Source organism: Panthera leo, chromosome D4 (genome assembly GCF_018350215.1).
Source record: "Panthera leo isolate Ple1 chromosome D4, P.leo_Ple1_pat1.1, whole genome shotgun sequence".
Lineage (NCBI taxonomy): Eukaryota > Metazoa > Chordata > Mammalia > Carnivora > Felidae > Panthera > Panthera leo.
Genome location: NC_056691.1, coordinates 74889442 through 74961530, shown reverse-complemented (window position 1 = coordinate 74961530; position 72089 = coordinate 74889442).

The following is a 72089-nucleotide window of genomic DNA, read 5'->3' as shown; positions in this document are numbered from 1 at the left end:
AGACTACATAAAGGATATTTTTCTTTCTTTTTTTTTTCCTGCTACCTCTTTACCTTTTTTTGTTTTTATGAGGACTTGGCTGAGCTGATAAATTAGGCAGATTTTTCCACATGGAACATAAGATTTCATTATAAACTATATGCAGGAGTTAACATGATTGTGGTGGATTAATTTAGAAAGATAATTTACTTATTTTTTTCTCTAAATTATTAGGTACTTAATGTCTGCAGGTGTGAAAAATTATCTGCAAAGGAGTAACAAAAGAATAAAACACTTTTATTGGTATTTTCTAAGAGATCAGTATTTTGTTGTAACCCTCACATGATCCTGTAATATTTCTTTGTTCAAGACAAATTGAAGCTCCTAGAAGTTAAGAAGTTTGCTCAAGGTCCTACAGGTAGAATGTGGCAAACCCATCAATCAATCAGATATTGACATATCAGTCTTTAAAGCCCATTCACGCCTGCAACTACAAATCTCCTTTCCTCACTATCTCCTTATTCAAAATGGCAGTATGAACTGCCTCTTGGAGTTGTTATAAGGACTAAATGAAATCTATTTGAAGGAATCTATCTGTACTTTTTATGTGGTTGTATATGAAATGCTACTAGCTTAGGGCCTGAAGCCTCAGTCATTTGGAGCAGTTCAAGACAATAGAGTGTTGGGGAGAAGAGTTCAAGGAGTCCTCCCAGACTTCCCCACACACCATTTTCACCCTCTGCTAGGCTGGAAACTTAACCCTGCCAATGAACTAACCATGTCACAGGACTAGTGATAGGACTTCATTCTTGGATTTCTCTCAATGGCTGTCACATAACATCTCAGTAAATATTAGTTGAAATATCAGCTGGGGTCTTCCTCACCTTTAAGACTCAGCAAAATTAGCTTCATGCTTTCCCCAACTCTGCAGCCTGTGGACGTCCAAAACCTTCTCCAGTACTCCAGCAAATTCCTTGGAACTCTGGAGCCTCCTGCCTCTGAGGGTATGTTTCTAGATGTGTCTCTCTGTCCTATTCCAAAAGACCCAGCTAGGGGTTGGGATGGGGCATGGAACAAAACTATTTCTTTGAGTCTCCAAATACCCACTCACGCATGTATGAGAAAGGTAGGCCATACTCAATACTAGGCAGAGGGGTCAGAGGAGAAATCTGTCACCACCATGAAAACAACTATCAGTAGAACAGAATATCGCATCAAGAGATGTCTTCCAGACACCTCCCTACCAAAGTTTTGACAAACTCTTCCTCACACCCAGTTCACTCTCCAGTTCACTGACTTCTCCATCCCCTTCCTCCTTTCTTTCATCTCATTACTCATCTCTCGTTCCATTTAAGGAGCAAAACCGATAACATGCTCATACCCATGGAAAGCTGACACTCTCATTCATGATAGTTTGGCATCTAGGAACACCCACAACTTGAAGACCCCATCTACCTCAAAAGGATTTATTAAGCTCCACCTGCCTCTTTTCCTAGCAGGCATTCCAATGCTGGTTGCTAAGCTAGATAATACAAAAAATGTCTGTAGTTCTTATGTTGCATGAGGCACTGTTTTAAGCACATTGTATTTTTTAAAAACATTTTTTTAGAATTTATTTATTTTTGAGAGACAGAGCATGAGCGGGGGAGGAGCAGAGAGAGAGAGAGGGAGACACAGAATCAGAAGTAGGCTCCAGGCTTCGAGATGTCAGCACAGAGCCCGACAGAGGGCTCAAACTCACAAACTGTGAGATCATGACCTGAGCCAAAGTCAGAGGCTCAACCGACTGAGCCACCCAGGGACTTAAGCACGTTGTATTTTTATACTAATTTAATCCTTCGAACAGCTCCATGAGATTGTTGTTTTTATATTGCCATTTCACAGATAGTAACTGAGATACAGAGAGATTAAGCAACTTGCTCAAGGTCACATAGGTAGTAGTGGACCTATGATTTAGTCTCTGACAGTCTGGTTCCATACTGTGCTATTAACTTCTATATACTGATAAGGTAGATAGAAAGATGGGGAGCCAGATATTTCCCCTTGCCCAACTCATTACAAAATAAAGGAATGTATTTATTTATAGAATTAATGAATAAGGAGAATTTGAAGCAAAACTTTGGGGTTTTGGAAAATGTATGAAATGTAAACAACAAAAAGTAGGCCAAAAGGAATCAGGGTTAAAAAAAAATAGTAAAATCTAAGAGGGTAGTTTCAGAAGGAACAGAGGAAGGCCCTGGGGCAAGTGATCATCAGGAGCATTGACCAGGCTCCAGGAAATTATGTGTGGGGATTAAGTTGGGTCAGGGAAGGGCTGTGTTTTAAGTCACATAATCTATCCTCCATACCTGCAAGAAAAGCATCCTGGACACTGAGTGAGCTGCTTCCTTTTGAAGGCCCTTGGGGGTGTTGAGATAGAGATTGTAAAGAGACAGGAGCAGAGAGTCCCTACCCCCTTGCATGGAGACACATTGCTTCAGAGGAAGGGCCCCTCATCAGAGGAATAAACTCAGGAAAGTTTCTACTTCCAAGTGAAGTGATCTTTGTTTCCTACTTGGAAACCACCGTAGTGTGTCTACATCTGGACAATGATGTCTGTTATAAGAATACAACTCTCTCATCAGAATTCACCAGACTGCATAAGCAAGGCTGGGGCGTCTAAATGAGGTGTGGAAGTTACAGCTCTCTCCCCACCAGCTCTCCTTTCTAAACACTTTGCTTCTGTCAACAAAGGAAAAGTTAATCATCCTGGATCTCCAGACCCACTATTATAGAAGAGTAGGAAAATCAACCTGATGATTAGATTCTTTGATTTTGCATATTGTTTAATTATCTATCTTGAGAAATAAAGGTCTCATTCACTGAAAATTTTCATCTTTTCCATTTGGCAAATTCTCATACCCTCCACTTTTCCTTCCATCCAGATTCACTGAAAGGTTATCTCATTAAGCACAGTACTTTCTTTTTGGACTCTGGCATCACATATACCCAGAATTATAATGAAAATAACAACAGACTTATATTAAGTACTTACTATTTGAATACACCATTCTGTTTGACAAACATCATCTTATTGAAGTTTTAAGACAACTCTGATGTAAATAGTATTATCCTTATTTTATGGTTGAAGAATCAGATACTCACAGAAACTCCCATGGTCAGTGAATGACAGAATTTGGACTCAACCCAGGTCTGGCTGGTTTGGGAGCTTTAATTAATTCACTGATGGCTCTAGTTGAGACACAGCCCCCACCATTGATGCAGAATGCAGCAGAGCTCACTGCTTCCACCAACAGGCTGTCTGCTCATTCATCCACCCTGAGAGGCTTCCCAGCACCAAGAAGCCTCTGATTATCCATGTCAGTTGCAGCGAGCCCAGAAACTTCATGGACCCTACCCATTCAAGCCAGAGATGACACCTCAAGTGGAGGCTGTTCTTCCTCCCATCTCTCATGTTGTTAAAGGTTGGAAATTGGTCCTCCTTAATTATAACAACTGTTTCTGGATTAGGTTTTCTCAGTCCTATATGGTTCTCTCTCATTTAAGGTGTTACCTTGTAGTTCTGCCTTGCTGTACTCCTTCTTAGCACTGTTGCCGTTCTATCCTGGACACTCCCCCTAATTCTTTGAAGACTCACCTCTGCCTTCCATTTTTCCCCCCACACCTGTATTGCTATCATCTTTGGTGACTTTAGCATTGGATAATCCTTTCAACATCCTGGCATTTAGGATTCCTTGCCCTCTTTATTTCCTATCACCTTCTCTGTCTCTCCATGTAGACCACATTATCTCAATTCACTTATCCCAAATATACCATTTTATACGCCTTCTAGAAACTTCCAGTTTACAGACCCACCTGTTTTTTCTTCATTTCCCAGGACTTCTTTGTTTTCATGTCCTTCATCATCTAGGTGCCATTGACCATCACAGCAACTATTTTTCTCAAAATCCTCAATTTCTTACTAATGATCTTATTGTGAGTCCTGTGTAGAACCCAAAACCTGAATGAACTCAACTCTATCTGCTTCACTCTTGCTCCTGGATTACTGGGTAATTGTGAAGAAAAAAAAAATCACTCTGAATTGGAAACAATATTAATTTGTGATCTCCGACCTTAACTTGGCCCTTAATGAAATGTGCAGGAGTCCCATGTGTCTATGGATAGTTTTCACCTTTTGTGAGGCAGCAATTTCAAACTGTCTCCTCTGCTGTAAAAGGCAGGACCCCCACTTCTCCCTTAGTCTCCATATGACCTTGACTCCCACAGAAAAATAGAAGACATCAGCAAAAAGTCCCTCAACATCCTGCCATAAGACTTACATATTAGCATCTTCACTTATCCCCTCCTCCTCCCATCTTGATGGGCCAGAACAGACATTCTTTATCATACTGAAAACTGGATCCCATTCTCTGGATCCCTTCTCTTCTTGCCTTTTCAGGAATGTTACTCCATTAATCTCTCCCTCTCTACTGACTGCACCTCTGTAGCATGTGGACACAGCACTGCCTCCAATCCCTAGGTCCTCCCCCAGATTCCAAACACATTCTATGTTCTTTCATGGGGAAGGTCTGTCTTAAATATCTCCATTTCATCACCTCCACTCACTCTTCAGACCTCTGTATCTGGCCTCCCCACCTTTACACCACTGAGACTACACTTGAAAAAGTGACTCCTTCTTGCAACATTGCATGTGTACTTTCCACCTTTTGTCTTACTTCTCTGTGATTTAATACAGTCAGTCACCTGGAGTATTCTCTATCCTTGACTTGTGGGACATGATATTCTAGTTATCCTCCAAGCTGTCTGGCTCTTCATTCATTTCCCTATCTTGGACCATCTTGTTTCATGTTTCCCTATCTACCTATTTGATCTTATCCTTTCTTGTGATAACTCCAGAATGTTCATGCCTTCTAGATCTGCGTGTCTGTTTCTGGTTAATTTTATGTGCCACAAACTTTTGTATTCAATGCTCTTCTACAGATTGCACTGGGATCTCTCACAGAACTTCACTCTCAGCATTCATTAAAAAACACCCTCAACCTGTCAGTATACCCATTCTTTTTCCTCCTACATTTTAGTTTCACTGAATAGTGCTAGTTTCTCAAGCTAGGAAAGTAAAAACACCCTTGTTCTCTTGCCTTGCCTCAAGTCCCATGTGTAACAGGTATTAAATTCTATGAATTCTGTTTCTCATCTATATCCTGAATATACCTCTTACATGTAGTTTCAGTTTCACTCACAGAAAACCACCTGTTCTCTTACTCCAGGTTCCAGCTGTGTGACCCCCTCCCCTACTCCTTCTGGACTATTGCCCACACATCCCATTTGCTTAACTTGCTCATATTCTTCCATCAGACTTGCCCTCTGATATTACCTTTAATAAAGAGCTTTTCATAACCCCAAGACTGGATTGGGTGTCTCTTCGCAGTGCATCTATAGCATCTTGTGATTATCTTCATCATATCAGTTATACTGTATTTTAATCAGCTGTTCACTCACCTGTTTTATTTATATGCAGTTTGTAACTTTGTCTTGAACACTTAGCCCAGACTCTGGCATGTAATAAGTGATCATTCAGTATTTATTCAATGAATGATCTATTTTTTTGTAAATTTTTTTTAACGGAAAGAGACAGAGCATGAACGGGGGAGGGGCAGAGAGAGAGGGAAACACAGAATCGGAAGCAGGCTCCAGGCTCTGAGCCATCGGCCCAGAGCCCGACGTGGGGCTCGAACTCACGGACCGTGAGATCGTGACCTGAGCTGAAGTCGGACGCCTAACCGACTGAGCCACCCAGGTGCCCCATGAATGATCTATTTTTAAACTATAACTTCGCTTTCTGTCAGTTGTGCAGTGACCTATGAGCATGTATTACTCAATAAGTGTATGACCATTCTTTTAAAAGTCAGCTTTATTGAGTTATAATTTACATACAATAAAACTAATATGAAGTGCAAATTTCAGTGAGTTGTGATAAAGGTATACAAGCGTATACCAAACACTACAATCATAATATAGAAAATTTATATTGCTGCTACCCTTCTGCAATAAATCCCTTCCTCTCCCCCAAAACTGCTGGTAATGATTTATGTTTTTATCACTATAGTTTTGCTTTTGCTAAAATACTGAAAAATTGGAATCATATAGTGTATAGTCTCCTGAGTCTAGTTTCTTTCACTTAGCATAATGTTTTTAAGATGCCTGTCATGATGCAGTGCCTATCAGTAGTTTATTCATTTTTATTGCAGAATAGTATTCTGTCATGTGCATACACCGTAATTTGCTTTCCATTCACTGAATAATGAATATTTAGATCATCCCCATTTGACGCTATTATGAAGAAACTGCTATGAACATTCAAGTGCAAATCTTTGTGTAAACATGTTTATATTTCTTTAGGGTAAATGTATACGAGTGGAAGTACTAGATCATATGGTAGGTATAGTTTTAACTTTATAAGAAATTACCAAACTATTTTCCAAAATGTTATGCATTCCCACTGGAAACATTAAAGCTTCCAACTGTTGCACTTCTCAATAATGCTCAGTGTCAGTCTTTTTAACTACAGCCACTATAATAGTGATTATCTCCTTGTGTTTTCAATTTGTCTGGTGACTAATAATGTTGAGCGTATTTCCATAAACTTATTGGTCATTTGTGTCTTCTTTTGGGAAATGTGTGTTAAATTTTTTTGCCTATTTTATTAAGCTATTTATTTTCTTTTATTTTTTTCAGTTGTAAGAGTTCTTTATATATTCCAGATAAAGTCCTTTGCTGGATATATATATATATATATATATACATATACATATATATATATATATATGTGTATATATATATATATGTACGTATGTGTGTATATATATGTGTGTATATATATATATGTGTGTGTATATATGTATATATATACACACACATACGTACATACATATATACACGCGCATACATATACACACATATATGTATATACATTGAAAATATTTTCTCTTAGTCTATAGCTTGCCTTTCCATTTTATTAGCCATACATGTATTTTGAAGAGCGGAAATGTTTAGACAAAGTATAATTTATCAATATTTTTGTATTTCATACTTTTTGTGTCCTTAGGTCTAAAAAATAATGTCTTACTTCATGTAGCAGAATTTTTACTTCCGTATTTTCTTCTAAAATATTTATGCTTTGAGCTACTACATTTAGGTCTATGATCCATTTCTAGTTAGTTTTTGTATAATTTGTGCGAAGAGGGTTAATTCATTGCTTCCCATATGAATATCCATTTGATCCAAATCCTTTGTTGAAAGTCTACTCCTTCCCTAAATAATTACCTTGGCACCTTTTCATAAAAAACAATTAATATGCATATTTATTCATTTGGGATTTTTGGGGGGCTCAATTCTGTTCCTCTATGTGTCTCTCTTTTCTTTTTAATTTTTTAATGTCTATTTATTTTTGAGAGAGACAGAGTATGAGTGGGGGAGGGGCAGAGAGAGAGAGGGAGACACAGAATCAGAAGCAGGCTCCAGGCTCCGAGCGAGCAGCAAAGAGCCCAATGCGGGGCTCGAACTCACAAACCAAACCGGTGAGATCATGACCTGAGCCGAAGTCGGCCACTTAACCAACTGAGCCACCCAGGCACTCCTCTATGCTTCTCTTTATGCCAAAAATAATGTATTGAATAATGTTTTTGATAATAAGTATTGAAATTTGGCAGGGTAGATCTATCACTATTATTCTTTCTCAGAATTATTTAGGCTATTCTAGGCTTTCCATTTCTTTATAAATTTTAGAATCTTCATATAAATTCTACCAAAAAGACCCCTAGGATGTTGATTGAGACTGTATTGAATCTATTGATCAGTTTAAGGAGAATTGATATCTTATTAAGATGCCTAATTATTATAATAATATTCCTCTCCATTTATTAGTTAGTGTCCTTTTACATAAAATGTTCTGTAATTTAGTATACAGACCTTGCATGTATTAGCTTACATTTAGCCTTAAGTATTTTGTGGTTTTGATCCTATCATAAATGCTAGTTTTTGAATTTCAAATTCTAACTATTCATTTTTTAAATTTTTACATTTTTTTGTGTTTTTTTGTGTTTATTTTTGAGAGAGAGATTGAGAGAGAGTGAGAAGGGGAGGGGCAGAGAGAGAGGGAGAGAGAGGACCCGAAGCAGGCTCTGTGCTCACAGCAGAGAGTTCAATGCAGGGCTTGAACTCACAAACGATAAGATCATGACCTGAGCCAAAGTTGGATGCTTAACTGACTGAGCCACCCAAGTACCCCAAATTCTAATTATTCATTGATGTTACAAAGAAATAAAATTTACTTGTTATTTTATAACATTACTAGATTTGCTTTTTAGTTTTAGTACCATTTGTTATAGATTGCTTAGAATAGTATATGAACTCAAGCATGTTGCCTAAAAATAAATATAATTTTTTTCTTCTTTTTTTTTGGTAAGTTTACCTTGTGTTGTAAAGAATAATTTTGTTACTTAAAATGGAGTTTTCTGACCCTCAGTCATGTGCAGACATGGAAGAACGCCACAATGAGAGATATGTGAAATTAAAGGATTCATTATATTCACAAATACCAGAAGAGGGAGGCATGGCTCATCACTCAGGGGGCCATATGGAAGGAGTTCGAAGGGAGAAGGCTTAACCAAGCAGGTGGAGACCAGAACCCATGAGCAAGTGCTTCTATTGGGGATCAGGTAGAGGACAAAAGCAAAAGGCACAAGGAGGTTTTATTGGTGCATTTGAATGTCACTAAATCACAGTCAGGGGAAAGCAAGAAGGGTACCTTGTGACAGAGACCAACCTTATCACACCAGTGTGCTAGTCACGTAAGTGGGGTGCTCATAGCCTGTTTGTGGGAATGTAGAAGTATCAGTAAAATATAAATTTTTAAAAATCTGCAATATAACATTTTATATATTTTTTGCCTTATTTAATTGCATGAGACTTCCAGTGCAATGTTAAAATCATGAAATAGAAGTCATCAAAGTAAACAATCTTGCCTTGTTCCTGATCTTATAAGAAAGACATTAAGTCTTTCATCATTAAATATGAGGTTAGCTGTAGGATTTTCTTCTAAATTGCCTTTATCAGATTGAGAAAGCTCTCTTCCATTTCTAGTGTTCTGAGGGTTTTTATAAAAATAATACATGTTGAGTTTGTTCAAATGCTTATTCTGCATCTGTTGAATTAATCTATTAAGTTTCTTTTTGTTTTCTCTGTACATATGGTAAGTTTTGTTGTATTATTTTGGTGAAAAAATTAACATTGCATTTCTGGGATAAAAATCACTTGGTCAGGCTACAATCCTTTTTATAGTTTTCTCTATTAAATTTGTTAATATTTGTCAAATATTTCTGCATATTTGTTCATAAGAAATATTGATCTTTTTTTTTTAAATCATGAAATGGTAGCCTATCAGAATTAGTTTGGAAGTGTATTAGTTATCTATTGCTGCTTAACAAATATCCCCAAAATGTAGCAACTTAAAGCAGCAAATACTTATTATCTCATAGTTCATGTCAGAAATCCAGGAGTAGGTTAGGTGGTTCTTCCAGGAACTCTCAAGAAGTTGTAGTCAAACTATCTTCCAAGGATGAAGTCATCTGGAGCTGGAGAATTCACATCCAAGCTCGTTCACATTCTGAGCTTATTCACAACTGAGACTGGCTGAAATGTCAGATACCCCTCCCCCACCTATGTGGGGCTTTTTGTAAGCCCCCTGAGTATTCTCAGAACATGGAATTTGGCTTCCCACAGAATGATTGATGAGAGAGAGAGAGAAAGGGTGGTGGGGGGGGAGAGAGGGAGGGAAATTTATCTTTTATAATCTAATCTCAGAAGGGACATTAAAAATACCATCACATCTACCATATTTTATTAGTTATGCAGACCAAACTTGATGCAGTGTGGGAGGAAATTATACTCCTCCCAAAGGGTGAATACTAAGAGGTGGGGCTCCTTTCCTTTTGCCTGAAGAACTTCCTGTAATATTTCTTACGAAGTAGGTTTGCCAATAACAAATACTTGTGACTTTTGTTTTCTCTACAGATGCCTTTATTTCACCTTCATTTTTGAAGGATAGTCTGTCTGGGTATAGAATAACACAGTTAGCCTTTTCTTTCAGCCTTTTAAAAATGTCACTCCACTGTTTGCACAGTTCCTTTTGCTCACCTACTTTCTCATTGGATGTCTGAAATTAGCCCTACCTTTGTTTTATGTGCACTGTACATTTTTTTTCTGCTTCAAACTTTTCCCCTTTAATATTTATTTTCAGAAATTTGATTATGATATTCCTTTTTGTGAGTTTTTTGTATTTATCTTATCTGAGGTTTGCTGAATTTCTTAGATAAATGGGTTAATAGTTTTTGTCAAACTTGGAAATTTTTCAGATCTTGCTTCCTCAGATCCCTTTCTTAGATTCCAGTCAAATATGTTTCAAATCACTTGATATTTTCCAACAGGTCACTAGAATTCTGCTCATTTTTTAAATTTATTTTTTCTTTCTGTACTTCATTTTCAGTAGTTTCTATTGTTATGTCTTCATGTTAACTAATTTTTTAGAAGTTTTTAATCTTCAGTTTCTACCCTTCTGTGAAACTTTAATTTTAGATATGTTTTTTACTACTAGAATTTCCATTTGGTTTTCTTTTATGCTTTATATTTCTCTCCTCATTATATTTATGCTTTTTTCCCATACTTGAGCATATGATGCATATTTATGAAAATGTGTTTAATGTCCTTATCTGCTAATTTCATCATCTTTGTCATCTCTGAATCTGTTTCTATAGATTGATTTTTCCCTGGATTATTGGTCCCAGTTAGCCTCTTCTCTGTAAGCGTAGCGTATTTGATAATCTTACATTTTTATGTTCCTTTCAAAAGTGCTAGATATCCTTTCTTTCTTTCTTTCTTTCTTTCTTTCTTTCTTTCTTTCCTTCTTTCTTTCTTTCTTTCTTTTCTTTGAGAGAGAGCATGAGTGAGAGAAGGGGCAGAGAGAGAGAGAGAATCCACCCTCAGGTGGGGAGGAGATTCCAACCCCAGCATGGAGCCCAATCTCACAACTGTGAGATCATGACCTGAACGAAATCAAGGTTTGGATGCTTAATCAACTGAGCCACCCAACCTCCCCGAGAGTGCTAGATATTCTTAAGACAGGTAGTTAAGCTACTTGCAGATTGGTTTGATTCCTTTGAGTTTTGTTTTATACTCTTTTGTGATGACTCTAGACTAGTTAGAGTTAATTTAACTTAACTTCTATGATGTGACAATTCTGGGATTTCTAATGAATGCTTCATGCATTCAACAATGTCCCTCTTCTGTGGCTTGTGGGAGCTTGAATGATGTATTCAGGAATCATTTGGATTGAAATTCCACAGTAGGTTTTTTGCCCAGAAATTGTTATTCATCTAAACTTGACGTTTTTACTCTAAGCCTAGATAGGTTGGTGTTCGGGCAAGGATTCCATGGGACCCCTTTGCAGCTGATACTTTTTTTTTTTTTTTTTTTAGCTAAGCTTCCTCCTCTCTGGAAACCTTACCTATAAATCTTAACCACTTTGACCTCCCCAAACTCCAATATCTGTCTTATCTACTCAGCAAGACCACTCATGCTTTCAAGGTTGCCCCTCCCTATGAGACATTCCGGAAATTGCCTCCAGGCAGAAAGCCTAGGTGATTGCAGGGCTTACCTCATCTGGTTCCTACAAGAAGAGAATAGTTCTACATTGTGTGTTGGCCAACGTCTGAAAATGTTTTTTCTATATTTGTTCAGTATTCTAGTTATTTATGATAGAAGAGTAATTCTGGATTCCACTACTCTCTCAGAAGTACTAATTTATTTTTTAAATTTAAGTAAATTCCCTGATAGACATTTTCTTCCAGATCAAGACAATGGGGATAGGAGGGGAATTGGGAAAGAAATGAGAATATAGCATTCTATTTAGATCAGAGTGGAAAGGGAAATCCTTATTTTGTACCAAAAGAGTGGGAGAAGAAGGGGCTGTGGTGGTGAGAAAGAAGAATGAACATATGGGTGTCCCAAAGTCCTTTCTTTGTAAGATGGAAGATTATCTAGAATACACTGTCAAATTCCTCTCTTTTCTATGTGATATGAATACTGAATTGAAAGTCAACAGACCTGTTATGCACATGGATTCAGAGTAAGATTTCCCCAAAGCTGAGACTGTAAATAGAATAAATCATGATCCAAATGGAAACCATGAGAGAGTCTCAGAGTGTTTGTACCAGAAGATCTAAGGAGAAACTGAGTCAGCAGGAGGTATCAATCTGAGTCAAGAACGAGATTGTTAGACTTAAGAATAAGCCAGGAATAAACTGAATACCCACTAGAAGGCCCCAAAAAGTAAGGGACCAATTCTACCTCAGTGAATACTGTTATGGAAACTGGTCTGGATCACCCAGCAGAAGAACCAAACAGCACTTGGAGATCTTGGAAGGCAGAAGGTTTATTTTATACCGGTGGACTCAGAGGAGATCGTTGTCCAGAGGTCTGAGCCCAGAGCATCAACAGAGGGGACAATTTATAGTCTGTTACTTCCGCATTCCTCATTAGTAGTAATTTAGCCCCTACGGCAAGCAGGGTGGGAAGAAGAACCTGGAAGGGGAGTCTTCAGACAGGGACTGGAATTCCCTTATCAGTCCTGTGGGCCATCTTATAACAGATTTTTTCCCTATCCATACTAGCCCAAACACTAATAAAAAGTACTATGAGGTCAGGTTCATTCCTCCAAAGCCATTAGTTTTTCCCTTTTGAAATCAAGTAAGAGAGGAGTGTGGGGGGAAGTGGAGGAATCTGAACGACAGTAAATATGTAGAGAGACTGAAAAAAAATGCTAAATGTTTAAATTATGTGATCAAACTAAGTTACAAATTAATGTGGGTCAGATTCAATTTACTTTCTTTGTTTGGAAAGCAACAGGAATGAGATCAGTCTGATGAAAATAGCTATATCTTCTTTCCATGTCTGAATTTCATTGTGAGTAACTGTGTGTATATAAGCATAATATATATTCCTTATAATTATATGACCATCCTAGAAGGCAGTATTATGATTCATACTTTACAGATGAGGAAATTAAGGCTCAAGGATGCAGTATTTTATAAACGGTTTCAATGTCCTTATGAAAAACCCTGTGGCTCCGTTCCTAAGATCATGAAATTTCTTATCTTCCTCTCCCATTCCTTTTTTTACATACTCTTGCTCCGGGACAGAGTTTCTGTCCCATTGACTCATAATTGAACTCAAATCTCTTCCAGTGCACTACAGACTGATGCTTTGGGTTGAATGTCTTTTTTGTCTTATAACTACCTCTGAAGGCTATATTTGGAATTATACTCAATACAATGACCTACATCCCACTGGTGAACATTGTACTTCTAACTGCAGTCTCCACAATACTCAGCCCCTCAGTCCTCAACTCTTAGCCCTGACCCCAGTCCACCTCCAGAACCCACTGCTCAGAGTGGATCCAGAACTCAAGCCAGGAGCCACCTTGAACTAAAGCCCATGATTCTCCCTCTCTTCACTTTATTTGGAAGAGCTCTTCTCTGTCCCTAGCATATTGTATTTATTTAAGCATGCTAAACTCACCTCCTACAACCTCATATGTTTTGATATACGTGTCATTTTAACCAGAAACACAAGGCAACAGGAATAAATGAAGTTCTTTGTCTTAAATCTCAGACTACAGTTTAGGAGATTTCTACATTCAGTTTGTAGTAGATAAAACCTCAGCGTATGCCAGTGCCAAGGGAAGAATGCCCCCTAGCCTGTGAGAAGGGTGCAATGAAGACAAAGGTCTCAGATTTTCTAAGCAGACCAGAGATCTGTCCCTTCCAAGGTTTTCCTATAGCTGCCTCAAACAACTCCTAGATCACAGACAACTGCTTAATGCAGTCATGTTTGGAATTATTCTCACCTATGTAGCACCCCTATGTGACATTGCGATTTGTAAGATTTATCTATTTGATCTGCTTCACAGCTCTGAAAACTCTTGGAATTTCCTGAGGCGTAAGAGCAATGGGAGCATCCTTTGTTCTATTTGGTCTCTCGTCCTCAGATCCTGCAATGCTTCTGGAGCCATAAAGGTGAAATGGGTACCTTGTTATTCATAACAAGCCTCATTCCACCACAACTGAGTTTACCTTAATAAGGGGACTTTTGAAAAGTACTTAAGGATGGGGGCTGGTTGCCAAGGGAACCAACCACAAATAGAAGGTTGGAACTTCCAGCTCCACCCCCTGATTTCCCAGAAGGGGAGAGGAGCTAGATGTTGAATCAGTCACCAATGGCCAATGTATTAATCAATCAAATCCACATCATGAAGCCTCCATAACAACTTAAAAGGAGGTTCAGAGAGCTTCCAAATTGGGGGAGTAGAACACTTTCACATGCCACCTACCAGGCCCTAAGCTCTACAAGGACAGGCTCCTTTGTATGGGACTTCACTCTATATATCTCTCTTCATCTGGTGGTGGATTTGTATGCTTTAATATTCCTTTGTAATAAATTAATAATCTGGTGAGTAAATGGATTTCCTGAGTTCTGTGAGCCATTGTATCAAATTAGTCAAACCCAAGGAAGGAGTCATGGGAATTTCTGTTTGATAGCTGGTTGGGCAGAAGTATAGTTACCAACCTGGACTTTTAATTAGCATCTTGAGTTGGAGAAGTTTGTTGGAACCTCCAATTTGTAGCGATAAGTCACAAGCACAACCTGGACTCGTGGTTGGCATCTGAAGTATAGGGCAGTCTTGTGGGACTGAGCCCTTACCTATGAAATCTGATGCTAATTGTGGATAGAGAATGTCAGAACAGAGCGGAATTGAGTTGAATTCTCTGACATTCTACTGATGTCCAAGAATTGCTTGTTGGCGTGGGTAAGCTTTTACACACACACACACACACACACACACACACACACACACACATTGGAATCAGATCCAGGAACCCAAAAAGACCCTACCAGTTAAGGATAAGACCAGAACCAATTAGAAACAGTGGAGGGGTTTTTTTGTTTGTTTGTTTGTTTGGTTGGTTGGTTGTTTTTGAGGCCAACAAACAGGTTTCTATATAGCCCAGTTAATTTCTTTTAAGGCTATTTCCTTCCACAAAGAAGTATGCTGAAGATTAAGTGAGACTGTATATGTGAACCCAGAGCACAGTTTTGTCACAAGTAAATGCTCTGAACACGGAAGTTCCTTTTACTCTGAGTGTGTGTCTGTTGAAGTTGTGTCTGCCTTTCATTCTATACGAGGCTGGAGCCGACAGCCAACACTAGATCAACCTGTCACAGCAGCCACTGACAGGAAGTCAGCTGAGCACCTAGCGCAACAAGCCACAGGCATCTGCAGCTTGGAGGCGCATGGGTGACTTGCTTTGAAAACGCTGACATGACATGTACTCTTAAGAGGAAACTTTGAAAAGACTCACTTCACAGGAAACAAGCATCTGCTCTGCTCTGCTCCACAAGTACCCTTAGTTCCTGCCACTCTAAAGCTTCAGCAGACCCCCAATATATCCTACTGTTTCAGCCTTTCACATCTTTGCAGTATGGATTCTCTGAGTAGAAGTATTATCTTAAAACTCTTGTCTAGTCACCACTTTCAGGGAGACTTCACTGACTCTGAACCTGAACCACATGCCCTACCTTTGTAATCCCATAGTGCATGTCTTTCTTCCTCACAACACCTACCACGTTCTACTATAGTTACATAGTTCCTTATTTCTTTTTCCACTGGATCACGAACACCAGGAAGGCAGGGAGTGTATTTTGCTCATTTCTGGATTCCCAGTTCCTAGTAGAGTGGTACAGCTTCGTGATCAAAATGTGAATTAGGGAAACCAAGATGATAAATTAGAATAATACGGCAGATAGGAAAAGAAATGAAGATGAAAGTAGGTCAGGAGAAGGAGAGAAAAGATAAAGGGAGGAAGGAAGCAAGGGAGAAAGGAAAGAGAGAGGAAAAGGGAAAAAAAGTAAGGAAGAGAGAGTAAGGAAGGAAGAAAGGAAGGTTGCTCCTCATCTTTCTATTCAGGAGAAGCCAACCTTTAGGAGTCTACAGTTCTGGAAATTTAGTCCTTCTTTACAAGTTGGGAATGACATTAGATGAATTTTTGGCACCAGATAACTGTTTTTGAAAGCTGGAAATGCAGAGTTGGAATAAAAAATAATAAGGGTGGGTATAGAGGAATGAAATAATAAATTTAGAATGTTCCAGAAGCACCATTCCAGAGAGAGAAATTTCATGCTATTTCACTAATCTCATCTATGGAAGTGGGGCATAGGAAGGTGGATTTACCTGGGGTTCAGAGGCTAGATTTTCTATTCAGACATTTGTCAAAGACTGATTTCCTCCACTAGTTTTCATCAATTTCATGTCAACACCACTCTGTAGAGTATGTTTTTGGCCTCTGGATACTATCTGTCAATACTAACCAATATGGGAAGTAATCCAAACCATAGAGATACAGAATCCCAGAAAATGTGTGATAGAAGCTATTTGCCTGTACTTATAAACCATGTGAGTTTTGACAGATAAAGGACAATTCTTTTAAAATCAAAATTTCAAAAACTGAACAATGCCAACAGAGTTTGAGTTTCCCACTCCTACCAAGTGATTTTATTTATATTTTATTGCCCCTGCTGTTTTCTTTAAAAACACAGATTTGAATCTTTTTCCCCCCTTGCTTATAAACCTATTCTTGGATCCCTAGCCTAGATAAAATGTAAGTTTTATAGTTTGACACTAATCTATATTTTGGACTTTATCTCCTATTGTTTTCTTTCTTGGATAGTACATTTTCACAAAGTGGCCTGTCTAGTATATTATTTAAAATATCTGTATGCTTTTTCTTCATACGGCTTCCTCTTCTTGAATTACTCTCCTTTTGTCTATCTACCTAGTTCTCTGCAATGTTTACTCTTCTCAGAAGATCCTCTGGCTTAGTGTATTTGGAAATATGAACTTTAGAGTCAGTTAGCCTAGTTTTCAAACCTTCTATTTAATCGTTGTATGTTCTTGGGGAATTTTTGGAGACTGCTGTAGCATCAGATTGTTCCTTTCCAAGATGGTGATAAAATACTGATCCCAGAGTTGCAGGCATGATCCAATAAAATAATATCTTTAAAACCCCAACATAGTTTCCTGAAATTATTGTTTACTATTACATTGTTTATCATATTATTTTTCTTATCATCATCATCATCACTACCATTATCTCAAGGTTGTTGAGTTGAATAGAATAATTCAAGTACAGATGTTAGTACTGGGATTAGCACAAAGAGATAAATGAATCTTGATAGTTATAATTACTCATTATTATCATACTCATTATTATTACACTTAAACTCCGTTGTTATTAATCAACACTTGTCATAAACTCTAGGCCTGGAGTTCTCTCTTGTCCAGGAAGAGAGCAGATGCCAGATTGAAATGCGAGAGAGGCTAATGTCCTGGAGGAGACAAGAGCCCTGGGTAAGGGTCCTGGCTCCATTTTTATTAGGATCACAAGGCTTACAAGCATGATGGGCGTGCACAAAGAGACAATGAAACCATGAACATTAACTCATGGGCATGGGGGAAAGGGGGTTTTAAAGATGTGCAGTGTTAGGGGTTTGGGTCAATACAAAACGGAATTCTGGTGCTGGGTGGAATGCTGTTTATAGCAGACATGAGGCCCACCTCTGTTTACCTAAACTTGTCTAGGGGATAAGACAAATCATGCTACCTCAGGGTCAGCAAGGCACCTTTCTTTTGCTAATTAGCTCCTCTCTAGGCAACTTTGCCCTGCTGAGGTCTAAAGTCCCGTTTTCCTGTTTTTGTCCTTCCTTCCTGTGAAAGCAGCTTTCTGCTCTTGTACTAAGTTGGGGGGGGGGGTGGTTGTTTCTACCCTGAATACTTACTCATGTTTACCTCATTTTTGATGCTTTCATCCTGAGGCTTGTCTATTCCTATATCTTTGTCCTATACTGGGGGCCTTTGCCCTGTTTACCTAATCTTGTTTACCCAAACTTGGGTGTGTTCATCCTGTGGCTTTCTAATTGTTTATGCCTTGTTAACCTATCAGTGCAAGCTTGGGGAATTCCTAAGCTTATACCCCACAAACACTCTTCCTGTGTTAGTCTTACAGATGTGATTTAATTTTCTTAATGTTTATTTATTTGAGAGAGAGAGAGAGAGAGATAGAGGGAGGGAGAGAGCGCATGTGGGAGGGGCAGAGTGAGAGAGACACAGAGGATCCAAAGTGGGCTTCATGCTGACAGTAGAAAACCTGATGAAGGGCTTGACCCCATGAACTGTGAGATCATGACCTGAGCCAAAGTCGGACACTTAACTGACTGAGCCACCCAGGTGCCCCTTCACATGTGATTTATACATACCTTTACCAAGAGACTCATCATAACATTTCATAACTATTTATTTGTGTATCCTCTTTAGCCTATGATTTACTCAGTGGCAATCCATGTTCAAGTTGTAGCTATACAGCTTAGTACCAAATGAGCTCTTAGCAAATTCATGTTGAATGAGTACACAGAGTTAATGTTACACACTATGCCATCTCCATTGTTTTCTTTTGTTTTGCCTATTTACAACATACATCATTTATTTGCTAAATGGTTGTCTAGAGTAAGGAATATAGTCTATGAGCACTAAAATGGGACAGAGGGCTCAAACCATTGACTTTAATAGCACCCTGTTCTCAAACTGAATTAAATACGCCCCCTCAAAAGTCATCTAGAACTTCCAAACACCCTCAGAAAGTTCTTGACTGCAGCTAGCAGGATGATTTTGGAGAGACTTGGAGGCTACCCATGAGTCTTCTCCAAACACTCATTACCAATTCTGGGATGAGTTCATAGAAACTCACCACTGGTCATTAAATGATTCCTTCAGTATTTCAGGACTTGGAACCACCATCCTGCTCCATGGAAAGTTTTAGAGGAAATTAGATTATTGTTGGGAACATTGGCCAAATAGATGAAAGGGAAATAAGTGTATTTAATAAATACTCCGCTTTGTGGCTTCTAGCTTAAGTCCAGGTTTCATCTTCTATCAAAAAGGGGAAAGTATTAACTCCTTCAAGACCTTGTTGAACATTGTCTCAGAGCTGCAGTTTAGGCCCATGTTCCATAACAAAATACAAAATGAGGCCTCAAGATAATGCACGGTAAGATATTTTTTAAGTACCACCAGTATAAGGTAGATGCCACACAAATCTTAAATTTTACTTCCTGCCTCAACTCAGTGTATTGTTCTCAAGAAGGAATACATTACTGAAATTAGGAAGAGATTTGGCATTGGGAAGGCTTGATTTCAAATCTTGGCTTTAATACTTGCATAGATTATTTTGCCCATTAGAGCCTAATTTTTCTGACCAATGAAAATGAGAGCAATGCTTTTCATAGCATTGTGATGAATAATTGTGAAATGTTGGTAAAAAAATGCTTACCATAATGCATGCATACAAATGCTCAGTAAATATTGTTTTGTTTCTCATTTTCCCTTCCCTCTTCGGGTATTCCTAAAAGTAAAGTCTTAGGAGTTTGTGCTGTGGAGAATCTATATGTGTACTAACCCATTTCTACATTAATTCATAAAAATGTAGAAACAAATTCCACAAAATGGAAGAATGTCATCTATGTACACCCATCCCTGACTTTAGTGACAACTGTATTTGGTGGTTTTTTTTCTTTTTCTTTTTTTTGTTCTTTTGAAGAAGTATAATATTATACTGAATACGTGATACTCAAGGTATCTGAATATAAGCATGACAAATTACAAGGGATTATTCACTTTCCAAAAGCCTCCTTTACTTTATACAAAAGGATTAACCACATGATTCACTTTACTTTTTTAATTTAAATCCAAGGTAATTAGCATATAGTGTAATAATAATTTGAGGAATAGAATTTAGTGCACACGATTCACTTTAATAGTGAGTTCCCCCAGGTACCTAGAAAATAAAGTACTTTTTAAAAAAATTAATGCCATTAGGTAGCTTTCAAAAATGAAGTTCCTGTATAAAACAAAATACTTTATGAAATTAACTCAAATAAAGTCTAATAGGGTAGCTAAGTGCCCAAACAAGGCATGCTAGATAATGTGACAGATTACCCTGGTGAAAATCTCCTAGGTTGCATGTTTAGTGCCATCAAAAGGTAGGTATTTTCATCCTTTCCACAAGTGCTGTTCTTTACATGTACTAGTGATGGTAGAGATAAAGAATAGAGAAATCATAGTTATTATCTCTCCTGTGCACCAAGTCTAATATATGTGTGACATCATTGAATTTTCTCAACAGCTAGATAAGGCAGGTATTATTATAATCATGATTATTTTGAATATTATCATTTTGCAAAAAATGAAATACTGAGATCTCAAGATCACCCAGCTGATTAATACTTGCCCCAGGATTTAAACACATTCTTGTCCTGCTTCAGTATTTAAATCCTCTCATCTACTGCATTGGGTCTTATTGTGCAAGATCAAATGAAATGGCTCAAGTACAAGTTTTCTGGATGTGCAGATTAAAGACATTAGTGCAATTTGGAAATGAAGGAAAAATTCATAGGGACGTGGCATCTGAACTAGGTTAAAAGAAAGGGGAAGTGTAAAAGCACACTTTTTAAATTTCCAAGCATACTCCCAGTAGCTAATTCAGGTGAGGTCACAGATCCTGAACTTCAACCAACAAAAATCTAGATTCATTGGCTGGACTTGAGTCCCAGGGATATTCCAAGACTATCAAATAAAAATCATCATTGTTGAGGGAAACATCAGTTTAAGGGCAAATTAATCTGTTAAAACATAAGGGGGGAAATGTCCCATGTAAACAGTCCATTTCTATGGCCTCTAATAGCCCTTGAAGCTTTCCATTTCTCCAGAAATTTCTCTCTTCTTATTCAGATTGTTGGCATTAACGTCAAATCTTCAGCCAAAGGAAAGGGACTGACTAGACCTCATTAGGCTGTGATTTCAATTAAACATCATAAAGGAAAAGAGAGTTGACAGTGAGTAGGTTACAGAAACAGGAAAACATTTACCACTGGGCAAGCAGCTCAGCCTTCATGTTCTGTCTTATGCCTGGCTAGTCAAAGAAACCCTTACCCATTGACAAAATTGAGGCACATTGCCTGTTAGGGAGGCCCAGGGTATGGAAGCATCCAAGTTAGTTCATAAGAGTGCTGGACTTCTCTCAGCTTAAGCCACCAACCATACTCACAGGCATCAGAAAATCCAGTATCAGCTTCCTGCCTTGGAAGCATGGTAGTCTCATACAGGACAATTTCTTTTTTCTTTAAAAAAAAAAAAATTTAATGTTCATTTATTTTTGCAAGAGAGAGACAGAGACAGAGACAGAGTGCAAGTGGGGGAGGGCAGAGAGAGAGGGAGACAAAGAATCTGGAGCAGGATCCAGGCTCTGAGCTGTCAGGACAGAGCCCAATGCGGGACTCAAACCACGAACTGTGACATCATGACTTGAGCTGAAGTTGGACACTTAACAGACTGAGCTACCCAGGTGCCCCTCTTTTTTCTTCTTTTACAATTTTTTCCTGAATTTTATTTTTTCTAGTATAAAAGTATAGAAAAATCAATGTTCATTAAAAAGAATGACTAGACAATGAGAACACTGAAGGTGTGGAAGAAGATATAGAAGAAAGAAGATGCCAAAGCATGAGTAGATGTTTCTTTGATGTAATGTAAGAAGATGGGAAAATGAAACATAACTAAGATGAAACAAAACAAAACACCAAAAAGTGTATGTCTTGGAACTGAATTCCTTTCTGTTCATCAGAAAGCTAAAAGCTAAAAGATAGTTAACCAGGAGACTGTGTTGAGTTACTCTTGTTATGTGCTGGCATGGAGTTATCATGGATGGCATTAGAGACCTTGGTGTAGACACAGTGTAGCAAAATGGTTAACAGTATGTGATTCTGAGTCAGGACTGGATGAAAAGCACCATTTACCACTTTTGCACCCTTAAGTTATTTAAACCCCATCCTCAAGTTTTCTCACCCTTAAGTTATTTAAACCCCATACTCAAGTTTTCTTAATCTCTAAACTGAGAATAGCACTACCTATCCTATATGATTTCTGTAAATATTATATAATATCATGTACACAAAATGCTTAGACCAGTGTCCTGTAAACCATAAGCTGCCAATTTAATTAATTATCATTAATGAATTGTTACTGTGAAAGGAAATATTTCCTTGATTTATCTGGGAATGTCATGATTAGTCATTGCTAAGATTAGTAGGCTAAATGAATACCTTTATTTTTTTCTACATAAGAATTTCAGTTATTTTTCTTAGAGCACAATTGACATGGCAAGCAGGCATCAAAAAATAATAATTTGTTTTACATTGAGAAAAGTGCATATATAGGTACACAATCAGAGTGCAGTCCAGGATAGAATATGATTTTTTCAAGATCTAGTATGTGTGGGGAAAATAATAGGTAAAATAGTCTAGTAAAGAAGAACTATATAGATTGAAATAAGAATGTTGGAAAAGTCAGGGTGCCTGGGTGGCTCAGTCAGTTAAGTGTCTGACTTCAGCTCAGGTCATGATCTCCTGGTTCACGAGTTCAAGCCCCACATTGGGCTCTGTGCTGACAGCTCAGAGCCTGGAGCCTGCTTCAGATTCTGTGTCTCCTTCTCTCTCTGTCTCTCCCCAGCTCGTTCTCTCTCTCTCTCTCTTTCTCTCTCTCTCTCTCAAAAATAAAAACAAAAAAATAAGAAGAATGTTGGAAAAGACAATGACATTAGACACAAATCTTCCACCCCCCCGAAATTTAAAAGTATGTACAAGAAAAGAAATTTATTGGCTGCAAAAATCTTAATTTTAAAAATCTTAAATAAAATACTAATCTTAAATAAAATACTTAAAACATCTTAAATAAAATAAAAATTTAAATGCAATAAGATAAATTTTAAAATCTTAAATAAAATATTAGCACTACTTAAAACCTAACAAATATCATCATGGCCTAGTAGAATTTATCATGTAAAGGCAGATAGGATTCATTGAGAAATAAAAAAAAATCTGTCAAGGAATGATGTATTCAACACATAAGCAAATTAAAAAAGAAAACAAATAGGGGTGCCTGAGTGGCTCAGTCAGTTGAGCATCTGACTCTCAGTTTCGGCTCAGGTCATGATTTCACATTTGTGAGATGGAACCCATGTTGGGCTCTGTGCCGGGCATGGAGTTTAGGATTCTTTCTGTCTCATTCTCCCTCTGCCCCTCTCCCACTTGCTCATGCACTCTCCCTCTCTCCCCAAAAAATTTAAAGAAATAAATACCACAATTGATACATAAAAAATTTTATGCTTGTTCATGATAAAACTTAGCAAATTATCAAGAGCAGAATACTTTCTTCATTTGATAATAATCATCTGTCAAAAATCTACTGCAAATGTAACACTCATTTATGAAGCCTTTAGAAGCATTTCTATTAAAGTCAAGAAAGTATAATAGTACAGAGTCCCCACAATTACCATTACTAGTCATCTTAATGTCCTAACTATGCAATAAACAAGAAAAAGAAATGTCACATAAGAATTGAAAGTTGTCATTAAATATGCAGGGATTATAAGATTATCAACACAGTAAATCAAGAAAAACTATAATTGAATTAAGTGAACAACTTTAAGACCTTGGAAGGGTTGAATAATATATAAGGGTGTATACAATCAGTAATAATAGAACACAAGTATAAACATAATAGCAAAAAAAAATTCTAAGGTTTCTATAAATAAATTTTAAAATACATGTGTAAAACCTTATGGAAAAAATTACAAAAGAATCTTAAATTATAAAACAAAATATATGCAGAGCTGTGCCATTACCATAGATGGGAATGTTAAAAACCACAAAATGATTAATGTGACCCAAATTCTAGATATAGTTAATGATGTTTCAAATGAAATCCTAGCAAGATTTTTCCCCTATAACTCTTCACACTTATTCTAAAATTCGTCTGTATATGCAAACGCCAAAGATTAGGCAAGATAATTGTGGGGGGGAGAGAACAGAAAAAAAAAAAATAGGAGGTTAATCCTTAACTACCTATCCATTAAGACATTGTAAAGCTGTAGAAATTGAACAGTGATATTGGAGGAGGGAGAGAGAGCCAGTTCAATGGCAGAATTCAAGGCCCTTAAATAAGCTCAAATATATGAGAAAACTGGCATGTGGTAGAGGTAGTATTATAAATCAGTGGGAAATAAAAGAAAACTCAGTCGATGGCATGATTTTTCATTTGGAACTCTGCATACACAAAAATAACAAAATTGTAAATGGGAAAAAAATTAAATTGGAAGAAAATGTAGGATAATAACGTTCGGCCAGAAGATAAGAACCAGATTCTTTGGAAAACTCTCAAATCATTAGTTTATAGTAAAGCATTGATAAAACTGATTACATAAATATTAAAAACTATTCTCCTCTATAAAACACACCGTGAAACATGCTAAAGAAAAAAAAAAATGACAGGCTTAGAAAAGATATGTGTAATAGGTAAGACCAACATGGATTAGAATCCTGATCAGGTAGGGAAGTTATATATCAGTTTAACCAAACCAACAATATAACTTAAAAGTGGGGATGTGATGGGAGCAAACAATCCAGAAGAGTCAATAAACCTATGAAAAGATAATTATCCTCACCAGTGATAAAAGTAATGCAAATTAAAACAATAGTGAAACACTATTTCACGCCAGATAATTTGACAGGCATTACAGAGTCTGTCAACACCAACTGTTGGTAAAGACATGAGAAAACTGAGCTCTCATACCCTGCTGGTGGGAGTGTAAATTAGCACAATCACTTTGGAAAGCAATTTGGCTGTAGATAACGAAATTTTAAATGTGCATACCCAATGACTTAGCAATTCTAGATTAGAGAAACGCTTGCTCATATGTCCAAGAGGATCCAAGTTGTTCACTGTAACATTTGTTGCAATGGAGAAAAATTAAAAACAACTTATGCCCTTCAACAGGGAATGGGTGAATAAATTGTGATATTTTCATACATTTACTCTAATAATAAAAATAAAAATGAGTTAATTATACCTGTGTGTCTAGTGGACATGAATGTATCTCAAAAAATGCAATCTTGAATAGAAAAGGAGAGGACAGTAAGTTGTTAAAAAGTATTAAGTATGAAATCATTGTGTAAAAAAACATTTTAAACAGCAACTACCTATATTATATATGGATACATTTCATAATAAACATAGACATTAGGGCCTGCAAAATTCATATTGGGGATTGCGTCTAAGGATGATAATAGAAGAAAAAGGAACTCCAACCTTATCTGTAATGTTCTATACCTTTTTCAAAAATCAATCGTGTGGTGAATATATATTAACAATTCTAGCTGGGGAGGACTTCAGAGCATCTGTGCTATTAAAAAAGTAAGCAGCAGGAGGAAGGGAGTGATTATTTTTCTTTCTGTTCTCAGATTATAGAAGGCACTTAATCACTGCTGGTTCTCCTCTCACATGTATTGAAACCCAGGGCATTTCCAGGATAGAGGGAAATACATCATAGCAGTAGACCTTAGGCATCACACAGACACACACAGACACACACGCACACTGCTTGTGCACCACTATAGTGCTAAGTTGCCACAAGCCATAGAGCTAAGGTTCTTCCAAGGCTAGAAGGATGTTACCTTGTTCCTTCAATCTGGGATCCCTTTGCATGTCTGCTTGACCTGCTTACACCAACACTGTCCAAGGCAGATCACCGCTTCAAATCACCTGCTTACCTGTCTTCTGTAGTCTACTTGAATGCTCTTCAGACCTTCAATGAACATTTCATGAATTTACCAGGCTCTCTAGTAGGTATTTTAGATATATTTTATCTCTCTTAACCCTCAAAAATAGATCTGAGTGGTCAGTATTTTAACCTCATTTTATAGGTAGGAAAATCACAACACACACAAATTAGATTGTTTTAGCCAAAGTCACAGTTTATAATTGGTGTGAAGGAGTCCAAACCTAGGTTTGAATGACCCCAAAGTGTAGCTCTGTAAAGAGACCTGGGAATACACACGCTGAGTCAGCTTCCTTAGCCACCACTTCATTCAGAGCTTCGAACCAGACATCACGGAAAGAATAAAAAACAAGTAAAGTGCGGTCTCGGTCTCTGTTGCAGAACAGTTTGGGATCCAGTGGGCTTACCTCATCCAGGATATAAGAACCCTCTATATACTAGGAGGCTGTAATTAAGCCATCTTATAGTCCCCTTCAGGCTGAAAAAGTCTGCTGCCTTTTATCTTTTCATATACAACTTATGTTCCAGGCCTTTGCAGTTCCCACCAGATTCCCACATCCATTTTGGATTTGGGGGCCAAGAATTGATCACAGCCCTGCAGTGAGGGAAAGACCTGTACTGCCTGACTCCAGCCAAAGGTTCTCATTTGTGATGTAAGGGAATCCCCTTCTTGGTCCAGCCTGGAGGTCTCAGTGCAATTAGCGTTTGCAAGTTGCAAGAAGTAACACCTAAAGCCTCCCTGTTGACGGCCAAGCACTGATGAATTTTTCGGATGTGCTGGATTATTTTTCCTCATGTATCCACATGCAGTGTCTGCTGAGCTCATCTGTAGCAGGAAGTGGGATCAGTGAAAACACCAGGAGAGAGGGTAGAGAATGTGTCCTCTGAGCATAACTGGAAGAGTAAAACTCAATTTTTGGATGTGTTCTGTCTACTAAAACTTTGAGTTTAAGAAAGGTTGGGGTTTTTTTCCCCTTTCCTGTATTGACCACCACCATACTTGGAAAAAAAACAACGAACCCTTCATCTCTGTGAACCACAGGAGCAATTCATTATAGAGTACCATGGAGAAAGATTAATGATATGTCCTTTAAAAAAAAAAAAAAAAAACATGGCAGGGAGTTGGCCTCAGTGCCAGTTTCGTAAGGGGCAATCATCTTGGCTTCTCCTGCCTGCCCAACCTGTGTGGTGGGTGGTAGGAGGGGTTTGGGGCGGTAGTGAGGCTCCTGTGGTTGCTGGAATGTAGTGACTGGAGGCCACTCTGGATGTCAATGCCAGCTTACATCTGCAGAGTCAGCAGGAAGGGGAAAGAACTGGGCAAAGAATACATTCTGAGATGTTTAAGCTGTAAGAATCCTCAGGGATCTTCTGATCCATAGGCCTCCAAACCTGCAGAATAGCAGAGTCACCTGTGAAACTTCTGGAAATACTGATTCCTGGAGTACACACCAGACCTACTGAATTATAGATGTATGCTGGGGAACCGCTGTTGAATGTGATACTCTTGTGATACAGCTGGAGAAGCTAAAGCTAAAGAGGGAGGATGATTTGCCCATCCTCAATGGCAATGTGGGTCAGAAGCCAGAATTCCCTGGCTGAAGACTCTACTCGGTCTAAACCCATTGCCTCTACTTTCTCTACACTTCCAGTCTCAAGGAGTGGTCCCGCCAACCACCCAGAACCCAAATCAGACACTTGGAAGTTAGAATCATTCTCTTTCACCCTCCACATGAAACTCGGGCCCAGTATTTCCAATTTTCCTAATTAATTTTGACTGTATAGGTCCCTTGCCCCTTTTCCCACGTACTTCCCCTGTTCAACCACCACCATCTCTCACACAAACTACTGCAGTAGCCTCCTAACTGGTATCTCTGCCTCTGGTTTGCCCACCCTATCCATTCTGTACTGAAGCCAAAGAAGACCTTCATAAAGCATTAAAGTATGACTCTGATCTTGTCAGTCCCTACATGATCTTTCAATGGCTTCCAGAGAATTAAGATTTTAAGACTTTACCAACCTTTCATAATTGACCTCATTTTTTGCTATTCTCCAACTACCACCTCTCATCTCCTGGCACACAAAACTTCTATTTAATTACCTTTATGTGCCATGAATTCCCTCTATTGAATGTGTTTACTCTCTCTCAATCTCTCTCTCTCTCTCTCTCTCTCTCACACACACACACACACAGGCCCACACACATATTCACCACATCTTTATTCTATAGGACTTAAACTCTATGTCCTCTATGAGAAGTCTTCCTCCATCCCAGCCATCTGACTCTTTCTCTTTGCCTCTATAACATTCCATGATTTCCCTCATTAAACCTTTACCAGGGAATTGTCAGATTATATTAAAAATGTTTCATGTTAATTGTCTCCATTTCTCTCTATGGTGTGAGGCTCCCTAGCACAGAAGTTCATTTCTCTATTCTAAGAATGAAACACATGACCTGGCATTGTAGGGACTTAAAAGTATTTGTTTGATAAATCATATTCTCCTGAAATAAGTTGATGAAACTATTTGTTTTAAGTTTATTTATTTGTTTTGAGAGAGAGAGCCAGAAAGAGTGAGCAAGAGGGGGTAGAGAGAGGGGGGGAGAGAGAATCCCAAGCAGGCTCTGCACTGTCAGCTCAGAGCCCAACATGGGGTTCAGATTCATGGGCTATGAGATCACAACCTGAGCCAAAATCGAGTTGGATGCTTAACTGACTGAGCCACCCAGGCACCCTGATGGACCTCATTTTTAATTACTCCTCATGCAGGTTGTTAGTAACCCAGCCAACCTTTGGCCACTGAACTGGTCAGTGCAACCAGATCTGCTATTCCTAGCTGCCCAGTGTTCTATCCGCTGGATCACAGGTTTACAAGCAATGCACTAGAATTGGACAAATAATACCTCCCACTTGACTAGACACTCTACATATATGTGATTATTGAATCCTTACAAACATCTTAAGAGGGAAGTGTTATTGTGTTTATTTTACATTTGAAGAAATGGGCTCAGGGAAAATATACCTAAGACTACATAGCCACTGTAGAGCAGAGCGAAGATTCCAGTCAGATCTGTACGTCTTCAAAGAGTGCGTATTACCAGTTGGTATCACGCCTCTCTGGCTAGTATATGTCTGGTCATAGGAAAGATCAGAAAACAAAAGATAACCTCAATAGGTGAGCCAACATATCATCCACCCTAGAGGTTTCCAAAAGATTTGGCCTAAAGCTCCAATGGGTTTTCTTCTGTCTGGTGCCTAGGTCCTGTTGGGCAGGTATGTGTAGAGGGAGGGGACATGTGAGTTCAAGCCAGTACATTTCTCTTGCAGAGATCAGCTTATATAGGTAGTTAACTGGTAATGAGGATCTTAAGCAGCTCGGCTTTTGAGAGTAACAGCTTAAGCTATGTACCCATTCAGTGATGAAGAAGGAAAAGGTTGTTTTCTTTTCTCTAATTATTATTTGTTTTTATTTTAAGATTTGTTTTCATTCCAGTTAGTTAAGATACAGTGTTATATTAGTTTCAGGTGTACAACATAGTGATTCAGCATTTCCAGTGCTCATCACAAGTGCACTCCTTAATCCCCATCACCTATTTACCCATACCTCGCTCCTCTCTGGTAAATGTCAATTTGTTCTCTATAATCAAGAGTCTGTTTCTTGCTTTGTCTCTCTCTCTGTGTCTTACTTTTTTCCCCTTTGCTTATTTGTTTTGCTTCTTAAATTCCACATATAAGTGAAATAATATGATATTTGTCTTTCTCTGCCTGACTTACTTCACTTAGCGTGATACTCTCTAGCTCCATCCATGTCATTGCAAGTGGCAAGATTTCATTCTTTTTTATGGCTGAATAATACTCCATTATGTACACCACATCTTCTTTATCCATTCATCAATTTATGGACACTTGGGATGCTTCCATGGTTGGGCTATTGTAAATAATGTTGCTATAAACATAGGGGTACATGTATCCCCTTGAATTAGTATTTTTTGTATTATTTGGGTAAATATCCAGTAGTGTGATTGCTGGATCATAGGGTAGTTCTATGTTTAACTTTTTTAAAAAAAATTTTTTTTAACGTTTATTTATTTTTGAGACAGAGAGAGACAGAGCATGAACAGGGGAGGGTCAGAGAGAGGGAGACACAGAATCCGAAACAGGCTCCAGGCTCTGAGCAGTCAGCACAGAGCCCGACGCGGGGCTCGAACTCACAAACCGCGAGATCGTGACCTGAGCTGAAGTCCGATGCTTAACCGACTGAGCCACCCAGGCGCCCCTATGTTTAACTTTTTGAAGAACCTCCACACTGTTTTCGACAGTGGCTGCACCAGTTTGCATTGGGCGATGGTTATTTTCAACTGCAATTCACACATGATCCTTTATAGTCTCTCTCTTTTCTGCTGTTGGTTTCCTCCCCACACATAGCCAAATAACATGTAATAGAGATTCTCCATACTCAATATATAAATATAATTTAAAGTTACAATTCTAGTCATAAATTTGTCAGTTCCTTGCCTTGTGACCTTCGGTGAGAAAAGGTAATTAACTTTTTCCTTCTTGGTTCTTTTAAAAAATAAAAATACTGGGGCGCCTGGGTGGCTCAGTCGGTTAAGCATCCGACTTCGGCCCAGGTCATGATCTCACGGTTTGTGAGTTCGAGCCCCGCATCAGGCTCTGTGCTGATAGCTTAGAGCCTGGAGCCTGCTTCGGAGTCTGTGTCTCCCTCTCTCTCTCTGCCCCTCCCCAGCTCATGCTCCCTCTCTGTCCCTGTTAAAAATAAATAAACTTAAAAAAAATTAAAAATATATATATAAAAAATAAAAAATAAAAATACTGAGAACTGAGGATCATAGAGGGAAATAATTCTTTCACGCATGAGATGTAAGGATTTGGTGCAACCCTTCTGGGGGGTGACTTGATAACACCTGGAAAAATATAGACAAGTATGTACACTTTGACTTAGCAATTCTACTTCTGGGACTTTCTTAAGGCAAGCATCATCAAACTGTGGTTCATAGGCTGATCTGGCCTCCTTTTGTAAACTTTTTAGAATGTAGCCACCCACCCGTTCTGTTACATGTCACCTGTGGCTGCTTGTGTGTTCCAAGGGCAGAGCTGAATAAATACAACAGAGACCATGTGGCCCTCCAACCCCAAAAGTTATGTGGACCTTTACAAAAGACATTTGCTAATGCTTGCTATAGCGTTATGAAAATGTCACTGGTTCACGGCTGATTAGGATCTCTTGTATGGGTCACTCATGTACTTCTTCAAAGGATAGAGCTTCTACTTCCTTAGCCTCAAGCCTGTAGCTGTAATGTCTTTAGGTTTTCAGACCCAGAGATCACCAAGCTCTGCTTTTCCAGCTCCATGTGGAGCCAAGCGCCAAACCCTTCCAGGTGTGCTGTGTCCGAAATAGCGGCTCAGTCATCTGCTCTCCGGTTATGCAAACTTCTTCTCTATTCTGCAACTTCTCACAGGAGTCTTGTTTGTTTCTCCCACGTAAATACGCAGAAATAAAAGTGCTCATTCCCCTTCCTTCCCTGAACTCTTTGAGACAATCCAGATCACCATAACAGAGAAGAACAAGATTTGCCAAGCCTATTTTTCCTATCAAGGAGCACCAATTGCCTCTGGTGGCAGACGTCTCCTTCCATTTTGGGAAAAGGAGTCACAGTCTTGTCTCAAAAGTGAATCATTCTTCCAAAAATGACCATGGTAGCTTCTGTATTTTTTTTACCAGAAGAAAACAAAAAGTTAAATATTTAACATGGCACCCTGATATATATGTATTCACTTTACAATTAAAAAAGCAATAGGGCTAGTAAAAAATAAGAAGAAAAAGTCTAGTTCATAGGTGGTTTTAGGACCCCATTAAGATCATGCCAACAACTAGCTTTTGTAAACTCTAACATACTTCATAGACATAAAGTGGAATTATTATAAACAAAATTTGATATTCCAAAACAGTAAGTGGGGATTATTACTCATATTGCAAAAGTTATCTATATAACATGCCATAAATTTATTTTCAAGGATTAATCTCACCCAAAGCAAATCCCACAAAAGGGATAAACCATACACATAAATAAATGTATATGTATGCAGCATTTCTCCCCAAAAGATAGCTTATGAAACTTTAATGAACCTCTAAAACAGAACTGTTCTTTTGAACACAGCCCTACTCTCTGGGTACCCCAACTTGACTGAACTGGCCCACAGGGAATCTCAGAAATACCCCTTGAGTTCTACAGAATTAACAAAAAGAAGGAACTTCCATTTTTCTAAATTATGGAAAGTTGACCCTGGAGGAACACGTAGGCAACATTTTGAGCCTATTTCTCATTTTCTGGATCTGGAACTGACTACAAAAGAAGAAAAATACTTGGCTCACAGCCACAGAAAGCTCATTTATGAAATTCAAATTTAGATCATCTGCCTCCAAAATTAGACTCTTCTCTACCCACTCTCCCCAATCCCCCCCCCCCCCAAATACTAGAAACATACCTGAGATATAAAGTGAGATCCACCTGGAGAAGGCACAGATCTTCTGTGCCTGACCCTCCTGAGAGCTTTAAAGAGACCAGTTCACCCTACACTAAGCGGGAGGCATCCAGCTGCTCAAAGAGCTGCCAGGCCCTCACACCATTCATCACTCCCTTCTGAACCACTTTCCAGACCTACGCTGGACTCTACTTCCTGACAGGTTGTATATCGTTTCCGTCTCTGAGCTCAGGGTTCATTTTTCTCCCATTTATGGCCCTGCTTTACCCTTTGGCAAAGCACTAACCATGCTTCTCCCACTTTACCCAATCCAACCCAGTCTGTAAGCGTTGGCACACTCATTGCCTATGGGTGGCCCCAACAAGACCTTTACCTTCTGAGCAGGACTCTGGCAAGACTGAGAGCAACTCTCTCCTGCAAGACCATTTATCTACACTGTGCAAAGGAGAGGTGCAGGCTTTATTGCCTCACTCCCTAAGGGCACCCAGTTACTGAATTTTGCCCTCACAGCTAGAGAGGCACGCACACCATCCCAGAAGATGATTCATATGCATACACATAAATTCAGGCACCTCTTACTCTGCTGGCAGGACCTGCCCTCATACTAATAATTAATATCACTTGGCACTTACAAAAGATCCTTCAGCTTTGAAATTGCCTCACAAGCACATATTAATTGACCAGACTTGCCGGCTCCAAATATTTTCACTCTGCCTCCCAAGCCCCTGGGTATTTATCCACGCTACACCCATGCTGCCTACAGCAACATCAACTCTGTCTTGGGAAGCTGACAAGAGCTCGGGGTATCCCAGCTTATCCCAGCTTTGTCTGGAGCCCCATAGATCCAGGCCATGACTCCCTCTAGCACATTCTCAAAGGAGCACAGAGACACAGGAGTTTCAGAGACACAGAGACAATATTCATAGAATTTTAAATTCAGAAATATTAGGACTCAAAATCCAGAACACCCACTGAGAAAAATACCTACTTCTGAGCCACAAGTATTTCATAGGTAAAACAGAGATAGTAATACCTGAATGGGCTGTTATTAGGATGAACGATGAAGAATCTGATGGTTTCAGGGTGATACCCAGCACATAAGAGGTTACATTGATCATGTAATATTTTATGTGTTACTCTGGTCTAATTGGCTACCATCAGTTTGAAGATGAACAAACTGGGGCGCCTGGGTGGCTCAGCCGGTTAAGTGTCTGACTTCGGCTCAGGTCATGACCTCATGGTTCCCGGGTTCAAGCCCTGTGTCAGGCTCAGTGCTGACAGCTCAGAGCCTACAGCCTGCTTCAGATTCTGTGTGTGTGTCTCTCTCTGCCCCTCCCTGCTTACTCTCTGTCTCCTCTCAATAAACATTTAAAAAAAAAAGATGAAAAAACTGAGGCACAGAGAGATTTGAGTAACATGTATTAGACCTCATGGAGAGTAACAGTTGTGGGGAGTTGGAATTTGAGCCTAGGCAGCTTGGCTGCAGAGCCTGACCTCTGATGATCACACTGCCCCACCTTTGATAGTGGCACTGATGGGTCACCGTCGCATGAAGAAGGGTAGGCAAACTCTTCTGAGTTAGGGATCCAGGTGAGGACATATCCTATTCTCTACTGCCCTATGTGTGATCTGTCAGTGATTTTCTTGCATTTAGATCCACAAAAATCTTATATGGGTTTTATATTTTCTGGAAATAATAATAATAAACTATCAGAAATTTTGTAATTTTTTCCCCGTTTTCAATAGTTTGGGGCCATTTGCAGAAAGAGAAATTCTTGGAAATGGGCAATCTGAGTTGAGGCTGAGCTCCTCTCTGCTCTTCTCCTGCCCCTTTGGATGGAAACTGTTTTCTCACCTGTAAAAATAAGACCATATCATCTTAACTCAAGGGAGTGCTGGAAAGGAAAAAGATGATGTTAAAGTTCTCTGTCAACTCAGAGGTTTTCAGAGTCCTTTACTGTGTTATTTGTGACAACTAACAGAGTGATTTACTGAGGCAAATGCCCACTTGGAAGAAGTAGACATAAGCATTTCATAAATTCTCAACCCCACAGGGTACTAGATTTACCCAAGCTCCCTGAAAAATGGTTCGATCTCTTTCTTCTCTTTGGCAGAAATATTACAGTTTTTAACTTCTTCAATTAACCTGTTTGGCAGCACTCATTATTGCCAGATCCCATGTGAGCCTACAAAAACATCAAGATGAATAAAACACAAACCTTGTGAGGGAATACTCCAGCACGTAATCGATGCAATGATGGCAGAATTGTTGCTTAGGAAATATAGTGATATTCTGTGAGGGGCGTCAGGAGAGATTTCAAGCAGAAGGCAAACTCCGGGCTGGATTTTAATAATGGAATAGGTTGGACAGGGGTCGGGGTGGTAGTGAGGGTCCAGAGCTGGGAAGGAGCTTCTGAGCAGAAAGAGCAGAGTATGGGAAGGTATGAGGGCATGAAGCATCATGATGTGGTGGGGCAACTGCTATCCTTTCCATTTGATGGACCCAATTATGCCTGCGAGGGTGGGCACAGCCAGATCCAGAAGAGCCATGAATGCCAGAACTCAGGAGCTTGGGGTTACATTTCCTCCTGTATTCAGAATGTGCAGAGATGTTGCCTGGGCCATGTCCCTCTGGATCCTAGAAGTCACCTGTCCTCATACACCTGATTTTCCGACAAGATACTCTCCCTTTGTGGAGTAACCCCCCTCAGGTCCTGAGTTGGTTCTGCCCTTCCCTTCCGTCCACCCCCACCCCCACCCACAAGGTACTGGAAGTGCTTAGGGCAGCAGAAAGTGGGAGCTGCTCCCTAGAGCAGTGGAAAAATAAGCTGCTGAAAGGTTTATTTCCCTGCTCAGAATATTTTTACAAAGCAAATGCACAAGGCTTGTCACCACATACTCAACTATTTTTAGGCTTCCTGACCAGATCTTCTGGATAGGCCTTTGGGGACAATAAATGGCGGCAGGGAGGTGGGAGTTGCTCTTGGCTTTGGGGAGTCTGGGTCTTCTGGGAGCTCTTGAGTTTGGTTTGGCCAGAGAACATTTCTGGGGGAGGCAGCAGGGGTGAGGTGGAAGCAATTAGCCCCCTTGTCTGCTTACCCTATTCATCTTCTGTGACCAGAAGGAACTCCAACCCCTTGCCTTCCAAGGGCACAGGAGCCACTGGGAGAAATGAACCAGGGTTTCACCTCCCTCAATGCCACTGTGTAATGGATTCAGGCCACAGACAAGAGGGCCTTAATTGGTTTTGCACCATATGCTAGGCCTGGGTCATGACTCAGCCGAACAGATTCCTTTCTCTTCTCCCACACTGACCAAAGCTTTGGCCAGATGGGGCTGGTGGGCGGAAGGCTGAAAAGCCAGAAAGGGCAAAGCTGTGTGGGTGACAGGGCATTCTCAGAGTTTCCAACAATGATGTTTCTCAGCTCCTGAGGTTCCAAAGCCAGTCCACATACAAGGCCAAATGAAAACGCTCAAGGATTTGCTGGGAACTACGACTGACTTTGTCACATTTTTATCTAAATGGCAGTGAAGTGTGTGTTTGTAAAAGAAAAGAGGTAGCAGTACATTCTTCGTGCAAAGCAGGAGTCCTCAGATTGAATTGGTACCACGATTTCTATAACAGTTTCTCTGCATGTTTTAATAGGGCCTACCAGGTGGGTGTCACCTTTGTGCCTCCAAATAACCTGGTTCCTCCTCGTTTTACACACAAGATAACTTAATGGAAACATCTAAATGTTCCAGAGCAAATGTCAAGATGTGGATCTTCCGAATTCTAGACAAGATTTTGCAAATATGTGTGGTACAAAGTACGCTGAAGTTTTTCAAAAATACGCTTAGTGATAGAAATACAATGACTAAGATTTCTCTGAGACTCAAAAAGTGAAATAAATTACTAAATGAAACAAAACCTATAAGTGTCACAGCCAAGATTTCAAACTCAGTCTGTCTGGCACAAAATGTGTTTGGTGTGTGTGTGTGTGTGTGTGTGTGTGTGTGTGTGTGTGTGTCTGTGTGTTTTCCCACTTATCTATAGTGCTTTCCATTGTTATAGTGCTTTATTGTTGTTAACATTCAAATGGAATACTTTGTTCTCTGACTGGCCTACTTTTGAAGACTGCAGGGATGTGGGGTGCTTACTTACTCTGAGTTTAGTTCTATCCAGCTTTTGCTTTTTATTCCTGTTCCCAGCTTCTGCCCCATGGCTCTGGCCATCTTGTCACCACTTCTCATGCTGCTCTTGCTTATTCTTGTCTTTTCCTCTTCCATTGCCCAAGCTCCACCCATACAAGTGTGTTGAGTGCACAGTATTCTGCAGTAACAGAAGGACATGATCACCTCTGTGGTCACTTAAAGTCAGGGGCAGATACCACTATTCTGAGAGGTCATAGGCCATTACCGTCCTCAGAGCTATGTCTCTCTGTGTCCCTGACCCTGCCCACCACACTGCTTCTGGGTCCTCTTCTTTCAACCCTCTCCTCCTGTCCTCAGTTCTGGACCCCCAGTCAAGTCTACTTAGTATTTAGACATTTCAGCTAGATGGTGAAAATGACCTGACTTTTTTTAAATATTTATTTATTTATTTATTTATTTATTTATTTATCGAGATAGAGGGAGAGAATTTCAAGCAGGCTCCACACTGCCATCACAGAACTGGATGTGGGGCTCAAACCCATGAACCATGAGATCATGACCTGAGCCAAAATCAAGAGTTGGACACTTAACTGAATCACCCAGGCATCCCAGAAAATGACCTGATGTTAGTAAGCAAACCACCTTAGGTTGCTTTGCTGTGTTACCCCTCCCCCCAGCTCCTTATCTCTAATCAGAAGGGAAACATTTCAATCTGTTGCTCCTTCTTAGGAACAAGAAAACCTTTTCAGAGGCCCCTCAAAAGCTTCACAATCTGGTCTCATGTCCACCCCAAATCAATGCCTGGCAAAGGGAATGGACAAAAAGTGACTAATAAGGATTTTCTTCTAGACCAAGAAGAAGGATCATCCTCCCTAAGCTTTATGGGGGAGGGGTAACATCTGAAAAGATCAGAGCTGTAGGTGCAAGAAAATGAGGAGGATACATTTAGTCGACCTGTATTCATCATTAGCTTCTGTACAATCCATACATCTTTTTTTTTTTTTTTTTTTTTAGAAAATTTATTTCTCATTTACTCCAAGGGTCTGATGTAGGCATGGTGGCTCTCTTAGATGGCTCTTCCCCGCACAGTGATTCAGGAATCCTGACCTTTTCCATCCTATGTTTCTGCCAACACAAAGCCTGTCCTTCCAACTGCAGGGATGATGGACTGAGGGGAGGCACACTTGAGACTTGACCACTTCCCTTGACAACGACCACATTACTTCCACTCATATTTCATTGGTCAAAATGAGTCACATGGTCTACCCCAGTGCAAAGGAAGCTGGAAAGCGCCAAGGAGAACATGAGTATCAGCAACACTAGCAAATTATGGCACAGTGTGCAATTCACAAAACTGAGTATGTTTCATTCAGTAAGAGGGTAATCTAATGCAAGTCTCCACTCTTAACAAAACAAAAGCCAGTTAAGAGGTCTGACATTATAATCTCTTCTTAAATCTGCAATAGTTCCATACCACCTTTTTAGGTCAGGTTCAATGTATATTACCTGTGCTTCTTTCCTGGCCCAAGTCCATTCCTCCAGCATTTAGTTAAAACATAAATTATGGTGTGGCAAACAGAGATCTTTTTTTTTTCCATTACCCAAAGAAAACATCAAGAATTAAAGCTTCTTTTCTTTGTTACCCTCCCATCTCCCTTTATCTGCTTTGATTTAACATCCTTATATAAATTACACACTAATAGATCTTCGTTTCAGAATCCCATTTCTCTAAGTTAAAAAAAAAAATCCTCCATGCTGCCTTTTTTTCTATCAAAACTCTTCTTCCTCATCATTATCTCTGTTTTGGAGGACATACAAAATTCACACCATGGCTTTGTGGTCTGGGTCTCCTTGACTGAGGCCTGCTGAGAGGAAGCTAAAAATGAGTAAATTTGAATGGTTTCCAGTTGAATTCTATGGTTTTATTCCTGTGTTAGCCTTTGCCTCCAGAAAATTCTGGGGAAATTTGGAGTGTGCCATGGCGGACAAGAAATTAAAGGTTCCAATTCTGTTCCCCACTAGACAGCAGGCCTTGTTGCTTAGTCATAGTGGAGAGGAACACGTCCCTTTAATTGGTTTGAAGACCCAAAGACATTATCAAGCTTGGAGACCAAGAACTGGAGATAGGAAAATTGTAAGAAACAGTTTTTGATTCAAATGAGTTTTTCTTTAGTGGATTTTTGAATTTTCCAAAATGCCATTTTTAATACTTCTGTGTCATAATAGAAGTTACCATTTATTTCCATGAAAAGAGCACAGGCCCTAATGTCAGGCTGAAGTTAATTAGGAGAACCGCATTTGTACCCAGCTTTGCTATGACTAGCTCTGGGACCTTGAGATGAATAGTCCCCTCTCTGAGTCTGTTCCCTCACTAAAAATTAGATGAATTTAGGGTCCCATCCAATGTAAGGGGCTGTGTCTCATTTACCTTTGTGTCCTAGAACTTGTCACATGGCATAATTTTCAATAGTATAATTAATCATTATAAAATGATTAATGAATGAAATTGCATCAGTCTGCCCAAGCTACGATAATAAAATATCACAAGTTGGGTGGCTTAAACAACAGAAATTTATTTTCTCACAATTCTGGAGGCTAGGAATACAGATGTCATTAGGGTTATTTCTGGGGGCGGGGGGGGGTGCTTTCTTCACAGCTTGCAGATAGCCACCTTCTCACAATGTCCTCACATGACCTCCTCTCTTTGCATGCACAGAGAGAGAAAGAAAAAGTTCTCAGGTGTCTCTTCTCTTCTTATAAGGATACCAGTTATCAGAGCCCACCCTTATGACCTTATTTAGCCCTAACAGCTTTCCTACAAATATAATCACATTGAGGGTAGGTCTTCAACATATGAATTTGAAAGTGAAAGGAAGACACATTTCAGTCCTTAACAGAGATCTATGGGTTTCTCTCTTTATACCTTCTAATGGAGAAAAACTATCTTAATGCATTACATTTCTATTATAGGCTTCACAATCTACTCTCGTGATTTCTTACTGTCAGCATTGCCGAATGTAAAGAATTGTCACTGCAATTAAATCAGAAATATTTGGACAATTGAGCTTTAAAGACAAACTTAATGCAATTTTCACTGTGGAGAGGGTCTCTAGTTTCTGCTAGCCTCCAAGTACGATAAACCTCTCTCACAAGAAGTTTGTTACAGAACTTGAAAGTAGACACCTTGGTGTAAATGCTGACAAAACAGTTTTTATATGCTTGAAATAATGCATCTTAAAATATGTAGAAGTGTTTCTTTGATACCTGCAATTGAATTATGAAAGTTTGTAATAACCTTGGGACTTAACTGAAATTGAAATGTGCAACAATTGAAATTGATGCAGGAGGACCTTATGTTTGTCCAGATCTTTTCACCTCCTATTCAGGTGTAGGTTTCAAGACACAACTAATGTTGCATAAAAAGGAGGAGAAAGAGAGTGTGGTATGTGTATATGTGAGAGAGACAGAGGCAGAGAGAGACATAGATGAGACAGCAGCAAAGTCCATTATTCATCCTATTGTGAAGACTACCTGTGAAATTTAAATGCAGGTCTCATGTCCTTAGAAAGCTATTCTGATATTGATCAAAGTTGCTTATATCACTTGTATTGAGGAATTATTTAAATGCAATTGAGAGCCACAGGTGCAAAATGGGATAGAAGACCTATCTTCACTATCAAATGAAGGTGATGAAGGTAATCATATTAATATAAAATATATAATTATTGTATTGGGATTTTAATGTAATATACTCTAATCTTTAACATTTATATAATAGTAATTCAGTTTCTTTTTTTAAATTTTTTTAATGTTTATTTTTGAGACAATGCGAGAGACAGAGTGCAAGCAGCAGCAGAGGGGCAGACAGAGGGAGACGCAGAATCTGAAGCGGGCTCCAGGCTCTGAGCTGTCAGCCCAGAGCCGGACACGGGGCTCAAACTCATGAACCGTGAGATTGTGACCTGAGCCGAAGTCAGACGCTTAACCAAATGAGCCACTCAGGCACCCCAGTAATTCGGTTTCTTATTACCATGACAAATCCTATTTGAGAACTGGCTGCATTTACTGAAAGTCTACCACATATTACATGCATTTCATATGTCATTAGGGACCCTAGCTGAATCTGCTCTCCAATTATTTTGGCAGTATATATTCTACCTTAATGATAAATGCATTACCTTTCAAGTTCATCTAAAATTAGACCTTCAAATTCACTTTTGAGGGCTGATTGTGCCTTTGTCTGTTTGGGGGGGGGGAGCAGAAGGAGATCCAATATATTAATGAACATTTTGTTTCTCAAAGGTAAGGTCAAATCCCATTTTATTTCAATACTACAAAATAATAGTAGACTGCTCTTTGCATAATAGCATGCAGTTGACCATCGTTGTGGATAGATGTGTAGCCCTACAGATTATTTCTCCTATCATGAAATTCATTGTGTAATTTTCCTTTCTTTGGAGCTTCAGATGAGTTCTGGACTAAAGGCAGGGAGAATCATGCCAGCAGTAATAGACCCTCATATGATGATTCCTTGGGCCAAATAGTTTATTAATTGTTTTGCATATTTTAACCCAATTAATCCTTGCAGCAACTTTATGAGACAAGCACTATTATTATCCTTGCTTTACGGAGGAATAAATGAAGACACAAAAAAGCAACCTGCCTAGAGTCACAGAGCTAGTAAGTAATAGAACCTGGATTCAGATTCTGAGATCTTGGGGAGGGAGCACTCTCACTGGGAAGAGATTAGCTGGCTTTTGCATGACAGTGACCCACTGAGACTAAGAGAGCAGGTGGAGGGGGGTGGATGGGGGTAAAAAAAAATACATATAGCCAATTGGGAAAACAGTTGAAGGGATTTCCAGTCATAAATGGTCTTGGGTAGGGTTTTAAATTGGCCCACATTTTACTAAAATCCATCCCAAGGCTGTGGCACATATTAACAAGATAGCAAAATTTATTCTTCTATGTATCAAGTGCTTAGCTTGTGCTAAGTTCTTTACTTATATTATCTCACTTATTCCTTGGAACAATGTAGAGATCCATTAAAGAAGGGTATCAGAGATCAATACGCAATGAAGCATGTAGGGTTTAGGCCTTAGGGCTTGGTGCAAGAGGAAAGAATCCAGCGAATTCAGACAAGGGTCTGAAAAGGGTTGGAAAGCTGTGAGGTGGAGAGAAGTGAAGATTCATGACGCAGGTTAGAAAGAGGTGAATGTGTTTTTGTCACACTCTGACAATGTGGATCACGGTGGTCTTGATACATTTTAAGGACAGGACTGAACCTCCAAAGTTGATCATATGATCTGACCAAATGCTTCATGTCATGGTGGAATAGGTTTGGCCTACTTCATGGAGGAAGAAAATACTTCCAGGGACAGTTGTCACAAAAAGCGTTGTTGTCAGCATCAACAGAGGTGACACTAGTCAATTTCGTTATATCACCACCTAAAATGGAGGCTTACTTTAAGCATCTTGAAAGAAAAGGCACAATGAAGGGAACATAAGATAACATCTATTTAAAATTAGGAAACTGAAACAAGGGTGGGAAGATCACAAGATTCTAAGAACTCTCTTTTTCAGATCTTCATTAAGATAATATCTCAATTTAATTTCATGCCAGAAAAAATCAGACTTTGTGGAAATTTTAAATTCTGATTCCAGAATATAATATACTTTAGATATCCATATGAATTAAAGCTAAAAGGATGGAATAATAAAATAGGAAGTTAACTAACATCATGACACTCAAGTGATTTTTTTTTACTGAACTATACTTCTTATACATATTTGAAAGGAGACAAATGTAACTGTTTTTCCCTCTGTGGGTATCATGTCTATACACACACACACACACACACATTCATTCATACACATAGGTACACTAAAATACATACTACTGAAAGTCAGAATCAGATCAACTAGGCCCCTACCCTTAAGGGCAACAGGTAATGGTCTGGCATCCAAGGAGTTGCTAGGCAAGAGGAAAGGGAGTGGGTAGGAACAACAACAGAAGGAAAAAGAAACACACACACACACACACACACACACACACACACACACACACAAAACACCTCCTAATGGCAAATCTTCCACTGCCACAACAATGTGCCAAGTTAGAATGTTTGGAGAACACTAAGCTTTAGATAATGAACCCATTGTATTTGCATCTCAGAACACCAGCCTTTCATGGGGTAACTTGAGCTCCCTAATTCTCCTTGTGTAGAAGAACATGAGCAACTCAGCATCATTTTAGATAGACTTGGGTTTCAGCCTGATTTCCTGAGCCCCGCACTTTCCTGGGACACACAACTCCAAGTTCTATGAACTACCGCTTGTGTTAGTGAATGATCTGTGTTCCCGTCTTTGTTCATTTTACCCTGCTACATTCCTCTACATGACAAGCTCAGCAAATTGTTGCCAAATGGTTTTAAGTTTGCTATTCCTCTGTAACTCCTAGAGCCACGATCCACCTCCACCTTCCACGAGCTAGATGTCTCACATGAGTAGCAATAAGTAGGGGTCATTGCTACAGACCAGATACAGAAAGATGCCTCCAAAAACTCAGATACCGTATCACCTCTTCAGAATTCCACTAAAACAAAAATGCACATTTATTATTAATAAGGCATACAAGGCATTCTTGTCTAGCCCCTATTTATCTTTCCAGCCACATCTCTTGCAACTCCCACATACATACATGCTATCTTCCAGCCAATCTGGGCAACTTACACTTTCCTGAATACATCACACCTTCATGTTTCCTCTCTCTTCACAAATATTACCTCTGTCTTTGGTGCTTCCTCCAGCCCATCACTCACCTGGTTAACACATATACTTCTCCAGTCCTTGGCTCAGGCATATCGCCTGTTCTTGGAAGTATTTGTTCACCACCTTGATTTTCATTCTTCCATGTTCTTCCACTTGCCTCCCCACCTGCACTATGGAAAACATCTATGATGAAATTTAGAATAGTAGACGCTCTATTATAAAATTCAAGTTTGGTACCATTAATTCCCTTCTCTGTTTCTCCCCTAGCTTTGATGGACAGAATATGTCTCATTCATATATGAATCCCTAGGCTCTGGTATATGACTTGGCTCAGAGCTGGGACTCAATGCATACTTACCAAATTAATGGAAGAACAAGATGATATGTGAGAAATATGGTTGTGGAGACTGGAGAAGCTCCCAATTCTAATCAAGATGAATGTAATAGATCCTCTGAAATGAAACATACCCATATGTACTTCAAATCATTTACACCATGTAGACAGGCTTCCTCAAAAGCGTAGATGTTTCCATTATACTCCTCGTAGGATTTTATGATCTAAATTTTCTTTCTAATCTCATCTCACACTCCACCTATCTGTCTCTCAGAAAAATTTTCGGTTAAACTGAATTTCTTTTAGTGTCTGGAATGCACCATCTTTGTGTTTCCTTCCAGCCTATGCGTGTGTTCCCCATTCTACCTAATGCTTCCTTTCCTCCATTATTTTTTGAAGTTTCAGTGTGGACAAGGCTTTCTAGAGAATAGTAGCCTTATCCAATGCTACAGACCAGAGTTGGTTTCATTTTCTCTATTTTCCTATAGAATCCCATTTTCTTCCAAATGTTATTCATCACACTGTATTATAATAGTGCATTTGTTGTGTTTTTTTTTTTTAATATCCTCAACATCTAACAGAGGGCATGTCATATAACTGAAGGGTATGCAATATTTTCAGAAGGCTAGATGATAAAAATAGGAAGGAAGAAAAGAAGGAAGAGTAACAGGATATTTCAATGGGATGCTGCCTCATTTTCAGCTAGGTCCCAAAAATGATGGGAGTCAAAGATTTAGAGATTTCAAAGTGAGATGCTTGCTCATCTATGTAGGGCTGGCAAAGGAGGTGACTTATAACCTACCTTAAAGGAATAAATGATTTAAGTTGGACATTAGAGATGGATTGTCATAAAAGCATGCCTTGAGCCCTATCCCTACCTTCATCCCATGACAGGTATTAATCTTCCCTCCCCTCAGGCTAAGTGCATTTCAAGAATGCCTACACAATCAATCAAAGTGAAAATCAAAGTGCCTACACATTTTTCCTGTAGTGTGAGGGAACCTCAGGGGACTGGTGACTAACCAGACTGACATGCCCAAGAAATCTAAAGAAGTAGTTGGCCAAAGACGCTGAGTAGAGGAGATTGGGAAGTCATTGCACACTGACTAATGATGAGTCCAAGGAGCAAGCCAGCCAGGCAGGAGCCATCTGAACAGGCTTTTAATACAGGTACCAGGAGCAATGGTGAAAACCCAGCAGAGATTGTGCAGAAGATGGTGACGACCTAAGTGACTAGCTAGAGGAGATGCATTTGTCCCTATCTTTCATGCTGGAGAGAGATCCCCAGAAAAGAGAAAGGGGCAAAGAGAGGTCTTCAGAACACTTTATAAGAGAATTACCTTTAAACAACTGCCAAGGCCAAAGTGTTCTGATGCCAGCTCACAACAGTGCTAACTAATCTCAAAACCTTTCCCTGTCCAGCTCACCTCTTCATCTCTGACTCAGTTTTTCTCTTGAAGGAATCAGAAACAGAATTTTCTACAAGGGTGAAATATAATTAAAAGTATAAAATGGTTGGGGTGTCTGGGTGGCTCAGTCAGTTAAGCAAGCATCTGACTCTTGATTTTGGCTCAGGCCATGATCTCACAGTTTGTGAGTTTGAGCCATGTATCTGACTCTGTGCTCACAGTGCGGAGCTTGCTTGGGATTCTCCCTCTCTCTCTCTCACTCTCTCCTCCTCCCCAACTCACTCTTTCTCTCTCTCTAAAATAAATAAATAAGCTTAAAAAAGTATAAAGTGGAGAAAAAGAATAAAAACAACTCATCAAAGAATACTCGCATTTACACCCCATACCTGCTATGGGCTTCCTGAGCTGAGAATGGGGAAAGCTTAAATTTTAATGAAGTATATATATCATTTTAACTTCTAAAGGGGACTGGACATTTTGATTGTTCAAACAAAATTATATTTTGGCTTAAAATGGTTAGAAGGCACATTTCTTCTAAGGTCGAACAGGTCAGCTATCTGGCTGCCAGGGATTTTCATCCAAAGGGGCAGAGATAGGAGAGAAAAAATACGGCTACTTTCTAAGTGCCCCCCACCTAATCTGCTCATGTGACATTCTAAGAACAGAAGAAAGGGAGGGGAGGGGGAGAAGTGTTTCAGCTTAGATGACATCTCATCAGTGTGAACAATTGTGGTTTTGTTTGTTTGTTTGTTTTGTTTTGTTTTGGTAGTTTTGTCTCTACCTTGGAGAAGGGCAGCCAAGAAATCATGGCTCTTTTCACATTAGCCAGCAAGAGCCTTGAGTTGACCCATTTTCCATTGAATATCTTCTAATCATGTTCTCCGTAGTAAACATTTGCCCCCCCCACCCTGAAACCTTTCTATGTTCAGTGGAAAGAATCAGCTGACCAGCTATAATGAGCACTCAAGCTCATGGGCTACTCATAGGTCTTTCTGGGTATGAGTCAGTGAAGTGCTGTTCTGCTTTAGACTTCAGTCACCTGCAGACATGTTGGGGACGAGTGTGCTCGGCTGATGGCTTCTAGGTACACTGACAAAATGGAACAGGCATAGAAAAGCTGGGCTAAGCTCCAGAACTCACTTGTTTCATCCCAGTGGGCATCTTTCTGAATCTTGATGGGTCTCCCTCTTATATGGGCTCTACCTTTAAAGGCTCCCCCTTGCCGCTCACCTAAATTTTTTTCACAATCTGGTGTGTGTGTGTGTGTGTGTGTGTGTGTGTGTGTGTGTGTCTGCCTCTTTAAAGTCTCTCCTTTGGCAGGTACTTTGTGTGTTATCTCTTAGTTGAGCATTAACACAATCTTATAAATTATATATCAGTGTCTGTTTTACAGATGAGGCAAAGGGTCAAGTAAACTTCTCTAAGAACTCAGTAAAGGATACAGCCAACAGTCAACCCTAAGTCCACTACATCCAGTTCTCTATCCTCCATGAATTGTCCCATTTGGCAAAAAAGAAGAAGGAAATTTTCTGAATTATAAAAAGCCCTCTTTTTTGAAGTCTGGGCTGTAGAAAACCTATACCCACCTAGTCATAAGGAATGGTCTCCCAGCCTGTCCATCCAGCTCTGCAACCTGTCAAAAAGCTATTTCAGCACTTGAATGGAAAGCTGTGAGAGCTGCAAGGTAGATCAGTTCCAATAGCCCATGTTCATTGTTCAGTGGAGAGCAACTTCTAGAATCAGCTGAGGCTGGCAGGTTGCCCTTAACAAACAAACCAACCCATAAGGCATTAGAGATGCCCAGGATACCTTGGCCCAGTCTACCTGGATACAGAACTTTCCAAAAGAGAGCAAATTTGCCTTGTTTGACAAGTAGGAATAGGATTCCAAGAGCTCTCACCATAGCCAAAATAATTTGGACTCCAGCTAAGAACACCGCCATCATACGAATCCCATGGCATATAATTACACTTGAAGGAATCCCCTGCCCTGAGAAAGTCCTAGGGTCAGCAGGACCCTGTTCAAGGAGCTACATGTTTCTGTATATAAGTTAATTCTGCTAATGTTTATGGATTCTCCTATGACCCAAATACCTATGAATCATATAGATTGCTGACTTTCACAACTTTTCAGTGGATTTAGGCTGAGCAACTAATGTTCTTTTTCAGCAAATAATGCTTTCTCAAAACACAAAAAGACTTCTAAAGATAAGTCTGTGGGAGGTCCCATCAGAAAAAAAAAGGATGCATTACTTTCCAATTCAGATTTTAGAGATAGGAAAGATGTTTTTTTAAAAAAATGACTTTTTAATAAGATATTCATGTTGGGGCTGGAGTAAATTTAATCTTCAATGCCTCTCAGAAAAAAATCAGAGATGTAGTATAATCTTCCTGTGAGGTAATGTTTTTATAATCCAGAGCACCATGGAAACATAAATCTATGCATTATAATGCCCATTTATTTGTAATTTCTCACCCACTAAGCTTAATACCTACATTAAGCAATGCTGCTTCCAGAAGAAAAGACCCTTGAGACTAAGAGTCTATAAGACAAAACAAAACAAAACAAAACATAAAACTGATTTTAGGCTTTTACAAAGAGTTTCAAAATGGCAGTGTTTTCTTTTATTTCTCCATGTCTGGAATATTCTCTCCCATGTCATCACTCATCAAGATCACGATTAGATCTTCCTTTTATAGAAGTATTCCCTAAGTACGTCCCCATCTGAAGAGCTCTTTCCAGGTGGGCTTTCTCCCTCACTTCTTTCCTTCCTTCCTTCCTTCCTTCCTTCCTTCCTTCCCTCCCTCCCTCCCTCTTTCCTTCCTTCTTTCTTCCTTCCTTCCTCTCTTTCTTCCAAATATTTAATACATACTGACATATTGTCTTTCCAAATCATTTCATGTCAGTGAATCTATTAGCTTCTTCAAAAGCAGAGAAAAGGGAAAAGCATAGAACTAAGAGTGAAGTCCAGTTTCTCAGTGACTTTCCATGTAATTTTAAATAGATCACTTCTTGGCTATACCATTTGTTCTCATTTATAAAAAAATTATTTGGTCTCCAAGGCCCCATACAATTTTAATATGCAGTGGTTTTATGATGAACTATACCATACGAGCCATTTATCCCAAACTCTCCTTACAGGATATATAAAGCATAGGTTCACTGGCTATAACCACTATGAAAGCAGTGACACCATGTCAGACTTTATTAATTCCAAAGTCTGTTTCTGTGTGACATGCAAAAAGAACTCAGAAGATATTCCATCAAAGGAATGAATACTTACTTTGTAAATTGCCTGGCATTTATTAAGCCCATAGACTGTTCCAGACATAAAATGTGCCTTGCCTATGTAGTCTTCTCAACACAAACAAAATAGACACAGTAATTCCAATTTAACTAAGAAAGATGATGGAGGTTCAGAGAGAATAGGTGATTTGTTCAAGGTGCCACAGCTGGTGGCCAGCTTGGCACCCAAGGCTGTCTGGCTCCTTTGCATGTACTTTCTCTGCGCCACTATACCACAAGTCTCTAAGCCTATCTGAGAAACAATGTGCACACCCATGCTGCTATATTTCATGCTACTATAAGGAAAGGGCTTATTTATGCTGATCTGATCAGGATGGCAACAGTACTCAGCCCTAATTTGATGAACAAAGAATTGGGGGAGAGGTTGGGTTTCCCACCAAACCCTCCCAGGCACATCAGCAAGCCAGAATGAAGTTGCAAAAGGGGCTGGGAAATAGCACGCAAGATGAGATGATGGTGCTTTAGGTCTGTGATCAGGAAAGCCTGCGGCTCCTGCTATTGCTGCCAGGCCTGCAGATTAAGCTTCTTTCTTTCTTCCTTTCTTTCTTCAAAAGCAAGAATGCTGGGACCCTAAACTTGTTTTCTTTTAAATGCTATAAGCCTTTCAGGAAACAGCTTTCTCTGGGAACCTGCTCATTAGAGAAAGCCCCTTGAAGAAGTGCCAAAATGTAGTTAGCAGGGAGGGGGAAGGGGAGGGGAAAATGTTGGGTTGATTCAGCAGAGCCATTTGATGGTGAAAGTGCTTTTATCAAGGGAGCAGAGAATAGCCTGGTGCCTTCTCAACCATGCAGAGCACACAGACTCCTGGGAAAGGAACTCACATTTAGGAGAACTGTAGCTGGAAACAGAGATTTCTGAAACTTATGGAGATATTAAACTTAATAATTACAATAATAGCTCCTATATACTGAGGACTCCAGGCACAGGGATAAGAGCTTTCTACTGTATTTAATCTCATAGCCACTCTGTGATAGATGTAATTACCTTTATAGAGGAAAAAATTGAATATTGGAGAATAGAAAGGACTTGCAAATCTCACATAGGTAGGACATGGCCAAAGCATTATTTGAACCCTGGTCTGCCAACAAAGTACACATTGCACTGTTTCATCTTTCAGTATCTGAGGAAAGGAAACTCTGGATCCTTGAGGCCAATTTAAAACAAAGTAGAATCTAGGATAGAGAAAGTGGAGGAGTATTTTCATGAGTTAGGATTTCACATGTGACAGCCATGCAGTCACTCCCTTTTAACACTGAAAAGGAAAGACCTGGAGCCCTTAGGTACATATCTGTTGCCATCCCCATGTGTCAAAGTTTATAGGACATCAGCAAGGAAGGTGCCACTTCTTTCTGAGCATCATCCATGTATATAGGCATCAGGACTTGAAAACTTTATTCTTGGAATCATTTCTTGAAAAGTTGCTTGGGAAAAAATATGGGAGGGCAAGGAACCATTAGTGGAAAAGCAAATATCTTGGGCTTTCAAATTAGACAGTTCTATCTGTGCACCTTGGCTGTGACATGTATTAGTTCTCTGGTTATGGTCAAGTGGTTTAACCTTTTAGAATCTTGATTTCTTCATTTGTGAAATGGGTCTAAGAAGTGTTTACCTTGTAGGGCTACTGTGAGGTCAGAGAACATTCTAAAATAGTGGTTAAACAGAGTAATCTTTGCAGAGCAATCCTGTGATTATTGGTGGATTTCATGGCTGTTATTGATGATGTTGATATTATTCTAGGTATGGTTGTGGTTGTTGTAATTATTATTATTATTATTATTATTATTATTATTATTTCTATTCAGGGAAAGAAAGCATATAGGCACACTGGCATGGATTGATTTCTCAGACTAAGTAATAATTAATGACAATTTAGAGCAGTAACTAATCAAAACAATTACCTGTAATTACTGGGTGATTGATATGTGACAGGCTTAGTTCTTAGTACTTTCACATGCCTTGCATCATGTAATCCACACAGTCACCATATTTGGCAGTGAACAAAATGTTATTCACTTTGAAGGTGAAGAAACTGAGGCATGAAGAAGTCAAGTAATGTCTTCCAAAGTCACAGAGAGAGAGTTTGGGTGAGACTTCATACACAGGAAGTCTGAATTAGGCACGTTTCCCATGGGCATTTACGACTGGGAATTGTCTATATCATGTATTTGTAAACTAGGTTCTATAGATCCCTAGGAGCTGCCAAATGTGTGAAATAATCCACAGGAGATGGGCTCCATGGTCTTCATACCCATATAAGCAGAGTTGCTCTTATTACTTTTATATGTAGAATTTTCACAAGAGATCTCATTTAAATAAGGATTTTGTGGCTGACAAGCATTAAATAACTTGGCGTGGATAGACTGTGCTTCTTGGGATAGAAGTTCATGGGGTTCTGGCACACCTGGGTCAGTGAGGATCCTAGAGTGATAGGGAAGGACCATATTTAACACTGTGTTGGCTTTCACTTAATTTCTTCAAGATCTGATCCTATTTACATTGGAACTAACAGGTGATTCTTTTCAGTTGGGAAGGAGCCTAGGGATAATTTGGGTGTGACAGACTTCACTACCACCACCATCACCATAATCCCAGTCTGGGCACTAAATAGCCTAAGAGTTCAAGCATTGTCTTTATGAACAGCAGCCCTGCAGCTAAATTCCTGAATGCCTTTGTCTAATGGAGGGGAAGATACCTGGGGCTGCAAAGATGCTTGGTTGGCAGGCATTGCTGTGTGTAGCTAGTTGGTATAATTAGAATAAGTAATCATTATATCGTATTTATTATTCTCTTTTAACATACACATAATTTTAAATTTTCTATACTTCTGTACTTCCTGAAATTTCCCCCTAAAATGCCCATTATTAAAAAAAAAGAAGATAAGAGTGAGTTTTGTGACAGGGAATGGCTTTAAAGGAATAGAAGAGTGTCCCTCAAGTACTGATCTCAAGCGTTCTCTGCTATGTCAAATGATATCTTAAAAAGTCAAAATGACCACCATATACATCTGAGATCCACATTTTGAGAAATCCAGTCTTTCTTTAATTTCTAAGTGCTTGTTCAATGGATAGAAAGCTGAGGGTCACAGGCATCAACTGCAGCACACCTTGATTAGCTCATTCAGAGAAGGAAGAATTGATCTCTTTTCTCCTTGGTCCCTGGAGACAAAGGCCACTCTGCCTGGATGATTCTTCCTCTGGGTTCACAAGAGGAGGCAAGGGCCTGGAGTCATTTCAAAATTATCCTTGTACTCCCCAACTACAGAACTACTCCTATTATAGTATAAGGAGTTTCAGGTGCTGATCATTTACTCATTATGTGGATATATTACTATCTCTCCAAGTCAGTTCCTTCCACCATGCACTTTTTTCTCAATAAATGGTACCATTCTGATCCTAACAGAAACCCATACTGGATAGAGCCTCCTCAATCTCTTCTCCTTTACCATCTATATCTAACTGGTCCCCTGGTCCATTCTTCTTCCTTGGCTTGTCCTTTATCATTCATTGACTGTAATTGTTATAGCATCAAGGTTATTTTCCTTGCCTACAGGCTTGTTCTTCCTACCCATTCTCCAGGCTGCAATCATAATGAGATTTCCCAAAAATTAATGTGACAACTCAGTCCCATACATAAGCACTGCAGTGACTGTCCATTACCCAGTGCAGTGCTTTACAAAATTTTTAGACTGTGGAATCTCCCCTTCAAGTGCAAGTTATAATAATACATAATACAAACAGAAAAGAGATAAAATTAGAACTACTTTAAGTTAAAGAAGACAAGTAAAGTACTAACCAACACACGCGCGCGCGCACACACACACACACACACACACACACACACACACACACCAGGGGCCTGGTCCAGAAAAGCTTCTAGGAAGCTGAGGAAATCAAAGGAGTTCAGTTTAAAAGTGACTATCCTATGGATAATACCTGAACTTTCAAAGCTCATAAGTAAGACAATACACATGATATAGCAGGCTTCTCTGGTGCCCATCTTATCCTCTCGGCTCATCTGTAATTGGAGTTGTCACCATGGTAGAGCATTCCCACTCACCTGATACTACCTTCTGGGACCAATCCTCAACTGATGAGGAAAGAAGCTATTGGATACATGTTGCAGGCACGCATCTGTGAAGGGAATTCTGCAAACTTGTCAAAGGCCCTGATAAATTGGAGTCTTATTGATTCATAATGCACACTTACATTGGCTTTTCTTTCCTGTCTGTCTCCCTTTGCCTGCTCCCTGATCATCTCCTCTCATCCCCAGGATAGTTTTCTAGGGACTATGCCAGTTTTAAAACCAAAAGTCCTGCATCCCAAGAGCTCCCTCCGTTGTGCCCAAACCAGGATTATTGGTCACCCTTACGATTCCCTTCCAAATATTCTCACCCAAGTCTTTGTCTTGGTCTCTGCCTTTTGGGCTTTCCACACTAAGATCTATTAAGTCATGTTGGAAATCAAGTCCTGTTGTTAGGACCACCAGAACTGGGATCAGTTGGAATCTTAAGCACTTAACAGCTGTGTTGCCAGAAGCAAGTAACCTGGCTTCTATAAACCTCAATTTCCTTATCTGTAAAATATGGATAAAATATCTGCCTTTAGTAAGTACAACTATTCGTTCATCTCTTTTCCATATTATTAACTGAGCACATGGTTGGAAAATAAATACTACATTCTCTGCAACTTGATACGGCCATGTGACTAACTTCTGGACAACAGGATGCAAGCAGAAATATTGTGAGTTAGCTTCCAGAAAGACTTCTTAGAAAACCTCTAATGTACTCCCATGACCCTCTTTCTTTTATCCTTTCTTCCTTGCTGCTGACAAGAATACCAACAAGATACCTAGAGCTAAAATAGCCAGATTTGGGTTATGACATGGCCTGGGGCATGGAAATTAAGGAGCAGTAAAATAGAAGCCCAGGTACCTGACATCCTCTTGGAGAGGATCCACCATCATACCCCTGAACTCCAGACTTATACATGAGAGAAAAACACATTTTCATCTTGTTTATGTCATTATTCAGGGATGGGAGAAATGCAAATATTATTCTCAGCCAAATTGAATCCTAGTTGAAACACTAGTTCCTTCTGTTTTTGTGAGGATTAAAAGATACTTAGTGTGTAAAGCATATAGCATGATACATAGCACATAGTTGGCATTCATTATTGACTGTTTTCCTTTATGGCGGTGAGAGTGATGTGGCAGAGGAGTGAAGCACATTGAGGATACCCAGCTGTCAACAGTTTTCCATTGTCTTCCCTTCCCCAAATCCACCCTCAACCAATTTTTCCAGTCTAGTCTGGCACTCCTTCCCAAATACAAGAGACTATTCACATCTCTTCATTCCCCAAATATACTACAAACACCGATTCTTCCAGGTATTTACAATTCTCTTCACTCTTCCCAGGCTATACTTTCTTGTCTGTCCATCCAGTGACTCTGATTCAGCCTTCATGACTCTGCCAATGTCCCTTCCCTAACTCCCTGGGAAGCACTAAGCTCTCGTGTCAATGCTCCTACAACATGCTGCTCATCAACTCCCCAACCAAACATCTGCTGTGTTGGGTCCCCATTAGCTATGAGCTTTCTCTGCCTGGAATCATTTCCTCTCAACACAGCTTTCCTCACTTCCTGGACATCACCCCAAAGTCTGTCCGTTTTTTCCTACTTTATCAGAATTCACGTTGTGAGTATAATATACATCTTGTAATGGTGCACCTAGTCCAAACACAACTCATACCAGAAAATTCAATGTGCCATGATCATATTGTAGTGTTTTTCCAAGAAAATGTGACCTTCAAAACCTAATGAGCAGTGTCTCTGAGTGTTTAATATTTTGAAAGTACCATAATTCTGAAAATGCCACCTTGCTCAGAAGAGTTGCTTTTGGGATGAAACCCAGTAGATGAAGATAAGCGACTTTAAGCTATTTTTTTCTCACAACACTTCAGACACTAAATACTTTGTGTTTTTTCCAACACCATTTCTCCAACTCTCCAACACCAGCTGGGTGTCCTACAATTCGGTTCAATTCATTTCAATCCCTATCTTCCTGGAGTTAGCATCAGATCCCATAGTGTAAGTAACTGAGTCCTACAAAGCTGCCCCCAAATCAAATGCCAATAACAAGTCCCAGTTGTCATCAGTACTTTTAAATGGCCAGCTATAAATTCAGGAGGTTCCCACAACGAACCCCTTCCTCAGGTTCAGTAGTTTGCTAGTGTGATTCACAGAACTTGGGAAAGAATGTTGCTTACTATTACTGGTTTGTTACAAAGGATTCAACTCAGGAACACCCAAATGGAAGAGTTACATAGTGAGGGGTGGGGTGCAAAAAGCTTCCATACCCTCTCCAGATGCACCACCCTCCCAGCAGCTTAATGTGCTCACCAACCCAGAATTTCTTCAAGCCCCATCATTTAGAGGTTTTTATGGCGGTTCTGTTACACAGGCAACATTGATTAAATCATGGGCTGTCCGTAATTAACTCTATCTCCTGCCCTCTCTCCTCCACAGAGGTTGGGAATGGGAATGAAATTTCCAACCCACAAATTATGTTTTGGCCTTTCTGGACACCAGCCCCCATACTGAAGCTATCTTGAGGCTCCCAGTAACTCCTCATCTCATATTAGCATACAAAAGATACTCTTATCATCATAGAGATTCCAAGAATTTTAGGAGCTGTGTGCTAGGATCTAGGAACAAAGACCAAATACATATTTCTTACTTATTACAGTGGCTTACTTCTCTATCTTGGTCAACTAGTATAAATTCAGAAGAGTGAAGACTCTGCTCAAGGACAAACAGGTAGTAAAACTCAGAGCTAAATTTATAGCCAGGGCTTTCTGATGCCAATGATAATACCACATCACAAGCCTGCCTGCAAAGCAACTCACATCATCATCACCACATAATAATGATGATAAGAATGACAACCAGAGCTAATATTTATTGAATGCATATTAGATGCCAGAAAAGAAGCTAAGCACTTCATAATGATTATTTCATTTTGTTCTCACTCTGTATACATATCTGTGGCCTGAACTCTTTCTCTCCCTATTTTATAGATAAAGAAACATATCTGGAATGTTTAGTGACTTGCCTACAGTCACAAAATGAGTAAGTTGTGAAGTAGGAACTTGAGCTCAGATTCATCAGGCAGAAAAGTAAAATTTCTTACCATTTTATCAGAATGAACTTTTCTGGATGTAATGTCCAGCTCAAATTTAGCTTTCATTTTTAACCTCCTCCAGGGATAATTAATAGTCCCCTCCTCTCTGTTCACACAGTGCTGGGTACACCCCTTTATAGCCTACTCACCATGTTATATTATAGTTATTAGTATAAATATCTGTGCCTACTGAATTACATTATGCATTATTTATATGCCCAGGGCCTGATTGAATAGCTTATATAATAGTCATTCATTCAATTTATTAAGTAATAATAGGCACATAATAAATTCTTCTTGAATTGAAGTGGACCTTGATCTCTCCACCTGTAAAATGGGGACTGTTCTCTCCTGTGGAAAGAGACAATTCCCATTCTTTGATACTGGGGAATGCTCAAGATTTCATGAGCCAGTACATATGTGCAACTGGCAAGGAACATCTTGGGAAAATGCTACCCTGTTATTACAAGGCACTATTGAAAAGGGACCAAAAAAGAAAATTCCTACCGTCCTAACATGATCCAGCTGCAAGAGACAAGTTGTCATTACACCAACAGAAAGTTATTGCCTCTAGACTGGAAACTAGCAAATTGGCCTGAAGGCACAGGATATAATCTTTATTGCATATCACTATAAACTCCAGTCACACTGTGCAAATACATGCTCTCCTTGTGGGGGAGAGCTGCCAGTGTGTCTCACCGCCAGGTATGTAATCAGTGTCTGGTGGGCAGAGTGCCAAGTTGGCCATCTGTGTTGTGCTTGGTTGCTAGGGCACAGGCAGAGCGCTATGTAGTATCTTGCTTTCACCCTAGCCACAAAAGCCTGGAGCAATGACAAAGGCTGCTCAAACTGCTGGAGCTCCAAGGAAATGTACATATTTGGCTTAATTCATGGAACTTCTATTGAAGGCCAACTCAGAAGGCTGGGATTTTTGTCCAGGCTTTGCTGCTGTGGCACCATAGATTAGACATGTACTTCCCTAAGCATGCTAAATCCTCTAAATGAGAAGGGCCCAAAGCTCAGTGTGTCCCAAAGAGGGTCCATGTACCACTGGAAGTATATGAAATGGTTATAGGTGCTAAATGGACAAACTTGTAAACACTTTAGCAGCCTTGAATTATTGCATTGTGCACTACAAAATAATTATCCTATCAAATACTTGGTATCACATAATTGATTGGAATGAACATAAAGTAAATAATTTAGTTTTCAAAGAATCGATGTTAGAAAATATGAACACTGGCAGAGGGAGTATGTGAATATGATAGACACTGAAAGTGGGCAGCACATAACTGGGGTTGGAGGAGTTGGATCCTACAGTCCAGAATTTGACTCTGCATTTCTATCACCAATGGCTAATTGGGAAAATGATCTGGATCTGGATGGTGCAAAACAAAAGTAGTTTATTGTGGGGGGGAAAAAAAAAAAAAAAAAAAAAAATATATATATATATATATATATATATATATATATATATGCGCCAAGTCTATCCAAATAAACATTCTCTAATACCTACAGGACATCAGACACTAAGCCAGGCATTATGGTTATGAAGATGAAGAAGGCAGGGTCTTGGCACCATCTGATCAGGGACACACTTGAGAAAATAAGTATCTTTAATTTAGTGTGACATTTAGAATAGTGTGAAGTAACTGGGAGCCAAAGAGAAAAAAACAATTCTGAGGAATAGTCAAGGGAGAGGTCTTCACAAGGGAGATGAACATTGAGCTAAGCCTTGAAGTCTAAGTAAACATTATCTAAACATATAAGAAGGAGAAGGCATTTTGGGAAGACAAAAAGCCTATGAAAAAGTGCTGACTGACAAACTATGTTTTCTTACTTTATATTTTATGTGTAAACAAGACCAGCTATCTATTTTGTATACTTCATAAGTGAGAGAACCAGGTGTTGAATGGAGTTATATACAATTCCAAACCCATGGTGTTTCTACTAGATCACATCTTATTTGCCATTCATATCTGAAATTTCACCACTGCATAGCTATTAATGATATTTCCAGCTCATTTATTCTTAACCCACTGAGGGTGAAATACTAATCAACAGAAGAAGGGGTAGTGAGATCTGCTTCTTAAAGGTCAGTATCCTCAGTTGCAGGCAATTTCTGTTCTTCACATTACCTTTCCTTTCTACAAATATTCTCTGTGGAATAATTCCCCAAGACACTTTGCATTTGTTATTTGAGGCAAAAGCCAAGTCTTTTCAGAAAGACTCTCCCATGTCCGCCTTCCAGTTTATAGAAAGACCTATTTCTCAGAAGGAAGGATAATGGAAAGATCCCATTCCTGGAGGAAAATTTTGTTACAGTCTAAGACAGGAAGGATGCTGCACTATGTCATTGATTAGTAAGGTCCTGATGTTTAGGGATTCACAGTTGAGGAAAGCTCCCTGAGAACTGCATTCTAGTGACTGACACTTAATGCAATCAAGTTAGAGAAACACAGGACCTCCACAGTTCCTTCTCTTACTCTTTCAAGTTTTAATGTGAACAGTCAAAACAAATGCCATAAATTCTCTACACTCAACTTTTAAAACAAAAGGGCTGATTTGATGGGGCACCTGGGTGGTTCAGTCGGTTGAGCGTCCGACTTCGGCTCACGTCATGATCTCGCGGTCCATGAGTTCTAGCCCTGCATCCGGCTCTGTGCTGACAGCTCGGAGCCTGGAGCCTGCTTTGGATTCTCTGTCTCCTTCTCTCTGCCCCTCCCCCACTCATGCTCTGTCTCTCTGTCAAAAATAAATAAATGTTAAAAAATTTTTTTAATAAAAAATAAAATAAAACAAAAGGGCTGATTTGAAAAGAAAAAGACTACACTTTTGCTTTCCCTATTTACAAACCACCAGCTAGTCAAAGTTAAACCAGACATTAGCTGTTTACTTCAGGTAGGTACATTTTATCTGTGGGAATGGGAAGGAAATTGCATGGAAGCCAAATATAAAAAAAGTGCTTTGACCTACAAGTATGGAAAAGCCAAGGAGGAAAATAGGAGTTGAGGGTATTCCCATAAAAAAAAATGAATAACTTTAGCTTAATAAGTTCCACATCAGAGAAAACTCCAAAAAGCTATGAATTTGGAGTCAAACAAGGAAGAATTTTAATTCTACTGTGTCATTTACCAACTATGTGACCTTGGAGATCTCCCTATCTCAGTTTTCTCTTATGCAAATGAAGCTTGTAGTATGTACCATAAGAATTGCTGAGAGGATGATGATACAAGTTGTGAGAGTAGTTGGTAGCAAGAAGAGACATGGTATATGCTAAGAAAATGTGGTGGTGGGGAGTGGGCATGTCCATGCTTAATTCCAGTCAGTTGACAGTGATACTTGGGTATCTGATGGATGGTAGGGCTGCTGGATATTCTGGATCTCTTCATCAATGGTTTTGCTTTGGTTGTTTTGTTTAATGTACATCATTAAATTTTCTATCTACTTAATGCAGGTATCTAAAAAAAAAATTTGGCTTTTAGTATGTTTAGCCTGTATCTGGCCAGTTTCTAAATTGTCTTATCTGTTTTAAAATCATTTTTACTAATCATCTTTGATTCCCCAAGTATAAAATCACATTTTCTAAATAATAATTAATTTATATCTTTTTCCCAATATTTATTTCCTTTCCTCCCTGCCCCATTGCATCATTTCCTCTTGTTGGATTTTAATTAATTCAAACAAGACAAGCTCAATTTTCTTTGTAATGAGATAAACAACATAGTGACTTGATTGGTGTTCTAGGTTTCCATGATGATAGTTAAGGAGGAGAGATTTCTACTGTCCTTTCTCAAATGGTACGTGTGTCAACAGCATCAAATTAAGACTGCACCAGATCTGTGCCATTGAGTAAAACCAATTCTGAAGCAGTAGAAAGAAGTTACAGTATAGAAATGCTGCTAGTTCAGAGTAGGGTTGGGCTTTGCCCCAGGGGATTTTGTTTCATAATCTCACTGAAGAAAACTTTTATGTAGGTATAGCTACCATTTTGGTTTAGAGGTACGAACAGCCTCAGGTCTTGAGGTAGACAGCTTCCTGGCCTCTACTCTCAGTAAACATGAGTTCATTTTATCAGTAAAATAAAGAAAATTGTGGTTCATGGATCAAACTCAGTATAGCCTTCAGAGAAGAAGGGTCCACCCCACGGTCCATTCTCATAGGAAGAGGTATTTCAGAGGCATGGATTCATAACTTATGATTCTCTCTGCCCTGAAACCATTAGCTTATATCTTTTAGTTCCCATAACTTTGGCACATATTTATCTCCTTTAGTTAGCAGAGATATCTTTGCAGTACTTTTATGTGACCCATATATTTTCTTCATGAAATCAATAATGGCTCATACTTTTCATTTTAATATTAATATCCCTATCACCACCCTCCCTCAGCATTTAGCATTTTGTGCCTTTGTACAGAGAATTTCATCTGTAATGGTCCTTATTCCCTTTGTATCTTCTGTGCACAGTAAACTCCTGGTTAGGGAAGACAACACCTCCTCCAGACTTCCTCTGAGCTCTTACTGTGTACTATGTCTTTCTTATAATAATATTTAGTTTGATCTCATTGAAATATTTATTTCTTATTTCCCTCTGTATTCTCACTTCCAGGGACTGAGCCCAGTACATCTGTTGTCTGTATCTATCAGGCTGTTTTTAGCAACAAGTAACAGAAAATCCAAATCAAATTGGCTTAGTTAATAAGAAAACATACTGATTCAAATAATTGAGGGTCAGAGGTGGGGCAGGCTCTAGTTCTGATTTAATGCTGAGGTTATGGCTCTAATTCCTCTCCAGAATCTCTTTTACCTTCAGGAAGTTAGCTAGATGGCCACAGCAATTGTGAGCCTTATACCATGCACAGTAATTTATAGAAGAGATACTGATTTTTCCCATGACCAAATTTGCCTCCCACATCATTTCCGTAAGTGGGACTTGTGCCCATCCCTAAGTCACTGACTATAAAATGGAGTGGGGCTATCTTAAGATCAGTCAGATCTATCCCTGGAGCTATTGGTGGGGTCACCTTCTCCTGCAACACACAGGCACTGTTCAAGTTGGGGTTCATTTGAGAATGTATTCAACTAAAAGTAACTACTAGACTTGCAGTGGTTAAATTAATAAGGGTTTACTTTCTCACATAACAAAATCTATGGGTCTGCTGGTATTAATTCAGTCATCTGACGTTATCAGGACTGGCACCTGTGAGGTTCTCTAGGTCTTCCCTTTATGCATGTTTCAGTATGGCTTATACACAGAAGGAACTGAAAAAGTAAGGAAGTATATTGAAAATTCCCTGAGTTTGGATTTCACTGATAGAGGAGGGACTTACAAATATGGAAAGGGGTAAGATTCAAATAAATCCTGTGACACAGTGTAGATTGAAATAGAAAATGATGAAGCAAATGCACAGTTTTTAATTTACATAATTAAATAAATGGAGTGTGTGTGTGTGTGTGTGTGTGTGTTATATCTCTGTAAATCAAAAGGACCTAGAAATGCTGGCATCTCTTTCACAATAAGCATATCTAGCCCTTGGTTTCTATGTACTATTTTCCACAAAAGAAACTAGAGCCTCGGGGTGCTTGGGTGGCCCAGTCAGCTAAGCATCTCACATTGTCTCAGGATTGTCTCAGGACATAATCTCATGGTTCGTGAGTTCAAGCTTCACATCAGCTTCAAGCTTTGGATCCTCTGCTTCCGTCTCTCTCTGTCCCTTCCCTGTTCATGCTCTCTCTCTGTCAAAAAATAAATAAACATTTAAAAAATAGAAACTAGAGCCTCTAACAGTAATGGCTTATCCAGAGCCGGAGAAGGGAAAATTCATGTTAGGTCTAGAACATCTTTTTTGTGTCCTAAAGCAAGGAATTACATTAAAAAGATGGCAACAGGCCAAAATGCCACAGGAGCCATTTTGAAGGGGCTCCACTGGCCAAATCTAGGACAATTTGTGCATCAAAATAATGTTTGCAGGCTGTAATCCTTTAAGTAAAATAGAAATCCATCCAATTCATCTATACTAGTATAAATAAATGGGGGAGAAGGAAAAACTCTAACTTATAGCAGAAGACTGAAGTATCAGTCCTCAAAATACAATTTTTATTAATCATTAAGTGGTGAGCACAGAATACTTATTCATTAGCCTCACAGTAGAGAAACCTTATAGATACCTAGTATCTAGTATCTAGTATAGATAACCAAGTAAAGTTATTATCACCTGTAATGAGACAAATCAGCATTTGGTGCCTAACAGTATGATGCCATGAAAAGAATGTTAGGCAGATATTACTGCTAAAAGATTGTAAATCATGAAAAAACATCATACAAAGTCAAACTGAGGGATATTCTACAAAGCAACTGGCCTGTACTCTTCAAAAATGTTAGTCATGAAAGATAAAAAAGACTGGGGAATTGTTTTAAATTGAAGGAAAATAAAAATACATGGCAACTAAGTGCACACATAGTTGCATAGTTCCTGGATTGGATCCAGAACATAAAAAGGACATTATTCAGGCATCAGAAAAAGTCCAGTTATGTATAGGTATTAGAAAGCAATATTGGGTCAATGCTAACTTCCTGATGTTATATTATCATTGTATAGAATGTCTTTGTTTTTAAGAAATACAAACCGGTGCAACTTTTTTGCAAACAGTTCAGAAACAATAGTATATGAGTCTGTATGTTGTGTGTATGGTGTATGTGTAAGAGAGAAAGAATGCTAAGACTAATGTGGAAAAATGCTAATTGAGGAATCTGGGTGATGGAAATATGGGAGTTCTTTGTACTATTTTGCAACTTTTCATAGGATTTTAAATTAGTTCAAAATAGCAAACTTTTTAAAAGAGGAAGAATAGGGATATGGATGCTGCTTAGCAACCAAGTGTGTTTATGGTAACATACGTCTCACAAGCCAGACCCTACCAAAAATATTGCACTTCTTTGTATTTCCAAAGTATAGGGGCATTATCCCCCATGCAACTCAAATATAGAAAATTCATTCTTTTGCCATACTCCACCAAGTATCTCTGGGAATCTCCAGGACACTTTACAGTGTTCTGCAAATATATCCTGGTTGTCACTTTTTGTATACACCAGCATTTGTCTCCTGACCCCCATCTGCTGCCCTGCAGGTCACTCCTTTCTCTACCAAGATGATTTCATCCAAGTTGCAGCTGCTGACCTTCATCTTCCTTGTATGGCCTCCTCACCTGCCCATGAGATCACTGAAATCATAGCTTGGCTGGACCCAGCTGTCCTCCACTGGAGCTGCAATGGCCCCTGGAATTTAGAAGGCTCTTCCTTTGGCTATTGCCTCCAGTCATAGCAAGTGTTTATTTTGAAAGTTCAACCTCACAGACCATTCTCCCCAAGAACTTCAGAGATACCCTGCAACTCTGATTTCAGCCCCAACTGACTTCCAAGGGTATGAGATAAATAATTTCTTTTTCCCAAGAATAGTGGGTGCTTGCTTTATATCTGTAGCAGAGGTTGACAAACTATACCACATAGGTCACATCTAGCCTGATGCCCATTTTTATATGGTCTGCATTTTTAAATGGTTGAAAAAAGAAGAAGAATATTTTATGACCCATGAGATTAATATAAACTTTTAAATTTCAGGGTTCATAAATAAAGTTTTACTGGAATATAGCCATACTCATTCGTTTATATAGTGTCTAGGGTTACTTTCGTGCTATAATGCCAGCATTGAGCGGTTGATAGAGACCACCTGGCCCACAAACCCTAACATATATACTATCTGGCCTTTCCAGAACAAGTCTTTCAACCTCTGAAGTAATGATTGAGGGGGCCTACCAATGTGATCCCTCTTCAAACAAGAACAAAAGACACAGTCTCCTCCTCCTAAAGCAAGTCCACATCCCTACCCCAGGAAATTATAAGTCATTTATAACTACTTAAATGACATCTCTTTTATCTTAAAAATTATCTCCAGTTTTAGTTGCTGGGACTGTGATATATTCAACTCCAGGTAATCATGTATTGAGCCGAACTGAGCCTTTAGGAGTAGGGGTGCTGGGACCTGGCTCCCAGCCAAGCCTTTAGTCCTTCTTATATAATTAATCCAGGTCAGACCAGGGGCTTAGTGAAAGACACTTAAGCAGTAGAAGCCACCTAAGTGGTGGAAAGAGAAGAGCTATAGGGGTGATAGGAGAGGAGAAGAAGGTATTGTGGGGGCAGTAAATGAGGGGGTAGAGTAGTTCCAACTGAAGACCAGGGCATTTCTAATTGAGCTCAGGCAACTCTCTCACTATCAGTACAACTTGTGGACCCATATACTAAAGAAAAAAATGTCAGGTCATCTTAATTCTATCTTGGTCATTTCTACATGATAAATTTCTGACATTCTTAGTATTTGGTTTGAATGTAATAGTCAAATGTCTACTTCAAAATTGGTGCCCATATGATTTTTGAGCAAATTTTAGTGCTTACACTTGAAGAATATTATGTACAGTGTTTTCATTTAAATGGAAATGGATTCAGAGAGAAGACATTTAAATCTTCTGGCAGTCACCCAAACATTGGGGTGTCTCAGCCATCTAGCCACAAGGAAATAAATTCTGCCAACAACCCCAATGAGCATGGAAATGGGTTCTTCCCCAGTCAAACCCCCGGATGTAAACTCAGACCAACCAGCTCTTCGATTACCACTGTCTGGGACGCAGCTAAGCTATTCATTGACTCCTGGTCTACAAAATTTGTGTTATAACATCTTTGTGCTAGTTTTTAGCTGATACATTTGTGGTGATTTGCCACACAACACTAGAAAACTAAAACACTAGGCAACATTCCTGTGTCCCTTTTTCCCTTTTCTAAGATGGTAACTTTCTGTTGCTATGACCAATATTGTTCCCTCTGGAGCCATCTGTGTGAAAAAAAAGAGCCCTGGAACTCTTCTGGACTGATTTACCAAGGCTTTCTTCACAAGTCAGCTATAGAGCCTCATATAATATCCGCTACTTGAGTAGAGGGCAAGGATGGAGCTTGTATGTGTGTTCCTTCCCCAGTCCTTGCCACTACCTATCCCTGAACAAACATAAAAGAGCAATAGAGACCATCCTGTATGTATGGGTGACAGTAGTAAGGGCACAAATGACCTTACGTGTGTATAAAATCTGACACAAAAAAAATTGCAAAATATATGCCATCAATATGATACAGAAGGAAAACTATAATGTTTAGTGTCTGAACATTTGAGCATTTCACGACTTGGCTGTGCTACTTATTATATAATTAAGGCCTTATTACATGAGGATTCTGAGTTTATTCTTTCCACTTATAAAATGTGGATCATCATCATCATCATAATACCTGAAACCATTCTGCCACAAAATATTTACTGCACAGTGTTGATATATACTAGGCATGATACTAGAAACCATGAATATGGAAACAAATGAAACTTGGCACCTGCCCTCAAGACTTGGAAGGGACTATTATGTAAAAAATTGAACTGCATGCAGGAAATTGGAATGTTTCCTTTCTCACCATAGTCAGTAGGTCCTGGGACACACCAGTGTGTGTCTTCTGAGGGTGTGTGTAGTGCAGAACACTGTTAGCTTAATAACTGATGATTATTTTGTACTTAGGGATGAGAGTGGCTTTTAAATGTTTTGTTTTTTTTTTTTTTAGTTTTATTTATTTTTGAGAGAGAGACAGAGAGAGAGAGACAGAGGCAGAGAATCCCAAGTAGGCTCCATGCTGTCAGTGCAGAGCCCGAAGTGGGGCTCAAATCCACGAACCATGAGATCATGACCCGAGCTGAAGTCAGATGCTTAACTGACTGAGCCACCCAGGCACCCCCAGAGTGACTTTTAAGTAGCAAAATCACTTGAGAGTTATTTTGTTATTAAAGTGTAGTATTGGCCAGGTCGGATAAACCAGCTTAACTGTGCTACCCAGCAAATAAACCAGAATATTGGAGAGGGATGTTTAAGGTGCTAGAAAGGAGGAGGGAGGAAGAAAAATGGTACGACTGAAGGCTGAAGGCTGCATCTTAAGTTGTAAAGTTACATTCTCTCTCCCCCTCCCTCTGTCTCCTAAGGTAGATTATCAGTAAAAAGTAAAAATATATTTGCAATCCCCATATGGGAGTTTGGGGAGATAAATTAAAAGTGTTTTCCAAGCACTGATGCTGGGTGGGAGTAGCTGATTGGGGGAAGCAACAAGATGGAGAATGAAACTAGAGCCAGAGAAAAAAGCAAAAGCAAAAGCTCACCTCCTGAATCCCACAGGTCATCATAGGACACTTGGGGTCTCACCATTTGTGAAATGGGGCTTTGAGCAAACGTACACCTTAATCATAACAAACAAGGTGATCCTTGCAAACAGAAGAGCTAGGACCTGTGGGACCTGACCCTGAAGAAATGAGTGAATGAATGGACAAAATGTCAACAGCATGAGAGGAAAATAGACATGATCTGTCTAGGGGAAAGGGAAGAATTTACAGTTCTACTCTTCTCTGCAGTGAATTACTTTAGAGAGTAGAAAGAAAAGCTGAAAAATATTTCTTCCCCAGGGAATTTGGAGAAGGAAAAGGAAAGCTATTAAGGAAAATGATGGAGTCAGAATTTCAGGCATCAGGTCAACACCACAATGGGCAGGAAGAACTCAATGGGCCCTACTTTCATAGCTCCCAGACCAGAAACAGTCTGGGGGAATGAGGGGCAGTTGGAGGTAGAGAGCCAGCCTCTCCTTTCAGGCATAACTGTGTCTCTTCAGAGAAGTATTTGCTTCACTTCCCTTTCTTTCTATTTAAATCTTTACCTAATGCCTGAGACCTGACCCTTCTTTTTTTTTTTTTTCTTTTTTTTTTTCTTTTTTAATATATGAAATTTACTGTCAAATTGGTTTCCATACAACACCCAGTGCTCATCCCAAAAGGTGCCCTCCTCAATACCCATCACCCACCCTGCCCTCCCTCCCACCCCCCATCAACCCTCAGTTTGTTCTCAGTTTTTAACAGTCTCTAATGCTTTGGCTCTCTCCCACTCTAACCTCTTTTTTTTTTTTTTTTTTTTTTCCTTCCCCTCCCCCATGGGTTTCTGTTATGTTTCTCAGGATCCACATAAGAGTGAAACCATATGGTATCTGTCTTTCTCTGTATGGCTTATTTCACTTAGCATCACACTCTCCAGTTCCATCCATGTTGCTACAAAAGGCCATATTTCATTTTTTCTCATTGCCACGTAGTATTCCATTGTGTATATAAACCACAATTTCTTTATCCATTCATCAGTTGATGGACATTTAGGCTCTTTCCATAATTTGGCTATTGTTGAGAGTGCCGCTATAAACATTGGGGTACAGGTGCCCCTATGCATCAGTACTCCTGTATCCCTTGGATAAATTCCTAGCAGTGCTATTGCTGGGTCATAGGGTAGGTCTATTTTTAATTTTCTGAGGAACCTCCACACTGCTTTCCAGAGCGGCTGCACCAATTTGCATTCCCACCAACAGTGCAAGAGGGTTCCTGTTTCTCCACATCCTCTCCAGCATCTATAGTCTCCTGATTTCTTCATTTTGGCCACTCTGACTGGCGTGAGGTGGTATCTGAGCGTGGTTTTGATTTGTATTTCCCTGATAAGGAGCGACGTTGAACATCTTTTCATGTGCCTGTTGGCCATCCGGATGTCTTCTTTAGAGAAGTGTCTATTCATGTTTTCTGCCCATTTCTCCACTGGGTTATTTGTTTTTCGGGTGTGGAGTTTGATGAGCTCTTTATAGATTTTGGATACTAGCCCTTTGTCCGATGTGTCATTTGCAAATATCTTTTCCCATTCCGTTGGTTGCCTTTTAGTTTTGTTGGTTGTTTCCTTTGCTGTGCAGAAGCTTTTTATCTTCATAAGGTCCCAGTAATTCACTTTTGCTTTTAATTCCCTTGCCTTTGGGGATGTGCCGAGTAAGAGATTGCTACGGCTGAAGTCAGAGAGGTCTTTTCCTGCTTTCTCCTCTAAGGTTTTGATGGTTTCCTGTCTCACATTCAGGTCCTTTATCCATTTTGAGTTTATTTTTGTGAATGGTGTGAGAAAGTGGTCTAGTTTCAACCTTCTGCATGTTGCTGTCCAGTTCTCCCAGCACCATTTGTTAAAGAGACTGTCTTTTTTCCATTGGATGTTCTTTCCTGCTTTGTCAAAGATGAGTTGGCCATACGTTTGTGGGTCTAGTTCTGGGGTTTCTATTCTATTCCATTGAGACCTGACCCTTCTACTAATTCTTTTTACTGAAGGGCCAGTGAAATTTCTAAAAGAAGATTGGAAGATTAGTTGACCATACATTTCTGGGTCCATTTCTAGGCTCTGTTCCATTGATGTATGTGTCTGTTTTTGTGCCAGTACCATACTGTCTTGATAATTACAGCTTTGTAATACAGCTCAAAGTCTGAAATTGTGATGCCTCCAGCCTTGGTTTTCTATTTCAACATTACTTTGGCTATTCAGGGTCTTTTTTGGTTCCATACGAATTTTAGGATTGTTTGTTCTAGCTCTGTGAAGAATGCTGGATGGGCTAAATGGGTGATGGGCATTAAGAAGGGCACTTGTTGGGATAGGCACTGGAATGAGCACACATAAGTGATGAATCACTGGGTTCTACTCCTGAAACCACTACTACACCGTATGTTAGCTAACTTGAATTTAAATAAATAAGTCTTTAAAAAGAAGATTGAAAAAACAAAAGATAGAAAAAAAGAAAGAAAAGAAAAGGAGAAAAAGCAAGCACAATATTCATGTGGATGTGAGCACGTTTACAGGGGTGCAGACCCATCTTGGAAAATGATTCTTTGGAAGAGGCCTATGATGCCAAATAGTTGAGCTGCTGCCAGTCTTTTATGACTCCTTCTTTATCATTTCCCCTCTGATGAGGCAGATCAAGACAAATCCGCATTCCTTCCCTTATGTCTGGGGCTTGCTCCTAGCCTTTGTCAGCTGCTGGTTTGCTGAGGCTCTTGGGTTTGAGAAAACCCGCCTGGCAGCTCCATGTCTGTTTGCAGTGGTACTTGTGCAGATGGGGTGTCATCTGGGAGCCATGGTAGCAGAAACACAACAAACAAAAGCAATCTACTGGCTTCCAGGGACGAACAGTGAAGTCTTCCTTTGCTCCCCAGCACTGCTTATGGAGGCCATATATACCTGGTACCCCAAAGCCAAAGTGGGAAGCTGTTGCAAATTCTTCCTGAAGGACTTATACCTAAAGTAATTCAGGCTGAGCTTGAACATGAGACCATGAATGTCTTCTGTTTGCATTTGGTAGCACTATCCTCGCTAATGTATCCTTCCTTTTCTTTTCTTTTCTTTTCTTTTCTTTTCTTTTCTTTTCTTCTCTTCTCTTCTCTTCTCTTCTCTTCTCTTTTCTCTTTCTTTCATTAGTTGAGCAAATGATTGATGCTAGATCCTGGGACTAGAACTGAGAACATAACAGAGAAGAGAGACACGGTTTCCATCCTCATAGAGCTCAGAGCTGAGTTGGGGAAACAAACAGACACATGACACATTACCAGTAAAGACTGTGATAATGCAACAAGTTGAGAAAGAGAAGAGTGATTCTGCCATTAAGTCAAGGGCCTTCAAAGAAAGCCTCCAAGAGATAGTACAATCTGAGCTAGGCTTTGAAATAACCAGTTAACAGAACAGAGAAGTGGTAGACAGACATCTTCCTGGAAAGTGGTACAGCATGTGCAGACAGGGAGGACTAAGGAAGCACAAGCCTCTTTGGGGAACCCCACAGCAGCTCAAGCTTAAGGCATATATGGTTGAGTGTAAGAGATGGGGCTGTAGACCCAGGCAGGATTTCAGACAGGTGATTTAATCTGCATTTCAGAAAGATCTCTCTCACAGCTAGCAGCATGAAAAAATGGAATAAGGAGAGGATGGCTGAAAAGAGAAGGACCATGCATGCAGACCTCTTTTAAGTCACCAGCAGAAATGTTCAAACAAGATAATGTGAGTGTTTAGAACTGAAGGCAATAACAGCGCTTGAACTAATAAGCATACAAAAAGGGAGCATCAGCTACCTTCACGGTTAAATTTTGATCCATTTTCTCATATATGAAGGGAATCAATAATGTCAACTTCATTCAGTCCTTCAATACTGCTCAACTTAATTTAATTCACATTTACTGGGTACCAAATTTATACCAAGAACTGTTAGAGACATAAAGTCATCAAGATAAAACAGCTCAAGCTTTGTACTTTCATGACTTAATAATTAGCAACTATTTGTGGTATTAAACTATAGTAATCAATAACTTCATTCATTCACTAATTTTCCCCTTTATATAATTTGTTTTTATTTGCAACAGCAGATTACAGGAAAATAAAAGAAAATTGAGAAGTTTACTGATTAACTGGCAGATTAAGTTAGCAATGGAAATACACGTGGTTTCTGTCAAGTCCAAAGTAGCTGAGAGAGAGGCTAATGAGAACCAGGCTGAGCACTTAGTGAGAAAGGCCATGTGTTCAGTTTCTGCTTGCTGGTTTGGATGGAGTTCTGGGCTATGGGCAGATGGTGATCTTGGCCCAGCTTTCTGCTATGTAGAGCAAGGTACAGCTTCTACAGTGGGTACTGGAACACCCAGTTAGGCCCCCAAAATAGCATTCCTTGAAAGAAGTGGCCACAGAGAGTTTTGCTGAATTATCCTCTCTCTATCTGAACTTACCATTCAAGCCCACAGTCTCTGAGTTTTAGAGAATGCTCCACTCTGCATCTCTTTCCTTCTGTCTGATGAATACACATTCATTTTCTAACACTTTTTCTGAATGGCCTCCCCTGAAACCAAGAAGAAAACTACTAAAGCATTTAGTACATTTCCCATAGTATGCAGTATGGTGCATATATAGCTTAAAATGATATGCAAAAATATATAAAAAATGATATGTACTTTATATACTATATTATGTAGTATGTATTACATATGATGTTGATATGATATAATAATATGATGCTGTGAATCCTCGTTTCCTTGACTACATTGACCACTAGACTCTGAGCTATTTGACTACAGGGTAGTGGCTTATTTATCATTATATCCTTGGGACTAGCAGCATCTGGCAATTAGTAGGATCTCAGGGTGTTTTTGATGAAAGAAGGAAAGGAATAGAAAGGAAAAGGTGATGGAAAGGAGGAAAGGGAAAAGGAAACAAAAGAAATAATTATCTTGCCAAGAACCAAAGTCTAGTCTTTTTTTTTTTTTAATGTGTTCCCTCTCTCACTAACTCAGGCTGTCTCCCTTTAAGGGCCCTGACACTTTTTCAACCAAATATCAAGAAAAAAAATAAGAATGCATGTTTCCAGTCTTTACACCTTTTCAAAAAAGGTCTACATTTTCTTATTTGTTTATTCACTCTCCAGAAGAGTAAGATAAGGAGGATAATAATTATACATAAAGGTAAGTGCAATTATTCAAGTGTGTGCAAGGTGAGATGTAGGAAGAGAGGTGGAGAATAGTTCATTCCACCTAACAAGAGCAGGGCAGGAGGAATATTTGAGATGGGTTTGCAAGACTGAATAGGAGATTACAGCCTGGGAGAAAAGAGTATTTAAGGGATGATGAGCCTCACCAGAGTGAATCCTAAAGCTTCCCAGCATTTGGGGACTGTTGTACCAGTTAATAAGAGGGAAGAATTTGAATATTTTCAGCAGCAGTCACACTTGTAAAGATGACATCATTTCTTCAAAAACTAGGTCCTGAGGATTGATGTTGATGGAAGTTTTGATTCATGAACTGAGAGCTCAAAGTCCAATTTGCCCATTTTATAGAAATCTAAGGAACAAGAGGTAAACAGACTTGTTCAAATTTATTCACACCTATGAAGAGACAGGGCCAGAAGCAAAGAATTTAATTAAGATACCTTTAAAACTGCAAAAAATGTTAATAATCCTCTAAAAGGGATCCCCCATCTGACCTAGTGTGTTGATACATATGTTCTCTATAGCTGCTGCTTCCTCTTCTGCATACCTTCACCCTAAAGTGAATTTATTAGTAACCAACGCCAAAATAAGTATGCTCTTAGAAGGAAGATCCAAAGCTCTGGGGAAGAACATAGACTCATTAAAAAAACACCCAAGTGTGCACCCTGCCTCTGCCACTTTCTGACTCCGTGACCCTTAACAAAGTCTCCTCCTCACCTGTAAAATGAGAATATTCACCCATAACTCATAGACCTGTGAGAAGTCCATGAGATACTGTAGGTAGGAAAATCAGTACAGTTCTTAGCAGTAGTGGGCTAAATGATGATACCCCAAAACATACACCCATAATCTAATATCCAGAACCTCTGAATGTAACCTTATTTGGAAAACAAATTTTTGAAGAACTAATTAAGCTTAGAATGCAAGATAAGGAAATAATCCTGAGTTATCTAGTTGGGCCCTAAATCCAGTGACAAGTGTCCTTATAAGGGATACACAAAGAAGAGGAGCAAAGGTGACCACAGAGGTAAGATTGGAATGATGTGGCCACAAGCCAAAGGTCTCCTGGAGCCACAGAAACTGCAAAACATAAGAAACGGACTCTCCCCAGAGCCTCTGGAGAGAGCATGGCCCTTCTGATACCTTGATTTCACATTTTTGTCCTCCAAAACTGTGAGAAAATACATTTCTATTGTTTTGAGCCACCAAACATATGGCAGCCGCAG